Here is a 72,089-nt window from a genome sequence, read left to right as displayed (position 1 = left end):
TGGTTTCCTTTTCGAACAGACCTCGTTCGATTTGCTGGAATAGAAAGGTGAAATATGTTCGGTGGTCTTCAATTTGCAGAAAATATGGGTAGCTTTAGCCCCTTTTTTTTCGAATGACCTGAGGAAGAAGGAGTTAGAGCGTGAATTTTGGGATGTGGAAAATCTTCCAGATTTACATCATCCTGTAAATTCCTAAATAACCCCCAACATATGTAAAATCTCGGCTGTAATTAATTAGATCCGTTTTTTTTTTTTTTTTTTGCTGAAAATCACAAGCCGTCAGATTTGAGAGATCGAATGGTAGATATCAATTCTCTATTCTCTATTAATCACTTATTCTTCATGGATCCCTCCCCTATATATATATATATATATATATATATATATATATATGTATGATACGGTTATAGTGAGAACCACACTTATCGTGAGAACATAAGAACCATTAAAATCAATGCATCTACTATATAAATTAATGCATTCGCTATTAAATTTAATGCATCCGAAAATAATAATTTTTTTGCTCCCTTCAGGATTCGAACCCAGGATCTGCATTCATCCACCAAGATGATGCATCCACCGTAGATCTTGATGATCGAATGGTTTAAAATGGTTCTCTGTTCTAATTTTATTTAGTGGTTCTTATTTGAACCTCTCCCTATATATATATCGTTGTTTTAATGTATTCTATGTATTCAAATAAATGAGTTTATTATACAACGGGGGAATTTTAAGTTTAATTTTGTAGGATTACGAGTCTACGACTATCCCCTCCTATGTGAGAAAGGAAAAAGACAACATCGAATGATATATAGGGAGAGGTTCAGGAAAGAACCATAGATAAAAAAAGAGCGGAGAATCATTTTCAGCCATTCGATCATCAAGATCTACGGTGGATGCATCATCTTGTTGGATGAATGCAGATTCTGGGTTCGAATCTTGAAGGGAGCAATTTTTTTAATTTTTTTGAGTGCATTAATTTTAACAGCGAATGCATTAATTTTTACAGTAAATGCATTAGATTTGATGGTTCTCACGTTCTCACAAATAATGTAGTTCTCTCTAGAACCACACCCTATATATATATATATAGGGTATATATATATATATATATATATATATATATATATATATATATATATATATATATATAGGGTTAGGTTAGTGAAAATGCTATTTTCCATGAGAAATATATATAGTGTTGTATAAATTGTTTGTAATAACTTAATAACGGTATTCAATTAATTGATAATAGTTCTCCGTCTTTATTTTCAACTCTTCTATCAAGATTTACGGTAGATGTATCATTTTGATGGATGAATGCAGCACCTAAGTTCGAATCCTGAATGAAACAAAAATTTTATTTTTCGAGTGTAGTAAATTTAGCTGCTGATGCATTAATTTTTACAGCAAATGCAGTAATTTTAATGGCTCGCATTATTACGAAAATTGTAGTTCTCACTAGAACCAATTCATGTGATGCATTCATCCATCAAGATGATGCATTCACTGTTGATATCGGTGATTGAAGGGCTAAAAATAGTTATTCGTTCTTATTTTATTTAGTGATTTTTACTTAAATGACTCCCTATATATGTGTGTAAGTGTGTGTGTGTGTGTGTGTATTTGTGAATGGTTCCAATGAGAATGGTCATATATGTATATATATATATATATATATAGGGGGCCGCTCCAATGAGACCCTCTAACTTTAGTGAGATCTAGGTAGTGGTGCCAAGGGCCAACCGGAACCGGCGGTTCGACCCTGAACCGGCCCGGTGGTCAACGGTTCTGGCCCGGACCGTTGACCACCGGGCCGATTCAGGGCCGAACCGCCAAACATTAAGGGCCGATTTAGGTTCACATATATTCGACCCTGAATCGCCGGTTCCAGCCGAATTTTTATTTTTTTTTTAAATCAAATTCATATCCTACATTTTTCAATGTGGGATTCAACTTAACTTATAAATATATAACTTATATTCATGTAATATATAACTTATAATTTATAAATATATAACTTATAACTTATAAGGTCTAGGGATCAAACCTCATTGCTCCCCCTCACCCAAATGTCAAAAAAAAAAACTTATAAATATATAACTTATATAATAACTTATAAATATATGTTGTATTTTTAAAATTTTGCGTATATATATACTTAACTTTAATAATTTTGAAATTACTCAACTTAAAAATCTTAAATAATATAATAACCTACAAATTTTGAAATTTGAATAATTTTTGAAAATTTTGAATAATTTTAATAATATAATACTTAACTTTAATAATTTTGAAATTTTTCAACACTTGTAAAGTAAAAATTTTTGAAATTTCATGACAAATTATTTAATTTCATAAAAAAGAATACAAAAAAAATTAAAAAAAAGGAAAAGCCCGTGAACCGCCGGTTCAGGGTCAGAAAATCGGCCCTTCAAATTTTAGGCGGGCCGGTTCAGGTTCATGAAATTTTTGAACCTGAACCGCCGGTCCGGGCCCGGAACCGGCGGTTCCTGAACCGGTGGCAACCCTAGATCTAGGGCACAATCTAGTGCATTTATTTCATCAATCCGATGGCTGATATTGGATTTGGAGGGTGATTTTTTTTCGCAGGGTTCGAATCCTGGAGGGAGCAGAATATTTTAAATTTTATTATTCATCAGTATATACTGTATTGTTCATCAGTATATAATGCCTTGTTCATCATTATATATGTCTTATTCATTATTAATTTTTTAAATTTTATTTTTTATCAGTATATACACCTTGTTCGTTAGATATACGTCTTGTTCATTAGTATTATATGTCTTATTCATTGTCCTCATGTTACACGAAAAATAGGGGGTCTCATATCATTGGAGCGTGCCCCTATATATATATATAGAGAGAGAGAGATAGAGAAATATTATGCTACATACCTTATGTGAGCACCACTCACGTTTAACCCATGTTAGTGTTGTCTTTTTTATTTTAAGAATTTATTTTTATTCTAATTCATCATATATTGTTATTGAGATCATTAATTTTATAAATCGCATACAAATCAAGGTTTGATTTGTTCATATTCCCTTTAACTTTAAACTATTAATAAAAAAAACAAATCGGACTTGATTTTTATGCGATTTGTAAAATTAATGATCTCAATAACAATATATGATGTATTAGAATAAAAATAAATGCCCAAAATAAAAAAGACAATGCTAATGAGAATTAAACGTGAGTGGTGCTCATATAAAGTATGTAGCATAACATTTCTCTCTCTCTCTCTCTCTCTCTCTCTCTCTTATATATATATATATATATATATATATATATATATATATATATAGAGAGAGAGAGAGAGAGAAAAGTTAAACAGATAATGCTAAATATTTAGAGAATAGAGAATTCGTGAAATAAAAATGAACAGATCTACAATTTTTACGAACTAATCAATGTATCGCATGAACAGCAATTTGCTCCGGGTTCGAATCCTGCTGGTGGCGAGTTTTTCTTTTTTTTTTACTAAATACGTCTGTTCGTTAGTTATGTTGATCTGTTCGTAAAATGTATAGACTTGATCAAAATGAAATATATAATAATTCTCTGTTTAACTTGACCCTATATATATATATATATATATATATAGGGATGAGTTATACTAAGAATGCTATCTTTCGTGAGAAATGAGAATGATTGAATAAGCCAGTATATAGTGTTGCATAAGCTGCTTGTAATGACTGCATAACATTTTTACATGGGTTTGAATCATGGAGAGAGCGAAAATTATATCTAATTAATTGAATTTCGTTATTCAGTCATTACAAGTAGCTTATTCAACATTATATACTATATACTGGCTTATTCAATCATTCTCATTTCTCACGAAAGATAGCATTCTTAGTATAACTTTTTCCTATATATATATATATATATATATATATATATATATATATATATATATAGGGAGAGTTTCAGGAAAGAACCATAAATAAAAAAAGAACGGAGAATCATTTTCAGCCATTCGATCATCAAGATCTACGGTGGATACATCATCTTGTTGGATGAATGCAGATCCTGGGTTCGAATCCTGAATGGAGCAATTTTTTTTATTTTTTTGAGTGCATTAATTTTAACAGCGAATGCATTAATTTTTACAGTGAATGCATTAGATTTGATGGTTCTCCCGTTCTCACAAATAATGTAGTTCTCTCTAGAACCACACCCTATATATATATATATATATATATATATATATATATATATATATATATAGGAAAACTCTCAAGTACGGTTCTAAGGGAAGGAATTAATCCACCTTTTCCGACCGGGGAGAACAGGCCATTCACCAGGGCGATTCTGAAATTACGGAGGCTTGGTTTGATCAAGCTGCTGAGTATTGGAAACAGGCTATAGCACTTACTCCTGGTAATTATATTGAAGCACATAATTGGTTGAAGATCACAGGGCGTTTCGAATAAAAAATAAAAAAACAATAAAATTCAAAGAAGGCGCCTTTTATTTATATTTATTTTATAATATTTAATTATTATTTGTTATAATAAAAATGAATTTATAATATATATTTATATATATATCCAGTGAGAACTCATCTTTTTGTGAAAACGAAAAATCATGAACAAATACATAAAATACATGAACAACGATCTTCATGGTGAACCATGAAACAAGTACATAAAATACATGAACAAAAACACATGAACAACGATCTTCATGTCTTACTGTTGAACAACCGTTGGATCTGCCCAAATCAACAGCTGTGATTGGTTCTTCGTTCTCACAAAAAGATGTGGTTCTCACATCCTCCCTATATATATATATATATATATATATATATATATATATATATATATAGGGTGTGGTTCTAGAGAGAACTACATTATTTGTGAGAACGGGAGAACCATCAAATCTAATGCATTCACTGTAAAAATTAATGCATTCGCTGTTAAAATTAATGCACTCAAAAAAATAAAAAAAATTGCTCCCTTCAGGATTCGAACCCAGGATCTGCATTCATCCAACAAGATGATGTATCCACCGTAGATCTTGATGATCGAATGGCTGAAAATGGTTCTCCGTTCTTTTTTTATTTATGGTTCTTTCCTGAACCTCTCCCTATATATATATATATATATATATATATATTGTGAGTATGAGAATTGATATGAATAAGTCAATATATAGTATATTAATATTGAATAAACTGCTGGTAATGCATGAATCTATATATATATAAAAGCTTAGCCCTAACATGTTAAGAGCCTTTTCCCGCCAATAGCGTCATCTTTTTTATCCAATGTGTAAGTATGTGTCATCAGCAAAATCAACAAAATCTGTATTATCCAGCAGATTATTACCACCAACCTCCCCTTCACCTCTTCATCCAAAACTTCTCACATTAATAACTGAGATTTGTTCTTGGAGAACAAGTATGCTTAGCCAACACGTTTTGCCCTTAGAGATTCACAATCAAATGACATCTCACATAAATCATGGCTGCTCTTTTAATTGGAGCATCCGAAAATTACCAGCAAGCACCACCACCGAAAACCACAGCGAGAACACAAGAAGAAGAAGAGATAAGAAAAAGAAAATATTAGAATGCCACTGCCAATACTACTATTACTGCTACCACCATCATCGAAACCCATTCGATTTTTTTTTTTTTAGTTCCGATCTACTTTTTATAATAAGATATATATCCAATATCTTACAACTATAGGATTACTTATTGCATTAGAATACTTCTTTCGTACGCCAATATAGCAAAACATCGTCTGCAACTTCATGGTTTCCGTATAATTTTCATGAAGTCGAGATCAGGTGAAAATTCATGTGAGGGGCAGGAGCACATCTCACGATTTTGGGTTACAATTTTCTAGAGAGTAGCAATATTGAGTGACCATATACTGATAATCATGTTTGTGTTTGTCAGTTTGAGGAAGACAATTGCAAAGGTCAGGGATCTTTTTTAAGTTTTTTTCTTTAAACCTTCATGTTTCAATTTGTTTTGTGTTGTCGGACGAATTGAGGAGCAGAGAAGAGATTAATCACATATATCTATCATATTCTTATATATCAGTCTTTCTAATGTTCCAACCTTCGCCTTTAATTATATATTGCTTTCACATTAATTTCAACCATGGTGAGTGTCTTCAGCAGTGATCTGGTTGGATTTCGTTGTTCTCCTCCCTCGCCGCTGCCCTCCGATCAGCAATCTCTTGCCTGGTCTACACCAGCGCCGTGGTTTTCCGCCGCTCAGAGCCTCCGGTCCGCCGTGCTTCACCGGCCGCTCTTAGTCTTTCTTCGGTAGCCGCCTCCCCTCTTCGAAGGCCCGTTTGAGGTTAGTTTTGATTCTCGCTTCGTCTGTTAATGATAGTTTACTGCCTATGGTGTGCATGGTTTCGTATAATTTTCATGGTTTTTGGTGATCAAACTCGAATATTTGTCGAGAGATTGCATTTGAATGTGCCATCACATTGCAAATTTAGCATTGTTTTTTCATTTACTTTGTTTGTTCCCATTACATATTTTATTTTTGGGCTGGTCTTGCATACACCCGGTCGCATAGTATGCGATCGGTTTTCACTTACGCAATATTGGTTAAATCATGAATTAACAAACATTTATTTATAGATAAATTTAAATGGAGAACCTGTGCCCACGTTGCAATATATACTAAACATTGACCACTTTGTATTAAAATATGTATAATAATCAAGATATTTGAGTAATTAATGACATTATATAATAATCAAGATATGATGTGTTGTGTATGTACACAAATAATAAATACGTACAATTTAAAGTAAAAAAAATAGAAAACTTATCTTTTTTATATATTTTCTTATATTTTTTTATGTATTAATAAATAGTTATATTTCAACTTAAGTCATAAATATTTTACAAAAATTAAAATTTAAAATTTAAAATTTAAAATTTATGGGCTGATAATTGAAAAAACAATAGGTTTTAGTGGGTTTATACTATTTTATGCCCAATTATATTCTTTGAGGGAGCAATATATTGTATATAATTATAGATGAATATTTGTTGTATATATTTGCTTATTGTATAGTACATATTGTATAATTATAGTGGGCTTATCATTATTGTTGTTATCATTTTAGACAAAATTTATTGTTTTATATTATTTATTGCTTACTGCTTATTATGTATTGGATATCAATTTTTTTGTTTGTGCATTAATTTTTAGTTATAAGGTTTCATTTTCAAAGTTAAAAATAAATCAATGCGCCAATTTTAAATTTTTATAATTTAATCCAATTAGCGTTTGCACTCCGTACAACGTACGGGTACCAAATTAGAGAGCGGTGAATCGAGAAGATGAAGCGGCGCACACTGATTGAGGAACAAAATTAGGGCTTCCTAATCTGTACTGCATTTTATGTTATTTTCTTATCATCCTTTTTTAAGTTTACATATTTTTAATTACTTTTATCTTCTTCTCTTTTTTTTTTCTTTTTTCTTCTTTTTTGAGGTAATTACTTTTATCTATTAGTACTTGAAATTTGGATCTATTTTTAGGTTAATTTAATAGTAGTTGAGTTTTTTCATATGTAACCACTAACGCCTACAACCTTTAATTTAATCTAATTAAGGTTTCAAAACAATCCTGTTATAATTGGGTTGTTGATTTGTATAAAACACAAAATATGAGTTATTGAAAATTAAACATAATTCCTCTCAAGAAAAAATTATACAATTCATAAACTTTTTTTTTTCAATCTATTATATCTGATCTTATTTATTATAGGTTCAAATATGATAAATGTAATAATGATATACATTACAAACATCAAATAAAACTGAATGTTATATGGGTTAATTTGTAAGTTAGAGACAGTATAGGTAAAATTGGAAAAATATAAAGAAAATATTATTTTAAATCATGGATTATGAATGCATGTAAATCATACAAATTCAATTTTATTAATGAAGACACATGCACATAAATTTTTGGGAAAGAAGTAATGTGAATTAAAATTCATTCAGTTATCCAATATGTAAATCACTTTTGTATAAGACAAAAAATTTGAATTTAATTTATTTTTTTTATTTACACTATTACTATGGGCTTTGATTTTGCTATAAATGAATACACATTGCTGCAGATTAACTATGGACTTTGGTTTTATAATATTGGTGATTTGTTTGAACAAAATCGTACAACAATTCTGCAACTAATGCCTAATCCATAATTTGATATAGAATAATGATTTGTTATCTAAAAATATTGTTTGTAAAGTAATTAATTTCTTAAGATATTGGATGTTGGTTTGCATACAGGGTGTTATGCTTCTTTTTATTTAATTAATAGTTTAACTATATATATATATAGAGAGAAATAAATGTAAATGAATTTAATTAGAATGATAAATTGGAATTGAGGAAAAAATTATAAATGAAAAAAAAAAAAAACCGCAGGTCATGTATATTGATATGCTACAAAACAACAGACAATTGTTTTCTTTTTTTAGGCCACGGACAATTGTTTTCTTAAGAACGCATAAATGGTAGATTACTAAATTTGCAATTGTATTCCAAATATCTTTTATTCTCCTTTTTTTTCTCAATTCTAATATTTTAACTTTTAAAATATAGTATATTTTTATTTATTTTATATACTAAAAATTATTAATGGAACACCATGTAATTATGCTAAAACATTGAATGGTCAAGAAAAATTCACACAAAAATAGTAAAATACTAATAATAAAAAAATTAAAGTGATACAGACGTTTCTTCATGATTAAAAAAATAAAAACTAATATTTTATTCTTTACATAAAATACATATTTTACTATTTTTGTGAAAAATATTCTTGACCGTTTAATGTTTTAGCATGATTTAAAAAATAATTAACTTTTTTTTACTTTTTTGACCATTTAATGTTTTAACATGGTTTAAAAAATATTTCTTTACTGTAAGTCTTTCAAATATTCAAAGGATTTTTATCTTAAACTTGAGCCTCAAACAATTTGGGCGGTAAACTGAGCTGATGGTTTTAAAACTTGGGCCCCCAACATGGGGCCAAAATTCAAATTTCAAAATTCACCTTAAAATTTGCCTATAAATACAAGCAACATCAGCTCATTTTCGAAAAAGATTTTCAAAATTCACTTTCACAAAGCTGACTTTGTCTCTCTATTCTTGATTGTTCTAATTCTTTTTTGTGTTTTTTATTTTCATGGTTTTTACATTTTTATTTGGTACTATTATTTTTATTTTGTTTAGAATCTGCCTATATACTATTAGTCTCAATTACAACTCACATACTAATTATGCTTTTACGAATAAAATTATTTCCATACTTTTGTGTAATTAGTGAAGTTGATTTCTCTTAAGGTATAATGTTGTGTTGGGTAGGGACCATAAGTTTCATTGATTATTTTGCACAAACATAATCGTGTAATTGATTATCTTTCACATTTAACTTTTTATGTAATAAACATGCTTGGGTTACTGATTATTGATTATTTCATAGGTTGAATTTATTTTAGGTTGCACATTGATTATTCCATGGGTTGGATTCATTTTATGTTCATATATCAATGGTTACTAATTGTGATATTTGAAACTTCAAAATTTTTGATTCTCAATAATATTGCTTATATAGAATTTTATGGAATTGATTTGTGTAAGATAATTTTTTGTTTATTATATATATTTTATTTTATTTGATATTATATTTTTTCTTATATTTATAATTATATTTCATGTATTTGTGTAATTTCGTATCCGTGCGTATGCACGGGTAAAATCCTAGTAATCATTCAAACTTGTGTTTGAATCCTAAGGAGAGCGGAAATTTCACCAATTAACTAAATTGTGACTATTTATGCATTACAAGCAGCTTATTCAACACTATATACTAACTATTTTCGTGAGAAATCAAAATAAATAATAAGCCAATATAAATCTACGAATAAGTTGTTTGTAATGCATGAATAACCATAATTCAGTCAATGTAGTGAAAATTTCGCTCCTCGAGGATTCAAACTCGGGTTTGAATGCCTATTCGTCCATTACAAGGTATATTCATAGATTTTATTGACTTATTCATGATCAATTCTCATTCTCAAGAAAGACAACATTATCACTGATTCATTGGATTCTTTCTCTAGTGAGATTTCAATTTTTCATAAAAAATAGGAATAACGAATAAATCAATAAAATCTAGGGCAAATAGCACCAAAATCCTCGAAGTTTCTTTGAATTTGCATTTTTTCCTTGACCTATAAATTTCTTGTTAAAATCTTTAAACTTGATTCCGATTCTCGTTTTTTCCATAAAATTGATCGACAATTTAAGTAATGCTGACATGGCTGTCGGAAAGCCACGTATGATTAAGTTTCCGGCGACGCAAGTTACATAGTTTCGCCAAAATCCTCGAAGTTTCACTGAATTCGCAATTTTCCCTTGACCTCAAATTAAGGTTCTTGAGATAAAAAAACACTCAATCCATGTCTTCGTCTTCGTCATCCCGCTGGAACTTCAGCCACGGACACACAAGTACGAGGTTGCCACCGCTGTAACTCCGGCGAGGAGCCCCCTCGTCCTTCGTCTGTACTCCCTCAAACTGAAGCACCCTCTGAATCTCCCTCTCTGTCCACTCCCATCCGCCCTTGGCTGGCAGCAGCGACACCACTGCCGCCAACCCCAGCCTCCCTTATCTCTCTCAATTCTGCCTTTATGTCAAACGACGACACACAACAATCGACCGCCTTGTTCCCTCAACCAAACCAGACACCCTCAACAAGAAGCTTAGCAAAACGACGTCGTTTAGCTTCATTTTAAGGTCAAGGGAAAAATGAGAATCGCGTCAAACTTCAGGGATTTTGACACTATTAGGTTAGACGTAAAATGACGTCGTTTAGCTTCTAATTAATCTATTCGGCATAAGTGTGCCACGTTGGTGACATGTCATCTAATTAATGGCCGGAAAATGTCATTAAGGGAAAAATGAGAATCGGAGCAACGGTTAAGGATTTTAACAAGAAATTTAAAGGTCAAGGGAAAAATGCGAATTTCGCGAAACTATAAGGATTTTGGTGTTATTTGCCCTAAAATCTATAAATAAATCAATATAACTCATAAATAGTTGTATTCAGTTAATATGGTGAAAATCTCGTCCCATCAACATAAATGCTTATTCAAGTATTACATTGATTTATTTGTAGAAATTATTGATTTATGTAAAATTATATCACAAATTAATATAATTTCAAATAGTATAAAATCAAAATAAACTTATAATCTAAGAAAAAAAAGTGAAAACTTATTATACACATTACAATGACATTTTTATGCCAATCAATATACTCCTATAATTAATCTATAATTACAGGATTTAACCAATCAGCATAAAATCATGGTTCTCAATTACTCTTTCTGTCCACCAATTCGTGTGTATTGTTTATTTGTTGAGTGGAGAAGAGAGCACAACTTTTAAAAAAAAGTGATTTATTTGTTAAGGAAATAGTTACTAAAAATGGACAAGACATGAATTGGTGGACGGATCAAAATAACAAATTAGGACACGAATTGGTGGACGGAGGGAGTGCTATTTACGAAAATTTGAGTGCATATTAAATTAAATATGTTAAATAATGAATAATGTGTGTTATTTATTAATTACTGTTTTTATGATCATTAAATTTGGCGCACTTGATCTTGTACTGTATATCTAAAATTCACATTTCATGAATAATAGTATAAAATATAATAGGAGCATACAAAGAAAATTTTAATTTTCTTATCATTTACTAATTGTCAATATTGCTTAACTTGGCCGAAATTAAGTATTGCGAACTCACAAGCTAATTGATCATAACAAATACTCTAGTCCATCCATCCGTGTTCTAAATATACGTACAGGGTCTTTTAGCATGAGTTTTAACAAAAATTTATTGAGTATATTAATTATGGAGAAGGGTCTTACAATAAAGATATTATTTAATTGAGTATGGATAAATAAGTGAAATACATGTTTAAATATTCTGGTTACACATTTTTAGTTCTAAATACTATTGTTTCAATAATTAAAAAAAAAATTAACTAATTATAGTACTTAATATTCATATACATATTTAAATTACATGATTTTGAAATTTTATTTTAAATATTTATAATAAAATCACAAAAATATTTTTGTGCATTGTGCACAGGTGGAAATTGCATCCACGACCCTTAAATGTAAACTCAGGGAATTAGCTGAGACGTCTGTGTCATGTGGAATTTGCATGTGGCGCGTCATAACCCACAACAGTTTCTTGAAACCAAATATTGATGTGGCGTGATTAGTGCTGTTTCGTCGTCTCTAATCCAAGCTTAATCACTTCCAATTAGATTTCTCTTTCCCGCCCTCATTTTTGGTGGTAACGTGCCTAAGATTACGAGAAAATGAATTGGGACATAAAGCAATTAGAATAATTAAGCGTCACATCCAAAACAAAATTGCGAAAAACATAAGGACAAATTAATCAAGATGACCCCTCTTTATATTTATTCTGTTTCTTAATTGACCATAGAGCATACTCATCGTCCACTAATGAGAGGAGATTGTTTGAGTTGGCCAGAAATTAGTTCTTCAGCAATCTTGCAATGTTTATAAATTTATTCAATTGTATATGTGTATGCGTGTGTAATCAAATGGAGTAATAATCTATTTTCAGATGGGCAAGCCATTTTATTCACAATGTAAGAACAGTCCAAATAATTTTACTTGAGGTGGTCTCCTGAACACTCGGGTGTACCGTACACTCGGATTGTACTCGATCCGAATCCTGACTCAGTTAAATCATTTTGACTCATTTTTTCTTGAAATGATATTAACACTAACATGGAATGACACTAACACTAATACTATTTTGTTTTACAAATGACATTATTTCGAAAATAACACTAACACAATTTTGTTTTACAAATGACACTATTTCGAAAATAACACTAACACAATTTTGTTTTACAAATGACACTATTTCAAAAATGATAATGATACTATATTGAAATACGCTAACACTATATTGAAATAACACTAACACTTGACATTCGGGTATGATAATTCAATTGGATCAGATTTGAATCTGGTACGACTCGAGTGTACAGAAGATTTTGAGATTTTACTTAGACATAAATAGGCATTTCAGGGTTATTCTTTTTTTATAATGGATTTCAGTGTTACTCTTATTGATTGAGTCTTTTTTTTTTTGAATCTTATTTTACTTTCATACGTATATATTTTGGATGTATTATACATATTTATACTCCGTGAGATCTATTAAATACAACACAAAAATTTGGGTATAATCGAATTGACTCGTATTTAAAATAGTGTTATTTATAAGGTTCGAGTCAGGATACAAGTTCGAATCAAGTTGTGGTACTCAATTGTGCGGTACTAAATTGCACTCAAGATCACCTCCAAGTACAATATACGACATCTCGTATAATGAACGCAAATATTTGTGTGCGATTGGTCTAATACATGAGATTAATCACGTGAGACAACATATATAATAGTAATAGTAATTTTCAGAATAGTATACAGAAATGATATTGTGGTGCAATGATTACTTTCCAATGCTACTAGGTTCAAAATCCTATTGAATGCCCTCTCAAAAAAAAAAAAATCCGATTGAATGGGCTATTTCTATGTCTTTTTATATTCATTTATAATTTATCTTCTTTATTTATAATTAAAGTTTATATATAATAATCAATAAAGTTTTTGTGGCCTAATGAAATAAATTATTGATTCATAAACCTAGAGATACTAGGTTGAATTTTCAATTGAGGTGGTTTTATTTATATTTATATTTATATTTATATTTTATTTTCAATTTGTGACACTTTTTATAAAATCAAATAAGATTTTTTTAAAACTGCAAATAAGAATTTTCATAAAATTATTATTATTTTTTTATTTAGTGCAAATAAGACTTTAAGACATTGTATTGGTAAATGAGACTTTGATTCTACGTAAATAAAACTTTTCATAAAATCAAATAAGATTTAACTTTTTATTTTTATTTGTAAATAAAACTTCATTTAAATGTAAATCAAATATGATTTTTTTAAAGAGCAAATGAGACTTTATTAATAATAATTTAAGACTTTCTATTTGTAAATGAGAATTTGACTTTTATTCGTATCAAATAAGACTTTAAGACTTTTTACTTGAAAATGATACTTTTGTTTGAATGTCATATTTTTCATAAAATAAAATTAAACGTTTCTTAATAGCAAATACTATTTTAAAACTTTTTATTCGTAAATCAAATTTTTGTTTGAATGTAAATAATAATTTTCATAAGAGCAAATGAGACTTTATTTGAAAATGAGATTTTTAATATAATCAAATAAGATTTTATAAAAGTTTGTTAGCGTTAATAAAGACTTTGTGGTACAATGAATAAGACACTGGTCTTTGGAGCAAGTGATAATCCTCCACTCAAATGTTAATTTAATGTAAAATTTTAAATTAGCTCGATAAACTCTGGGTTTAAAATTCTAAATTAGCTCTTTAGCCTGCAGCCCTCAGGCCCACACTCCTACTCTCAGCCTACGCCCAGCTCCGTCTCATACATAAGATCGATCTCGTGCAAGTATTCCTTTATAATGAAAATGTTGTGTATCTTAAACAATTGTATTTTTATTTTTTGATTTAGAGAATGGAAGCGGTGAAGTTTGTACTCTAAATCTTGTGCTTCTGCTCCCAGCTCGGTCTCATATATGAGACGGATCTCATGCAAGTGTGCATTTATAATGAAAATGTCTTGTATCTTAATCAATTTTATTTTTATTTTTTGATTTGGGGAGAAAGAGCGGTAAAATTTTGTACTCTAAACCTTGTCATTTTTATTTTAGTTTTTTTTAGTATTTGAAAACAACTCAAATGTATAAAATTTGAAATTAGCTCTTTGATCCACCCACCGACTTTAAAGTTTTAAATTAGCTCTCTGGCTTGCCCTCTGGCCCGCGCTCCCAACCTTGTATAGTTGTATGGTATATGAGATCAATTTCATGTAGGTGTGTCTTTATAATGAAAATGTCTTGTACTTTAATAATTTTACTAGTGCATAACCCGTCGAAATTCGATGGGGAATTATTTTAAATTATTATTTAAATTACTCCTTCCGTCCCGTTAATAATGACACGTTTCTTTTCGGCACGGAGATTAAGGAGAAGAAAATTAGGAAATAAAAGTGTATGGTCCACATGATTAGAATTGTGTTTAGGGATTGTTTATTATTTCTAATTTATCAATATATAAAAATATTCATTTCTTGATTCATTAAATAAATTTAAAATTTGTAATTAATTAATCATTTCTTACCATTAACACTAATTTCACAAAAAAAAAGTTTCTAAAGTAAAATAGTGAAGATTGCATTTTTTCTCTTCTTAATTTTGTTAACTTCATCAGCAGAAACAACTGCTGTCAAAATTCACAAAATCAACAAAAATCGAGATGAACTGAAGTAGTTTTGAGAATTAGGAAGAACATGAACTGGGGTGAAAAATAAAAAATTCATGAACTGGGTGAAATTCACGAAATCAACACAAAGCAGAATCAAAATACCAGAACAAAATTCACCAAGCAACAATAAAGATCCTAAAAATCAACAAATATTCACAATTCATCAAATTCACGAAATCAACAAAAATCAAGAATGATTCCAGAAATTGTATGAAATCAAGAATAAGATTCCACAAAAATCATGAAATTAACGAAATCAAGAATAAGAATGAGATTCAAAACAAGAACAAAATCAACAAAAATCAACGATTGAGCCGGTCAGATTTGGCGCTGCACTGGTGCTAGGGTTTCACTCGGAGGCGGCGACAGATGGAGCAGGCGCAGAGGTGTGGAGGCGCGACGATGGAGCCGCTCAGATCTGGCGCCGCATTGGTGCTAGGGTTTCACTCGGTGGCGAAGGAGGCGGCGTCACACTCAGTCCACCGCCGGGCCGTTGATATGGTTTCTTCAGAGGGGGTGGAGGTGCAACGATGGAGCCGCTCAGATCTAGCGCCAACTGGTGCTAGGGTTTCACTCGGAGGCGGCGGCGAATGGAGCAGGCGCAGAGGTGTGGAGGGTGGTCGCGGCGCTAGGCAGTGGAGGCGACGCTAGGGTTTTGGAGATGGTGGTGGAGGGATGAAGAAGAGGGTAGAGAGGGCAGGAGAAGGCGGCGGGTGGACACGGAGTCGCCGCGCCGTCGTCGTGGAAGAGGAGGAGAGACGGAGTCGCCGAGGAGAGGAGGAGAGGCGGCGAGTAAGAGTAATCGGGAGAGAGAAAGAGAGAGAGAGAGAGAGAGAGAGTTAAGAGTGAGAGTGTTTTTTTATTTTTTTTAAAGTTGTTTAATTAGGGTTTTAATTAACATTAATCACTCCCTTATTTTTTCCAAAATAGGAAACGTGCCATCAATAGCGGGACAACCCAAAAAGGAAAACGTGCCATTATTAACGGGATAGAGCTCCACCATCCAAAATTATGCATACATTTCCTTTTTAGTGTGACCCCCAAAATTATGCATACCCTATTTTTAGACACTACCCCACATATAATTCTTACAATTTTACCATTTTAACTTACATTATTTACTCATAATATATTTAACAATACCCTCACTGCGGAACCCTTTCTCCACTATCATTACTTACAAACTTCCATGCATAATTTTGGAGGACGGGGGAGTATTATTTTTGTATAAATAATTATTTATATATAATTTTTTTTTAATTTAAGGTAATATAGTTGAAATTATATTAATCTGAATCATATTCCTCAATTAAATGTTAACCTTTTGTTATAATAATAAATATTCTTTTTATATAAATTTTTATTTAATAATATTTTGAAAAAAGGTCAATATTGGAGATTTTATTTCATCTGAGCATCATCTCGTCTGAACCACCCTATAGGGTCATATCATCATCTAAAGCCCAGAAGACGACATCTAATGTTTGAACACCAGACTTTTGAGCATCATCTCGTCTAAACCTTAAAATACAAAAAATGAACTTTTATGCGTCAATTTTTTTAACAGCACTATCTGGAGGTTTAAAAATCAAATTTGACTTGTGAGATTATATGATTTGGAGCTTCTAATATCATAACTAACTTGTAAACATTATTTTGTATGGAACTTAAAAAAATCTTGATAAACTTTTATGCATTATTAGCTTCAAATATTATAATTGGTTCCAAAAATCATCTCGTTTGGAGTTTGAAAAAACAAATTTAACTTGTGAGTATCATCATTTAATTGGGTTCCGAGAATCATCTCGCTTGGAGCAATTCAAATTGTATTAGTCTCAATCATTCTGCCAATTAAATATACATTTTTAATTTGGAGAGGAAGAGTTTCTTCTTGTATAAGTTTTATTTTAGTGAAACCTTATAAAAAAATCAATGTGAAATGAGGTATTTATATGAATTCTTCACTCGATTGACATTATTATAAATTTAATACAGAATTAAAGATTTCCAATGTATTTTAACATCATATCCTCTATTGTTCTTTATCAAAATTCTTCATTTATGCATTACTAATTTCATAATTTATCTATTATTATCATTGGGGTTAATTGCTTGTAAATTCATGAACTTTAGCGAAAATTCATTTTTAAAACGTTCTTTCATAATTGTAATTTAATACACCAACTTTAACCTGTTGTTCAATTTTAACAACGATCAAATCTCCGGCGAATTAGAAACACATGTGGCTAAATGTGGCTTCTAGTTTCAGAGTCCAGATCCGGTGCGCCTCTCGCTTCATACACGAGCCACAGAGCACCCAAATCCTCCGCTACTTTCGCTAGGCCGCCGCGCTGGATGAGGGTTTTCAGGGAGGGCGCGCGGCGGTGGAGGATGAAGGAGAGGAGGGTTTGAAGATGAACATAGGAGAAGAAGAATTTCAGAGAGGGAGAGGAAGGGTCGTGGAGGAAGAAGGAGGGATGCAAGCCTAGATATGCAAATCGTGGAGGAAGAGAGAGGGCGACGGGCCGCGAAAATCGTGGAAGATGAGGGAGTGTGGCGGGAGGAAAAGAGAGTGCGGTGGGGCAGTGGAATAAGAGGGAGGGCCACGGGCCTAGATCTGCAAATCGTGGAGGAAGAAAGAGGGCGGCGGAAATCATGGAGAAAAAAGGAGGGCCGCGGGGTGGCGGAGTTAGAGGGAGGGCCACGGGCCTAGATCTGCAAATCGTGGAGGAAGAGGAAGGGCCGCGGGGCGGCGAAAAATGCAGAAGGAAGAGGGAGTGTGGCGGAAGGAAGAGGGAGTGCGGCGGGGCGGCGAAAAACGACGACGTTTTAAGCTTCTCTAAAACGCTGTGTATTACTCATCGACGAACAATTACAAAAGCGTGTGCCGGGAAGCCACGTCAGTGCCACGTGTGTTTTTAAGTCGTCGGAGATTTAATGGTTGTTAAAATTGAACAATGAGTCAAAGTTGGTGTATTAAATTGGAATTTTGAAAGAACGTGTTAAAAATGGATTTTCGCTAAAATTCGTGAATTTACAAACAATTAACCCTTATTATTATTATTATTATTATTGAAGAAACTGAAACAAATAAAGTTTTTAGATATGAAAAATATATTTTTCTTCCCTATATAAATAAAATGTACAGATATATTTTATAAAAAATAAAAATAAAATTTTAATTATTTTGATAGACATAAAATAAGATTTCGCTTTAAAGTAATCAGGTTTATAATTTACATACATTTGCATGTCTCAATTCAAACTCAATTTAAAATTGATTTTATTGAAAATTAAGAAGATATATATATATATATATATATATATATATATATATATATATATATTCATACAGTATAATATATTGCAACATATACATATAATATACACGCTTTTGAGAAATATAAAATTAATAACAAATATACATCTAATCACTAACATTCAATTAAAATCATTTATTGTATATAAATTATAATTTTTTTCTTGTCAGACATGTAAATCTAATTTTTATCGAGATAAAATAAATAATAAAATTTATTAATTTAGATTATATGTAAGTTAATATTATTATATATATATACTATTAATTATATTTATTAAGATTCATGAATCTTTATATGAAATGTAATAGTTAATTAATTAATAAATGATGAAGATTATATATGGTAAATTATTGAAATCGTTTTGTGTTTTGACGAGTACTCTTTTTCCTTTTCACGGTTTTTCCCACTGGGTTTTCCGTGAAAAGGTTTTAATGAGGTTCGGCCCTTAGTCTGCTCCTTCTGTGCTTTCAAGGGTTTTTTTTGGGTTTTTTCTTTTCTTTTTTATATATAAAATCGTCATTTAATATAAATGGTAAATTATTGAAATGGAACAATTCTAAGCATGCCACATAGGTTAAGGCTTAATCTTTTTATAAAGAAGATTTATTATTAATTATATTTATTAATATTAATTTTTATCGAGATAAAATAAATAATAAAATTTATTAATTTAGATTATATGTAAGTTAATATTATGATATATATATATATATATATACATTTATTATTAATTATATTTATTAAGATTAATGAATCTTTATATGAAATGTAATAGTTAATTAATTAATAAATGATGAAGATTATATATGGTAAATTATTGAAATGGAACAATTCTAAGCATGCCACATAGGTTAAGGCTTAATCCTTTTATAAAGAAGATTTTCATTTATTTTTTGATTTGAGGAGGGAGTGATAGAATTTGTACTCTAAACCTTATTATTTATAGATTTAATCTGCACTATTTGAAAGCCTTTTAGTATGAAAACATCTTGTAACTTAACCAAATAATTTTTTAATAAAACGAAAACGTCTTGTTACTTAATTAAACTTTTTTATTTATTTTAAGCAACATATATGTAAACACTCTTATTAATGGTTGATTCATATTTTCAGCCAACCATAAAAATGATATCCAATTAGCCATTTATTTAGTTCTAGTAATCTCAGTCTCAATTGAATATGTCAATCATATAATTATGATAGTCCACGACATGTTAAAGTGAAATATCATAATTGGTAATTCCACTTAAATAAAATCTCATAGATAATTTGGTCTAAAGAGAAAAATATCTCATATATTATAATTATTTAACTTTATATAATCTTGGTTTTTGATTTTTTCCTTTTGTCTTCTTCGTTAAATTATTTTTCCGAGTTTTTAGAGAATATATTTTTGTTTATTTCTACAGCTTACAATTTGCACTTATGGACTGAAAAAATGAACAAAGAAAACTATGAGATTAGGTTGGACTTTGATCACCGAATTTACTTTGAGCTTAAATTATAATTTAATGCTTCTTAACCCGGAGACCATTCTTGCTCGCTCTCTTAAAGCTCGGTACTTTCCAAGGACAGACATTTTGCTAGCTAATAATGCTCATAACCCTTCTTTCATTTGGAATAGCTTATTAGTTGGTCGTGAGTTGTTATTGGAAGGTATCGCGTGGAAAGTAGGCAGTGGGAATCGAATTCGTTTTGGCTGTGACCGGTGGCTCCCCTCTATTTCTGGTGGTTTTGTTACGGCCAAGGTTCCAGAAGCATGGAAAGAAACGAAGCTTACAGATTTTATACTAGACAACCCTCTCTCTTGGGATTTTGATGGTCTTGCTGAGTTCCTGGAACCCGGCGATCTTTGGAAAGTAACTTCCCAGATTGTGCCTTCTTTGAATCGACCGGACTCTCCCTTTTGGCCGGATGGTAAATTTAATTCTTACACTGTGAAATCTGGCTATCACCTGGCTTGCTCGCTTAGCCAAAGATCAGAGGCTTCTTCTTCTAATCAGGATGAATCGCTTTGGCATTGGATATGGGGATTAGAAGTGTTACCGAAAATCAAGCTCTTTATGTGGAAATGTCTCGCTGGGGCTATTCCTACCTCGCAGGCGCTTCTATCCCGATCAATTAACATTGATCCTCTTTGTCGTCGCTGTGGTAATGATTTTGAAACGCTGGAACATGCTCTGCGAGACTGCCCTTGGGCCTCCTTTATCTGGGAGGTCTCGCCCCTTCGTCTCAGCCCAGCTCCTGCTAATGGTCACTGCTCGATTGCTGCTTGGTTTGAAATTATTCGTCAGATTCCTCATGGAGAAACTCACAAATCTTTTGCTAATCTGGTGTGGGCGATCTGGCATGCTAGAAACCTCTTGGTTTTTCAAGATAAGGAGATTTCCCACTTTGATTGTCTCTCTGCTTCTCAACGAGTTATTTGGAATAGGCTGGTTTCGACTCCTAAGGCGGCTGCTCCTCCCGTGGCGGTAGAGTGTAGGCGTGATCATCAAGTGAGGATTTTCTGTGATGCTTCGGTGGTGGAGGGTGTTGGAGTGGGTATTGGTGTGGTTGTGAAAGACAAGGATGGCCTCGTTCAATGCTGCTGCTATGGTTTCTTGCATGGAGTGTTCACGGTTCTGGAAGGGGAAGCAAAAGCCGTTCATACTGGACTCCAGTTGTGTAAGGACCGAAACTTTGATGATGCTATTGCTGTGACTGACAGCCAACTGCTATATTGGTGCTTGGTTAATGGTGAGCTCGATCTTTCCTATCTTGGCGACACTCTTGCGGGGATTCGTCTCTTGGCTGCGGAGCTTCGGTTTTGTGCTTTTAGTTGGACTCCTCGGGAAGGCAATGCAAATGCCGATGGTCTGGCGAAGTTAGCTATGTCCTGTCGTACCGTTTTTACTTTTTCTGATGTTCTACCCAACCTTGGGAACCTTTCTTCTTTATCTTAATGAAGTTCTTTCCTTTTCCCTCAAAAAAAAAAAAAGTATGAAAACATCTTGTAACTTAACCAAATAATTTTTTAATAAAACGAAAACGTCTTGTTACTTAATTAAACTTTTTTATTTATTTTAAGCAACATATATGTAAACACTCTTATTAATGGTTGATTCATATTTTCAGCCAACCATAAAAATGATATCCAATTAGCCATTTATTTAGTTCTAGTAATCTCAGTCTCAATTGAATATGTCAATCATATAATTATGATAGTCCACGACATGTTAAAGTGAAATATCATAATTGGTAATTCCACTTAAATAAAATCTCATAGATAATTTGGTCTAAAGAGAAAAATATCTCATATATTATAATTATTTAACTTTATATAATCTTGGTTTTTGATTTTTTCCTTTTGTCTTCTTCGTTAAATTATTTTTCCGAGTTTTTAGAGAATATATTTTTGTTTATTTCTACAGCTTACAATTTGCACTTATGGACTGAAAAAATGAACAAAGAAAACTATGAGATTAGGTTGGACTTTGATCACCGAATTTACTTTGAGCTTAAAGATGGGCTTTGCTTTAGTTTCAGTCTTTCTAGCCTTGGTCATATTTTTCTCATAGTTTTCTTTGTTCATATTTCCTTTAACTTTAAATTATTAATAAAAATAACAAAATACACATTATTTTTTTATGCTATTTATAAAATTAATGATCTCAATAACAATATATGATTTATTAAAATTAAATTAAATACCTAAAATAAAAAAGGCAACGCAAACGTGGATTAAACGTGAGTGATGCTCATATAAGGTGCTCACATAAGATATGTAGCATAACATTTATATATATATATATATATATATATATATATATATATATATATATATAGGGGTGAGCTAAAATAAAAACACATTTTTTTGTATAAACTATAAACGAATTAAAATGTATGAATTCTATGTAGAACACGTATGAATTGGCTGTGTAACTGTATGAATTGCGAGGGTATTTTGCCTAACCTTATTTTAAGGAACTTATATAATTTTGGAACTTATAAGATATTTTAAAAACTTTTAAGATATTGTTTATTAAGTATTCATAAGTTGTCAAAGTGTTTGGATAATTTACCTTTTAAGCTAGAGAGATAATTTTTAGTCAGAGAGAGAAAATCGAAGAGCGATGAATTTGAAAGTGTATATGATGAAAATAACAAATTCTAGTTGAATAATATTTATAAAATACATATTAGATTATGAAAAAATAAGTTGGGATAAAGAAACTTATTTTTTGGTAAGCTTATAAGCTCTTGGAGATTATTTTTAGAGCTTATAAATTATTTAGGAGCATATTTTGTCAAACACTTTGAAAGAGCTTATAAGCTGTTTTAAAAAGTTTATAAACACCCTCTAGCTAAGCTTATTTTAAAGAGTTATACGTTGTCAAAGTATATATTTGGATAATTGAGTCTATAAGCTACAAAGAGAATTTTTAGTTAGATAGAGAAAATAGAAGCTAGATAAACTTGAGATAGTATATGATAAAAATAATAAATTATAGTTGAATAATATTTATAAAATAATTGTTATATTTATGAAAAAAAAATTGGGTTAGAGGAAGTTATTTGTTTAGGGAGTTTATAAGCTCTTGAAGTTTATTTTTACAAATTTTAAGCTGTTTAGAAGCTTATTTTATTAAAAACTTTGAAAGAGCTTATAAACTTAGCCAAACATCCTCGTAGTCCTAGAAAGTATATATACGGATTATCAAGTTGAGATTATGGTTTTGGGTAATCCATATTTTGAGGGGCTGAGGATGGCTAAACAACATCTAAAGGCAGAATCAAAGATCCAAATCAAGAATTGAAATTAATTACAATTAACAAAAACGCCCATTTGAACTTTGAAGACCCAAATTTGGGGACCAAACTACATTGTTGTCAAATTGAAGAATGCGGGGCCAAAAACTGCAACAATTAGGTCGACATTGAATTATAAGGATTAATTGGGTTAGATTGAACACGAAGTCATCACATCATAAGCTACTAATCTTTTCCAACCCTAATGCAAAAAATAATGCTCTTATCTGATATGAGATGAGGTGTTTGGATTGCTCATGCTTTTTGGGCCCTTGGATTGGATATTCTGGATAACACTTAATTTCATCATGCCTTAGTATAAGACCTCTCAAATATCTTCCCCTCTCCTTTGCACTTTAATTTCTTGCATTTTGTTTGCTTCCTAAATTCATTCCAATTTGCTTTTCTCCAACAAACCTAGTTCATTTTTTTTTGTCTATTTCTAGAGATCGAATATGTATCGTCATCACCATCTTCACCCTTTTCCTTGTTTGCATTGCCAACCTCACACCTACATTAGAATGGTACTATTATTATATTGATAATAATCTTCATAAATCCATGCAGACTTCATACATGATACAACAGTACATATAAATTATGGTAATTAATAATGAGAGTTTTGCAGGTTCACAATCTGATAGAGAGGTGTTTGCTGCTCCATATGGATAGAGATGAATGTGTGAAGGCCTTGGCTGAGCATGCTCGTATTCAACCTCTCGTAACTATCACAGGTTCATTTCAAATCTCACTTCACATAATAATTATAAACTTTGCTTTAAAAAATGGAGTAGAAAGTAGTTTGCAGTTTGTGATTTGGAGATTGTTTTGTTTTTATATGTGTCAGTATGGAAAGAGTTGCTGAAAGAGAACAAGGACTTCTTCCAATCATACTTCCGATCTCTATCTCCTAGGCCATACTCAAGTATGTTGTATTTCATATTTCAGCTCATTTTACAAGAATTTTCTTTTATTTGTTGTTTATTGTATATTCTTGGCATCTCTTAGTCTCACTCTGGAGATTTGGTTTCAGGTGGATATGTTCAAAGGGCACCGAGATTTGGAAGAAGAAACCAGTGGAAATATATAACTAGAAGACGATGAAAAAATTCTGTACATAGAAAATACATGTAGTGCATTAGGATCTCCTAATTAAATCCATGCATGATCTTGTCTTCAATAAGTTATTTTGTAGTATTATTTTTATGGCTAAATCAAGCTTGTATTATAGGTATTATTTTGTCTGATATTGTTGTCTCAGGAAGAGTGTGTGTGTGACAGACAAGTTATTGGTATATGTAATCAATTAGTGGGTTATCATATCATGTATACATACAAGTATACAACCACCCTACTGTATTATTTTTTCACTAAGGCTGCGTTTATTTTGATGGATAAATTTATCCATGGAAAAATATGGATAACAAAAATTTATGCCTTAAAACGTCTCATTTCTTTTCCAACATTTAACACAAAAGAGATGCTCACCATTTTTTATTCCTTATTATCCATCCATTATTGAGTGAATAATATTATCCATCCTTGAAGTGAAAATAAGGAAGGAAAAATGATGATCATCTCTTTTGTGTCAAATGTTGGAAAGGAAATGAGAGATTTCAAGGCATAAATTTTTGTTATCCTTTCTTTTCCATGGATAAATTTATCCATCAAAGAAAACGCAACCTAACAGAAAAAGAAAAAGGAAACAAAAAAAAACATACTTCATTACTAATTAACAAGGCACAACCATAATTGTAATCAATGAAGTCAATTCCTAAAGACAAATCATAATCTATGAAAAGAAAACAGAAAAAAACTCCTTAGACAACGGTTGCAAATTCTGTGTATTTGGGTGGATTAGAAAGGTGTCGTGGTGCAAACCACATTGCCTTAATGCCTTAGTTTCATGGAAAGCATTGCCAAGAAAATGCACCTGCAGTTTTTGTGGCAGCAGATAGCAGTTATGCGATTTCAGCACCACAAAATTGACCTTTTAACATTCCAGCGGTCTATACACCTTCATTATGGATGATTGCTGCTTTTTTATTTAGTTATCACATGCATCTCAGACTAATTAAGTTACACATGCAGACAACATCAATATTATTACAAAATCTTGCAGTATAACAGCAGAAATCTAGTATATGCCAATGATTACCTCATCATCGACAGTCCATTGCATAACCATATCTCTGTCTCCTTCATCACAGCCATAGACTTCTCCATCTCTATACTCACTTTGTGGGCAATGCGCCCACTACACAGTTTCAAAATGTAAAAAGAATAAGCCTGAATTTCTACTCAGTTTTAATTTCCTTGAGAAACAAAAAAGAAAAAACAAAAAAAAATTACTCCTACATTTTTGGCAGCAGCACTAAAAGCTTGCTTGTGAGTGATGTTGGGATGCTGGAGCTTCAGCCTCCTGATTTCGTACTTGATGAAGTGATTGTAAGCAGTCGGAGCACGTTGCTTCTTCTCCGGTGCTGCAGCATACCAAACTACAATCAGATCAAGATCATCGCCCAGAATAATAATATACCAACAATTAGGATTCGTGAGAAACAGCTTCTTTACGTTTGTGGATAACTTGGTTGCACCAAACATAACCTTCGTCTTCCTCTTCTTCGTCGGCCACCTTCTCATCACACACTTCCAAATCTGGCTGTTATGTAAAGAAGCAAACACACTTGATTAAGCACCATAGTTAGTTGAGTTCTTGATTTGCAGTTAAACAGTTTTAATTCACCATTTGGTGGAGTGAAGGAAAGAGGTGAAGCATGTTGAGAGAGAAGATGTTATCACAGTGGCCGCATCTGATTCTCACCACCATTGCTAAGCTGCTGCAAGGAACGCTAACCTGCACAAAATATATCAGGTTAAGCTATGTAATTAGCAACTAATCACGCACGACATTAATATTCAAAAATCGTGGATTTACTACAAGTAAGATGGTATTGCAAAAGCAGCACTTCACATAGCAAATTTGCTCCTGCAGATCATGCAATGTCGACATTTTTTTTTCAGAGAGAGAGAATTGAAGGGGAAATTAACTAAAATGCAGTGTAGCAAGAGATGATATATAGAAGAAATTAAAGCATCAACTCTGTTTCGAGTTATATCAAACTCATGTTTTCTTGTGCATGAGTCAATTTTGTACCTAAACATTAATTAATGTCTGATCTATACATCAATCAAAGTTCCAATCCAAACAAGGAAAAATGAGGAGACAAGTCTTAGCAGTCCAGTGCTTCCTATAATGAACAATTTATTTCCAAGTGTTGAGCCTATCTATTTTTCTCTTGAAAACTGAAACTACTGCTAACAAGGAAATCTGCCATCTAACAAGTTTTGTCTTTCTTCAAAGACAGAAATTGTAATTGAATTCAATCACCCTAGTTCTTGCAATTTACATCTTATATGGCCAACTACTATATATATCTATCTCATATTTCCCTATTTTAATGCCCTACATATATGATCGTTGTGTGACTATTATATATTTATATATAAAATATAACAATAAAAACATTATCTTGCAACAAAAATGCTTCATGCACTTCTTGCATAGTACTTTTAGAGGGTGTTTGTTAATTTGTGAAATTTGGTTGAGCAAATTGATTTGATTTTTTCTTATAATTCTAGAAAATTTCTGAACTCCTCTGAATGGGTGTGATGATTAGTATTTGATCGACCTCATATAAACATTAGTATTTGCTTTATACAAAATGAGAGATAAATTTTTAATGTATAAATCATATTTGAGAAGTAAGATAGAAAAACGCAGATACATCATGAAAAATATCTATTATTTATGTTCAAAAAACCATAGTATATAGTGGTGTTATGTATGACGCACTCATACATAACGAAAAAAATATATATTATTTAAAGTAATAATAACATTTTTTTCCTGAGAATTTAATACATAATGTTATGATGCACTCATAAATAATGGAAAAAAAGTGACATAGAATTGGAAGAATTAAATTGATTGTCGCTGTTGTATGACAAACAACTCCCCAAATTAGGAGATTAATACTCCTTTCGTCCTATAAAAATGTATCATTTTTTCTATTTTCATAAGAATTTATTATATTTATTTTAGGACATGACCTTATACAACTCCTTATATTTTTATTTCTTAAAAACACTATCTTTTCTCCACTCAACACATTATGTACCAAATATTTTTTAAAATTTATTTCATTTTCAAGTGATATATTCTTATGGGACGGAGTGAGTAATACGTACGTCCACACCCACAAATTAACAAATTTTCTAAATTTTAGTTAATTTTTAAAAAGGAGGACTAACAATTTCTAAAAAAAATTATAAGTTAGGATAATATGATTAAAATAATTATTCGGATAAAGTATTTCAATTTATTTAATTAGGAGCAAAGTATAAACACTTGCGTAGTTTGGGAAAATAAACTGAATGTACGAAAAAAATTAAATCATACTGTTTATCTTTAATTCTGAAAACTGAGAGTAGATAAATGGATGGCCACAATTAATTACATATTCTCTGCTCGATCTTCTTTCTATTTTCTTATCGAGGGAGTCTTTGGTTCAGATAATGGAAAAACAATCGCTGCAGTACAATGCTCAACACTCAATCAATCTCCGGATTTACCCAAAAGAAAAGGGAAAGTATAAAATTCTCACCTCACTGTACAAATTTGACTGTGAATTCAGTTATTTCTCTTTTCTGAAACATATAAAGGTTGTGAGGGAAAACAGAACATGCTAGTTGCATTTGGCCCAATCACTGTGTGCGGATTCGCATGGATTTGTCGTGGAGTTCTAACTTTGATTTTCATTTTCTAGTTTATTTTCTTTGTACTTTCTTACATGATGGTAAATTAGAGCTGTCAGTTTCTCCAATTACCTAATTCTTGTTTTTTGTTTTTTTATTGCTTCAATTATGCTTGGACGAGTTGGTATATATACTTGCATATGTGCATAGCTCTTTTATTTAGAATAGGGGCAAACTAAGTGCACTGCTTAGATGAAATATTGATGATTGGAAGTGTTTGAAATAACAATGAGATTCTCAACAAGGCTGTTTGATCATACTTGGGCAGTTATAGCTGATGATACAACAACTCCGAGTTATTGGTTGAATTGGAGATTCTTGGTGTGTGCAGTATGGGTTGTGGTAGCCATGGTGTTAGCTGCATTTCTAATATGGAGACATGAAGGGCGTAGGGAAGATGAGCATGAGGCAGCAGGGTGCTTGTATGGCGATGAAGTCTGGGGGACGTGCTCGAAATCAATCCATCCCAGTTGGTTGCTTGCTTATAGACTACTTGCTTTCTCTGCCATGCTTGCGCTGCTTCTAGCTAATCTAATCACCAGTGGTTCTGTAAAATATTATTTTTACACGGAGTAAGTCTCGTCACTTTGTTTCTTCTTTTCTTTATATAATTTGTGATTATTTCAGAATTTACAGTTTAAAGCTATGGTTCTAGCAATGGCATTTGTTTATTCGTTCTTCTTGCCTTGTATAGTTTTTAACTGTAGCTTGGAGTCTTCCATTATGAGTATATAATTCCATTTGCAACTGGGAGGCTCCACTATATATTTGAATAATTCTATGACATCAATGGCGATATTTTGAACTGATATTGTGGTTGTTCTAACTTTACCTCTCGCTCTTTCCTTGTTGAACAGGTGGACTTTTACTTTGGTCACTTTTTATTTTGGGGTATGTTAATCTTTTCTGGAGCTGCCTCCATGTGTGTTTCCAATCTATACTCTAAACAACTTAAGCTTAAGCACTTCAATTTCCTTTTAATTTTATGGTAATTATAAAATTTGATTATTTCATACATTTTGGCTTGTAGCTTGGTTCTTCACTCTCGATTCATGGCTCTCTGCATTGCCGCCATGAAGTTGAACAGGATATGGATAGTTATATATCAGCCAGTGCAGAGCATGGCTCTTATGTACCACCCCAACTTGGGGAGCATGAAGATATGCCCAGCCAAACTAGAAGCTCAAATTGTCGTGACGAACCTAATTGCAGAACTGCTGCTTCCATATTGGGCTATATCTTGCAAATAGTATTTCAGGTAAGAATTCACCTTCGTTCCTATAGATACTCTTAACAACAATTACTCAAAATGGTATTGTAGCGGCAAAAGAACTGTTGTACTACAAGTCTCTTTTGATTTCATTTGTAAAGAGTATCTCAATTGTTGTCAACAGAGAAGGTGTATTATATGCAGCTCCTCTCAGGTTCCTGTTCAATAGCATATACAATTATCTACATGCTTATCATGTGAATGTTTCATTGTTACTGCAACTTAGAGAAACCTGCATCATATTTTATTTGTCATTTGCAGAAAGTTGTGTTAAGATTCATGTAACCTAAGAAACTTCACTATTGAAACATTATTATCCTCAAACCTCTCCATTTTTGTGTAGCCTAAGAAAGTTTCTCATACTTTCATTTCACTTCCGGTATAGATGTCTGCTGGGGCTGTGATGCTCACTGATTCTGTCTTTTGGTTGGTACTCTATCCATCTCTCATCGCCAGAGGTTACAGATTAAGTTTTGTGAGTATAATATTTCCCAGCTTTTTTTTATGATTATTATTTTATCATTGTGTTGTTTCTAGCATAGCAGTCCCCAACATGGAGGCCAATAGCATTTTTTCCTTTTTATTTGTGGCCTGTGAATGCTTTATTAAGATGTGTTACTTCCCCATATATGCCTTCTTCTGGTCATTGAGTCGACACTTTATTTTTTTACGCAGCTAATTGTCTGTAAGCATTCTGTCAACGCCATCTTTCTCCTTGGTGATGCAATTTTGAATCGCCTGGTAGTATCTCAACTACCAAATTATTATCGTTTCTAATGAGTTTATGATTAATGGATCTGTAATCACTTCCAGAGATTTCCCTTCTTCCGCATGGCGTATTTTGTTTTATGGACGTGCATGTTCGTCCTTTTCCAGTGGATTATCCATGTCTGTGTATCAATTAGGTAGAGTTTCCATTCTGCCTGATATTGTTATGTTAGTCTTACAATTTCTGACAAAGAACTAATAGTATAATTCTTGACTGTGTGAAATCCTCTTGCTGAACAGATGGCCCTATCCATTCATGGACTTGTCGTCTCCGTACGCTCCTCTGTGGTATGTACCAATATCCTTGCAGACTTTATAGTACCATTCCATGCAACGGGGTGACTTATACATGTTTTTCATTTATCCAAGAACAGTGGTTGCCTTGACCCTATCCTTGTTAAACAAAATTTTGCAGGTATTTAGGCATCGGCCTTCTGGCCTTTCTCTGTTACGGAATATGTTTTTTCATATTCAGAGTAAAACAGTGTTATTTATCAAGATAAAATATTCGGATTGCTTGAAGGAGAGGTGGTGCGATTTGGCTGCGGATGGGTCCTCTGCATTGCTTCCACATTTGGAATAACATTGTTTAGTGATGAGATATATGTAACTTTTACTTACAAGCTCTGCTTCTCATCTACTGTCACATTACAGTTTTCTAAATAGAGTCAGATTATACCAATAGGGTAGACTATCCGTTTTCCATTTCCCCGTGAAATAGAAAGAATTGAGAAGACCGGTTAATCTCTAATCGAAAATAATTAGGCATCATTCACAACTTTGGGAACAAACCAATAAAGCAATATATCTGAAGAAATCAATAAAATGATTCTCAACACGTACGCCGCAAAAATTTTCAAGCAAGCAGAACCAGGGTTTAAATTGCTAGAAACATTTGCAGTTGGTAATTCTAAACAGTTTTAAAAATACAACAAACATCTGCCTCTTTGAAGTTGTATTCATTGCTCTCGTTCCTATCTATTCACGGTGGATTGGTTGTTAGTTGCAACCATCAATCTGATTGACACAACATATTAAGGCTTTATATATTCTCTGATAAACTGCTCTAACAGCTGATGCTTCTGCAGTTGTAACTTTGTTCAGGCACTGAGAAAATGCAAAAGCTTCTCCGGCTACCCCTAGCGTATATTCTTTACTCATAAAAACTGCTGAAGACAACACTGTCCTCGAAGCACAGAGTTTGTTGCTGAGGTGATTACAAAGTGAGCAGGTCAGATCTAAACCTTTGTAACAAAAACGTATAACTCAAAATTCACTAGTATGTGAGTAATGTGGTTACAGAACCACCAATTGGAACTAACACCTTTAATATCACCATCATCTCAATGATCCTATCTAAAATTCCCATTTTACATTTGACACATCAATAGGTAGTATATTTTCACGAAATTTTGTAGGTTAAATATAATTTTACAGATATCATATTCATATGTCAACTTGGAAAGATAAAATTAATCATTAGGAAAGTGCATCACATACTAAATTAATAATAATGGAAGGCAGATCACAGATGATGGATAAAATTATCTCACATTTCTTTCTCCAGCTGTCTTCGGATTAAATCCTTTGAATGTGCAGTAACTTTGTCCACCTTGTTGCACATGAGTAGTAACGGAATCTTTTTCTTTCACTACGCTTGCCTTGGTCAAAATATCATACATGTACCTTCAGCAGGAAAAAGAAACAATATGAACCACTTTTTAAAGCAATGGCTCTCAAAGTGTGAATGTGCGTCGGGGTGTAATCGAACCGAGCCGAACCGAATAGTGGTGTGCTCAAGTTTGGTTTGTTTAGTATCGAATCGAATCCCGAACTTTACTTACCGAATACTTTGAGGCTCACGAGCGGCTCACGAGCCTAATCGAGCCTATACGAACTTTCTAAATTTATATTTATATTCAAAATGTTGATTATTTTATTTTAAAAATAAATTATTTTATTTAAAATAATGAATATATTAATTATTTTCTTATGACAAATAAAATTAATTAGAGATTTAATACAATTATTATTAATTTTAGTGGATAAATATAAGTTGTATCTACTAATAATTTATATTTTTCAAGCTGAATCACTTGATGAACATGTTCACGAGCTAACGAGCCGAATACTACTAAGCTCAAGCTTGGTTTGTTTATTTATCGACCTTCTCTAATCGAACTTGAACGAGCTTTTTCGAGCCGAGCTCCGAATAGTTCGCGAGCGGCTTGGTTTGTTTACACCTCTAAATGTGCGTGCTACACTTATAAACAAAATGCAACATACTCAGAAGCAGTACGAACATTTGGTAGGAAATCCACAGAATCCACCACAAAAACTATGCCAGCTGCTTGAGACAATAACTCATCCATTTTAGGTCCAAGCCGTGAATGACCAGGAACATCAACTACGTGAACGGGCTTCAATTTTCCCTTCTGCAAATAACAGAACAAGATTAAAAACATAAAACTTCTTTCAATCTCACTACATGAAGAAGAACCAGTAAGAAAGATATCCCATTAGTTTCTCATGATTTTAGGAAGAGAGACGACCTATTGTCAGATTTCAGTGCCACTCATTACCTAGGCATCTTTTGCATGAATATTTGTGTAAAGATACAAGAGAGTACCTTACTAGCCTCAGAGTGTAGTAAAAAATTCCCTTGATTTGGTTCCATTGATGTTACAAAGCCCTGGTGAGAGGAGCCATCTCGAAGCTAGAGGGGAGACAAAATACATGTCAACCAGAGTAGATAAACGACAGAAAGTTCGGTTACTTCATTCATAGAATCCACATAATCTTACTTTAACCCAGTTAGTATGGGGCTTACTTGGTAAAACAGAACAGTTTTCCCACTTTCACTAAGCCCAGTTAGTAAAATGGTGTTGGCTGCAAAGAAAGAGTGTATGATTGTCAAATAAAAACAATGGAATTGAGACATACAACAAGAATATATTTGCTGCTGAATAGTTAAACAACAAGCCTAATGTGGATCGTCACATTAGTAATATCACCATCGTGCAACCCCCCCCCCCCCACACTAATCCACCCCAAATAGTCTGTGTGCAAACTTATATTCACAAGCACACAGACTCACATACATGTACATAACACATATATACGTTATCGCGTAGAAAGATGTATACAGACTCACCAGTCCACAAACACAGTCAGATCAACAATCTATAAACATACAGCACACATAGGAAAGCACTTATGTAACCATAGACTGCCTAGAGAAGATGTTGTAACATTTTGCAGTGAATTTATGTGGGTTTCTTTTCTTATTCCAAATGAAGATCTTGACAAAGCAGACTGCACGGAGAAGAGCTCAAAATAATTTTTCTATTACGTAGCATAGAGAACATTTCAGTCACTTGCATCTAGTAGAGCAATAGCAACACGTAAATGCAAATCATAGTTCATGTAATTCAAGTGCAAGCTAAGCATTTCCAACGCAAAATAATAGCCCACTGAAACTCAGAACGAAACCCAATTTTCACATACCCCCCAAAAAATGTTTCCTACAACATGCAATTGTCCAAAAACACAAAAAAATTAGCCATTAAAAAGTATGTATACATACGCACACATATGTAAAGAGGTTTTAGAAGTTTCAGCTTAATGTTAGCCAATTTTCAAGGCGATCAATGCATCCAGAGCAAACTATCAAGCCAAGGTGCCAAAATCGCAATGTACAAAACCATTACCCTCGCAAATGTAGATGAAACATCGCTGGAACAAAAAAATATTAACTGAACTGAAACAGAGTTAAGAATTTCCTGATATCAAACTTACTGATTGTAAAGAGAAAAACCGTGAATAGAATAACCCCAAGCGCGGTGTATAGTTGCGCTGGTGGGATCTTGTTGGGAACTTAATGAAATATCCTAATCCTAGTTTTGATGATACCAAAATCAATAGGTTTCACTTGTAATAGACTAGAACTGTTCGAACTCAAGTGTTAGAGTTTTTTTTCTAGTTTAGTTGTTGTTCTGAAAACTGAAGAACGAAGGACTGAAGATACCGACTGATGTAACGGAAAATCAAATACTTGACTTATCAGTCGAAGGATCAGTTTCAACTTATTACTTAATGCGCGCCACGTGGATTCAGCGGACTGATACTAAAGTCAAGTATCAGTTAAACATTCTTCCTCGGACTGAACCTCTAAAGTTCAAAGGAAGCCACGCACTCCAGAAGTACAGCCGCATTAAATGCAGAGATCTCAGGATCGTTCTTTCTCTGCAGAGGCCATTCTTTTTGGTGATCACCTTTTCAGAGATGTTCCATCTCCTGTTCTTCAAAGTAGTCGTTCTCACCAAACAAGGAACGTCGAAAATTAAAGCCTCAGCCCAAGTTCAAATTACTTTCTAACGGAAGAAATCTTGAAGACCATCTCCGTCAACGGATCTATTCAAGACGTCTCCTATAAATTACGCTCGAGGATCACTTCAATCTTCACCGATTCAACTACATAAGCTGAAACACTGCCGAATTCGTTACTCAGCAAAACCAAGCCTCCCCAAAGTTTGAATCGAAGAAGAGAATCACAAAGCCAAAAATCAGTCACTGCTGATTACATATATTCTCTTAGAACTTAGGCATATATTGTATATCCCAAGCCTAAGTAAAACTGACTGCAGGGAACTTGTTCTTTGTGGTTTAGTTGGCAAGTTTTCAAACCTCTTTTCAACGGACCGAATTGAGTGTTTGTGTCGAAAAGGAGTTCAAACCAGTGTTCTGTCTCCGTGAGATCTTAGTGCCCAGTGTGCGCTAGGAGTGAAAAATCCAACCCAGTGTGTTGGTACTAAAGATAGGCTCTTCAGTTGTTTCGGTTTGTTGTGCACCCGTATGCACACGTTCAGGTTTGTTGTGCACCCGTAAGCACATGCCCAGTGAAGTTGTTGGTCTGATCAACCGACCGTAGATGTAGGAACTATTTTTCGAACCACGTAAAAATCTATGTGTTATTTACAGCTTTCAGTATTTACCTTCTTACTTATGCTCTTACTTTTGCTAAACTAAAAACTGATTAATTGCAAAGAGAAACTTAACTGCTGACAACGTGATTAATATCACAAGCTATTTTGAAACAAAAGTTTTTCGCTGCGTGTGTTATCAGTCTAACTGATCTATCTTCAGATAGTCAGTAAGATTCATAACATCTCTCTGTTTAACAAACTCGACTGAAGTCTTACGTGTATCTGTTAAAGTCATTTACTTAACTGATAACTATTTACTGAAGAGTATTCAGTATCAGTCGTCAATCTTGTTTTGATAAAACTCTTTTTAGTAAAAATGTTGAGTCAGTTTGTATTTAAAATTTCATTTTCGAAAAATATCCTATAGGTGTATTCCCCCTCCCCCCATACACATATTAGAGACCCTCCGAACCTAACAGATCTCTTGAACATATTGTTGCGCTTCATTCAATAATTGCTACAATTGAATCTTTTATTCATCTAATTTCTCTTTATCCGTCGTTTCTATTCACAAAATGGACAACGGTTAGAAACGAGCTGTTGATTGGAAAATTGAGATGAGTTTAGCAGAAGGGAAGTTGAAGGTTGACGGAAATCAAAACGGCATCGAAGCGATTGCTGACCTGTTATGGCCACCGCAGCTAATGAATGGAAAGATGTTGCTGGATTTTCTCGACTTGGGCTGGGAGTGCCATGCCTAGGCCCTAGGGGCTTCACGGGGGTTTTCCTACTTTTAATTTTACCTTTCTCGTCCATCAATTTCGTCCGAAAAAATAACACGAGTTTTAATAAAATAATTAAATATATTTTGATTAGAATAAAAAGATGTACATCAATAAGTCACTTAAGGAGTTCTTAAACGGGGATGTCAATTGGATCAATTCATCAAATTTTAGACTAGCTCTACTGAGTTACCGAGTTATCGGATTATTCAAATGCAGACTAATTGAGCCTACCCTAAACGTTCGAGTTTCAGACTAAATCACCGGGCTAATCGAGCTCGAAAATTTATTTAAAACAAAATTAACTAATACTCCCTCCGTACATGAAAGAACTTCCTATCTTTCATTGTTGGGACGTCCACAAAAAAACTTCCTACCTATTTTTGAACTATACCCCACCACTTATAATTACTATTACTTTCACTTTTTCACAACTCTCAATATTAATTATAACATTTTTTCACCACTCTCAATACACTCAACAATTTTTTCTCCACTCTCAATACAACTAACTATCTTTTTCTTAAAACGCGTGTCACTCCCTCATAGGAAGTTTTTTCATGGACGAAAGGAGTATATCTTTCTTGACAATATTATATTTGTAATAAATAAAAATACACGTATAAATAAGTAACATTTTAACATCGACTTACATAATAATTAATATGCAATTCTTAGAGACATAAAGATGCAATATTTTTGTTAAATAATTATCATTTTTAATTTTTATATCTAAATATTTTATGTTAAGCACTGAATTAAAAATACAGATATATGAAATGATGAGTATAACTGTATAAGTGTATAATTTTCTAATATTGAATTAAAATACATTCCACAAACTTTTTTAAAAAAATATCTTATTATACTCCCTCCGTCCCAACGAAAGCGGTGTGTATTCCTTTTTGAGTTGTCCCAACGAAAGTGATGCATTTCATTTTTTGGTAATCATTACATTACAAATAATGTGGTCTCACACACCTTTACACACTTTTACACTACAATCGTATTCTCCTTAAATCACGTGCCGAAAAGAAGCGCACCCCTTTCATTGGGACGGAGGGAGTATTAATTTTGATAAGTAAAGTAATGAAGTTGAAAATTTATTAATTTTGATAAGTAAAGTAATGAAGTTGAAAATTAAAATAACAAGAAAATTTTCATATTATCAAATGAATACATTATTTTTGGGTCAACTTTATAGGATTTGGGTTTTCGACCAATTCTATTGAATGTTGGACTATTCTAACTATAATTTTATTGGCCTAAAAAATTTTAATTCTATTTTTTTTTTTAATTGACGGGCTAATCAAATTAATCCATAAATTTTAAATTAAATTGGCATCCCTAACCAAACGCTCAAATAAGCTTTGATTATTTTGTTCTGTAAACTAATTAATTTGGCCTATCAAACACTACTTAATTGAAATAAATGTAGCCTCTTTAGTTGCTTTAGTTGGATTGTACCATAAACTGATATATCCCTCGAGTGCAACGATTTGTTTGTGGACTTTGACAGGTCAAATTAGGGAAGCTGAAATTATTGACTTTTTGCGTTTTAATTTAAGTGCCACTTTAACAACTAGTGGACACATTTAATAAATGCTTATTAATCCCAAATGAATAAATAACTAGTGGAGTACGTCCAAAGGTTTCTGTGCTGTATGTATTTATTTTAGGACACACGACGTTTGAGTTTATTTTGATTTTTTTCCTAAATTTTAAAAGTTGTTAAAAAAAAATACACAAATTTTAATTTATTTTATTTTTTCCACGAATTTTAAAAATTATAAAAAAAAATATACATAAATTTTTACTCATTTTATTTTTTTCATTTTAAAAATTATTCAAATAATTCTTTTGTAATTAACAATAAATACCGTTTCACTTGAAATTGGGCATTGAAAGTTTTCCAATCACATAATCATGAATAATTGTCATCTATCATTAATTAAATTAATTAATTACCTTTATTTTACTTTTACTATTTTTTAAATTTTTTCGTGAATTTACCTTTGAATTCTAATTCATAATTTTTTTTTATTTTTTCAACCTTATATATATATATATATACATACCAAAGACCTATATATTATGACACGATGAATCCATATAATAATTGATTATTTTAAAAAGAGAAATATAATGGAAAATTATCATTCAAAAAGTAAGATTGTATAATTTGTAAATCAAAATTTTAAATTGAGGTTATTCTTCTACCACAAGGTGTACATCATCACTAAAGTTGTAAGTTAATTAAATAATTTGTATTCAATTTGATATTTGAATTTGGAAATTTATATTCGATAAATATTTGATTTGAACTTAATTACGAATATACGATTCGATTAACATTCAAATAAAAATACAAAATCACGATATTGATTCAATTCGTTTAGGGGCATTTACTTTACATGATTGATAAAATAGAGGATTGAGTATTTTTATCCTTAAGAGTAGGATTATTCCAATCACACCATTTTGATGAGATAAGAATCAAGCAAAACTAGCTTAAATGATAAAAATAATCAAGGGCCTTGAGATATCTCAAAGTTTCAATCCAACAAAGTAAATAAGGGATTAGTCTTACTATTTTTATCTATCAATGTTAATCCTTCAAAGTAAACGCCCCCTTACAGCCATGCTTGCCACGACGTCCAAGTATCGGCGATGTCATGCATCTATGGTCAGGTCCTGTAAACAACACCCCTTTTTTTACAACGATTAACTCGACCACTACTAGGAGGCGGCAGAGCGTCTACAAATTCTAGGGCTTCCACACTCTCGAACGAATTCAAGGTGATGAAGGTGATGATTCCTTTGAGAGAGAAAGATAGAGATAGAGAGAGAGGTGAGGTGGAAGAGAGAATGTGATATGGATTTTTTTTATTTTAATTTTAATTTTTTTTAAATGTAATAAAATCAAAACAAAGTTGATTCTTATACCAATTTCAATTTGCCATGTCAATTTTAAATTCTCCTTTAAAAAATTATGGTAAAAAATAAACAAATCAAAAGTTAGTATATTAGAATCTGAAAAAGAATTTACCAAAGAATTAGAAAGAGCTTAAAATTTATGCATTTAAACGCAAACAACTCTTACTTTTTATACACTGATGTGTATATTATATCAAAAAACATCACCGAATCAAGTTTAGACTTGCCAAAAACAAAAACATTGACTTATCATTTGTTCCAAAAAAAGAAAAAAATTATCATTTGTTTCAAAATGATGTTTCATCTTATATTTCATATTAGTAAATTTCCATCACATATATTCATTGAAAATACACATGACAACATTTTACTAGTTATAATACGAAACAATCATTTTAGAGCAAAACCCCCCAACTACTTCATATTTGAATCCTTTTGTCGAAATAATTTCCATATGACACTCGTGTACTATTATTAAATTCATTATGTTTAACAATAATGGTGTGATAAATTTATCACACCATTTTCACACCATTTTCTATTTGACTCTTACTCATTTCTCCTTTACACTACAAAGGATATTCCTCTAAAAATGGTGTGATAAATTTACTCAATTTTTTGTGTGCTAATAATATATATATATATTATTAGCACAAAAAAATGGAGAAGCTTATTTTCTCTCATTTCACGCTAGAATATAGTATATTTTTTTATTAGCACAAAAAAATTGAATAGCTTATTTTCTCTCATTTCACGCCAATTTACTCACGTTTTTCTTAGTAAAGAACATGGGGTAAAAGAAAAAAGTAATGTGATAAAATTTTAAATCTTTTTTATCTCTCATTCTTTCATAATAAATTTACAATAAAAACACGCGCACCCTAAATTAAGAATGCATTCTCTTTGATGAAAAATGGTGGAAAACATGATTTTTTTTTACATTTTCCCACTATTTTCAAATATTCTCTCTATGTGTATAACTTTTCTTATACAACATGAATTTTTTCTGTGCAGCCCATTGTCCATCATTTTTTCACTCAAATTTATTATGGGAATTGATATAAGAATATTTTTCCATGTTTTCTATTTTAGTGAACATGTGATAAAAAAATTATGGATGTGATAAATAAAATTTCTTTTTTCTTATTCTTTTATTTTTATTGAAAGTTACGGTCCTATTTTAACAATTAGTTCATGGGCATTTACTTTGCAGAATGAGTATTTTTATCTCAAAGAGTAGAATTTCTCGAATCTCATGCTTTCAATAGAATATGAATCAAACAAAACTAGTTAAATGATATTCATTAAAAAAATAGCTTAAATAAATGAAATAATCAAAAAATTTAGGATATATATCCCAAAGTTTCAATCCATATAAATAAATAAGCGATTAACCTTATTATTTTATCTACCAAATAGTATATCTACTTTAGTGTAATAAATAAAAGGGTTCATAGCAAAAAAATACACGAACTTTCACCAAATTTGTAAATTGCACATGACCTTCAAAATTGGCCTCAGAATACATGACCTTTTAATTTAATCGCGATTTTCCCCCACGTTGACCAACACATGCTCCACTGTTGACGTGGCTCCCGGAATTTGCCTACGTGGTCGACCGGCGATGGTAAGAAAGTTCGTGTATTTTTTTGCTATTAACCCTAAATAAAAATGAGAGCTATGTTAGATAATTTTTATTTTCTTATAAGATAGTGTAATATAGTACCTATATTTTTTTATTACAATAATTTTAAATTATAAATTCGTATGTGAATGTGTGCGTCTTCAATATTAAAAGTTTTGAAGTGGAAAATCATGAAGTATTAAAACAAAGCCAGCAGCACAGTATTGACTACGAATTCTTTTTTTCCAACATACTACACTCCATTTCCAATATTCCACTATCACAGCAGACTTGGACTTCTTGCATCACAACCTCAAAATTGATCATCTTAAACGTATTGATGTTCAAACTCGATAACTAATTAAGTAAAAAAATTCAATAGCAAATCACACACTCACCTACTCTTAATGCACACTCATGGCACACATTATGCATATTTAAAAAAATGTGTAACAAAATCATACCTATAGAAATATTGATGGAATTCGAATTTGATGCTTTTGGCCATTACATTGGCTTACTACATGTACATCACTAAAAATATAAATATCAATCACATTTGTAGGATACTATTTCGTAGTATCATAGAAAATGGGTAATGTCGACATATAAGTAAAATAAAGAAATTAAGAGTCAAAGGGAAATACATAGCATTTCCATTTTTATTTTTATTTTTATTTTGCACTAATTTATCTTATTAATCTATATTAATCTATATACATATAAAAGCTCAATCACTTACATAAATAGTAAGTTATGTTTTCCCGCTCAAATATATCACTTTACTATTTTTAAAAATAATTTTTTTTATTCTTAATTTCGTCTACTTCAAATTATATGAATATTTTTCTGTTGTAATTTTGCATATTACCCCAATTAAAGTATTAGTTAATTTTTTTCTTTTAAATATTTTATATATTTGTTAGTCATACGGATAAAATGTAAATAAACTGTTCAATAAATATTTATAATATTATTTAAAATATTTATTTTGATAAGATTGATGATTAAAAATATACTCTAAGACATTTTTTTTGAATGAAATATATAATACACATTTTTGTATAAAGTGATAACACATGTTCTGTAAATATAAATAATATTTTTAGTAAATGTTGGTATTAGAGATACAACAAATAGTGGTGATAATGATGATTATCCATCTATCGATCTTTTTGGTGATGTATTACTATCATCTGTTGTTCCAATAAAAAACATCATTTCAAACACTTACCCATCCTACTCTAATAACATCAACGATAATTTTTATTTAAAAGAACGAGTAATAATTGTTCATACTTATATATTGTACAACACAAATTTTTTAACGTTCATAATTGAATTTTAAATATAAAAATATTTTAAAATAATATTTCGCAAAACTAATTTTTATTAAGAGCAAAAACATACCAAACAAAGTGTGCAACTTAAAGTTCCATTTTTTGGACTATTAATTAGCATTACAACTTTTACCGTTGGTTGTGTACCCTTTTGGCCCGCCTTGGGTAGGTGGGTATATGTCAATTTCGGCGGTCCATTTCCCGCTAATATATAAATATATAACCAACTAAAAATAAGGTTTTTTTCTTTTTTGGAAGGAAACTAAAAATAAGTTAAAATAAATAAGTAATTTAGTATTGCATTTCATGGAATCATGTTTGTCTAACTATAAATATTGGTAGGTGGATTACAAGATTACAAGCTTTGAGTGTTGAGTCATACTAGTCTGCCAGTGTGTGCGCACCAGAAAATTCTTGCAACCTCCTCTGCGCATTCCTTCAATCAGTAAATATCTCTATCTTCTACTGGCAGTTATATGATATATACATAATGTTGAGTTTTGATTTGTTGATTGCGAGTATGAGTCTTGGATTTATTATTGACTGATCTGGGAATTGGGATCTCGGCTTATTGTTTTTAGTTTTTTTGTTTGGAAATCAGGTTAAAAAGGAAAAATGGCGAGGAAGAAGATCAGAGAGTATGACTCCAAGAGACTGTTGAAGGAGCATTTCAAGAGGATTTCTGGATCCGATTTGGAAATCAAATCTGCCCAGGTGAGTTCGGTTTTTGTTCTAGTTGGTTAGACTGCTTGGTTCTATTGAGTTTCTTGAGATCTGATTTTTTTTATATTGTTTTTTGCATTATTTGGTTATAAATTTACATCCTGCATGTTGTTCAATAATCTGATGGGGAAGAATCTGAGTGGTGAAAGAAGAAACTAGCAGATAGAAGATAGGTGGATTTAATGCCTTATACTAAGAAACATAATAGCAATATTTATGTTATGATTGGCGGTGCAGTTCACTTGATTCTCTTTTGCCTTGTTACAACTCGAAATAGATGTATTTAGATATGTATCTCATCTGAGCTAATCTTATACAATTGTACCGAATTACTCTTGCGCCGTCTTGATTGGAAATTCGTTTGGCATTTTCAGCGACAATAACGATTAATTACTCAGAGTTAGGTGAAGAATTAAGCCAGCTTTATTTTCTTTCTGAGAAGATTTGTCGTGCAGTTTCTTGAAATTTTCCAGGGAGAATAGACTCATTCTCAGAAGATAATATGAATTATTGGAAAATCTGCATCAAACCATTTTGCGTTTATTTCAAAGATTTTACTTTTTATTACTATTATTAACAGTTGAAAAAAAAAAAAAAAAGATGCGACAGTCATGCAATGCTACTTGGCTTGTATGTGGCAGATATTACAATTTTAATTCAATCTGTTAGCTTGCATCATCTTGATTAAGAAACAAGTTTCCAGCCCCTCCAGGCTTCAATAAACCGAATACTTGCTTGTGATCTTTTAGGTGACCGAGTCTACTGACTTTAATCAACTAGTGGACAAGGAGCCCTGGCTTTCATCTACAAGATTGGTTGTTAAACCAGATATGCTGTTTGGGAAACGTGGTAAAAGTGGTCTTGTTGCTTTGAACCTGGATTTGGCTGGAGTTGCTGCTTTTGTGAAAGAGCGACTTGGCAAAGAGGTACATGTTGGTTTAATTTTTTAGTATTTCTTCGGCTAATTCAATCATTATACTGGCTCAGTAATACATATCCTAGAACCTACGAGTAAGAAGTGATTTTAGCTGAATTAGTATTCTGCCTTACACATATCTTGTGTTAACAGGTAGAGATGGGGGGCTGCAAAGGACCCATTACTACATTCATTGTCGAACCATTTATTCCCCACAATGAGGAATTCTACCTAAACATTGTCTCTGATAGGCTTGGTTGTAGCATTAGCTTTTCGGAATGTGGAGGAATTGATATTGAAGAGAACTGGGACAAGGTGCTCTTAAGATTTTAATTTCTTATTTCTTTCTTATCTTTTTTTCTGATGATGCATGTGTCATGAGAAGCATCTGACTTTTCAATTTTGTATCTATTTAATACCTCAATCTTTACTGAAGTTCTCTTATCTTCATATCCAGGTCAAAACTATATTCGTTCCAACAGGTGTATCCTTTACATCAGAGCTCTGTGCTCCACTTGTGGCAACTCTTCCCTTAGAGGTAAATTTGTCAATAATCAATCTTTACTCTTAACATTGTTGTTTCTGTTTCACTTAATTACTGCATGCATTGAATTTATACTTCCATGTATTGCCATTGCTTATGCATAATTTTATGTGATGCAGGTCAAACCTGTAATTGAGGAGTTCATCACATTCATCTATGCTCTGTTTTTAGGTAGGTGTAAGATTGCGAAAAGAATGTCTACCTTCTTAAGGTTAATGTTGTCAATCTTCTCTAGAGTTTTGGAAGTAATGAATGTTTCTCTTGAATTAGATTTGGACTTCACTTTCCTTGAGATGAATCCTTTCACCTTGGTTAACGGGAAGCCTTATCCTTTGGATATGAGAGGCGAGCTTGACGATACCGCTGCTTTCAAGAACTTCAAAAAGTAATAGTATATGATTTATTTTTCTGTTCTCTTTTTAAGATTAACTTTCAGGCAGTTCAAGAACATATTAACTACTTTGTATACGTGGTGTTGCTATAATATGTATACAAAGATTATGGATTTGTATATATTATCGCTTATATAACCTTGATCTTGCAGATGGGGAAATATAGAATTCCCAATGCCATTTGGAAGAGTTATGAGTCCAACAGAGAGCTTTATTCACGGACTTGATGAGAAGGTACTCATTGATACGTAGAATCTCTTATAAAGCTATTTGACACCCAATTAGTATTCAGACCATTTTAATCTCAAATCTGGAAGCATATTGCCCCATTGGATAATTACTCACACAACCTGCTCCCCCTGTTTGAATGCTATGTAAAGTTTATATGTCATTATTTGCAGACAAGTGCATCTTTGAAGTTCACCGTCTTGAACCCCAAAGGGCGAATCTGGACTATGGTTGCCGGAGGAGGTGCAAGTGTCATCTATGCTGATACAGTATGTTCCTCATCTTGATGTTATACTTCACTCTACATGCATACCATAAATTGTTCACCATTTTCTTGCGAATTGGTTAATATATAAGTCTCACATGGTCTTTCAAACCCGGTAATAGGTTGGAGATCTTGGTTTTGCTTCTGAGCTTGGGAACTATGCGGAATACAGCGGCGCTCCCAACGAGGAGGAAGTCTTGCAGTATGCCAGAGTTGTGATTGATGTAAGAATCAAACTTCTTGCATTGAGTAGAAATTCAAAATCACTTCTCTTGTGAACATAGTAATGAGTTTATTACAGTGTGCAACTGCAGAGCCTGATGGCAGAAAGAGAGCCCTTGTGATAGGTGGTGGAATAGCCAACTTCACTGACGTTGCTGCTACATTCAGTGGTATCATCCGAGCTCTAAGAGAAAAGGTACCTAGCAAAACCTCACACAGACTAACCTAAGTAACTCATCAAAAGCTCGACTCCTAACATGGTTGATGTCGTACCAGGAAGCAAAACTCAAGGCTTCTAGAATGAGCTTGTACGTCCGAAGAGGAGGGCCTAATTACCAGAAGGGACTCGAGAAAATGAGAATTCTTGCTGAAGAAATAGGCATTCCTATCGAGGTATATATATATCCATTGTCGTGGTTGAAACCTGCAAGCAAATTGTTCCAAGGCAAAAAAAGCTTACTGTTTGATTTGTTTGGGATGTAGGTTTATGGACCTGAGGCAACCATGACTGGAATCTGCAAACAGGCTATTGAATGCATCAGTGCAGCTGCTTGAAGTTGCTGAATCTGATTACCGACTATTTTATCTGCTTTTTATTGTTAATTTACCCAAAGTTTCCAACCATTTTCGATTGTATTTCTTCACTGTTTTCATAAATGGGCCTCAAGAAATTGGTCTGTATCCCCTTTTTTCACTTATCTCGCGAGTCAGAAGGTCAAGGATTTGTTATGAATGCTGTAGTCGAAATTGCATGAGATTCTGTTTTTTACTTTCTTTGTATATGCATAATATTGTACTGATAAGATTAATACAACGAATCAACGATTTAAAATAAATCTGTGGTCGTACTGAAATCTAATATGATCATATTTAATACTATATATAATGTATATACTTCAATGGTATATTCGATGAGATTTAGCAACTAACAGAGAAAATATGAAATGAACGTCTGAAGAAAAAAAAAATCGATCTATGCAGGCAAAATGCCAACTTTTTGTAATTTGTAAACAATATTAAAACATGAATTCTAATGTACAAATCCTTTCCTACGAAATAGCAGTAAACAAAATTTAATCAGGTAATCATTCTGTTTTAGGAGAGTCTATCAACAACATTTCTTGTATATAGAGTTGTGGCTTGTGCTTGAACTGAACATATGTTGTTTCTCTGACCAATTTTCGAAACAGCTAATGTCAGGAGTCTTGAATTCCATTATTCAATATTCATTCTAGTCATTATGCGGACGAGATCAAATTCTCAAACTTCAAGTCGACGGTTTTTGACTAAAGTTGGAAAATGTTGTGGAATGAAATTTTATAATACTAGCAAGAAGTCTATCCAGGGCACGGCAATCCATGAACTTCACATTAATAAATTGGTAAAGTTGAATAATTGTAATAAATTATACAATATATATTTAATATAAAAAAATCTAAAAAATTATTTGATGAAGACAAAAATATGGCTCCTTTAAAGACCAGAAGATCAAAGCGAATTTAACCTAATTCCACCGATAACAGCGCTGTTACCAACCCTGCAGCCCTGATTGTTCATCTCCAACCAGTGCGTGGATACGATACTCTACTTGTATTGATTGTGTAGTGTGAGGTTAATTTGTAAATCATTCAGCAAGACATAATCAAACTGAAATGTAAGTGCACAAAGTAAATAACGCAATCAGTTTTACGTGGTTTGGAGAATACCTCTACGTCCACGGTCCAGTTCACAGGGGATCCCTTAACTTTGGATTCCTTGCTTTTAGAGCTGCAAGTTCAACTTGGTTAGTTACTTGCGTTAAGTTGATCACACGAGTGATGCGGTTGTGACTGTTAATGGCAATTTATTCGGTTGCGATTTCGATTTCAATCCTTCAGTTTGTAGATTTCGAACTTGATGCTTACTTGTTAATTTTCTTCTAACTCTAACACCTAACTTTTACACAAGGTGAAGGGTTTACAAAGAGTTTTCCAATTGAGAGCACATTGTAAAGGTTAGAACAATGGGTATAGTGATGCGCTTAAATCTAGGCTTAAGATACATAGGATATGTGCCTAGAACTAAGGGTTGTATATACTAATATTGGAAGAACAGATCGTGTAATTCCAAGAGAAGTTTGTAAACACTTACGAACTCCTTTCTTCGAAATACAATGAGTGCTTGAGAATAAGGTTGAAAGCTTGATTGCTTGAGGGATTTCAAATTCATAACGCTTCGGTAATTTTCTCGCTAAATACCTCGTGGTATTTATAGATCAATCTTTGAATAGTTCCGTTTGCTTCAAAATAATCTCGCTGAATTACAAAGAGATGCGTTTTCAAGCTTCTGCAATATTTATGTGCCTCTTGATGTTAATGTTTTCCAGAAATCCTTGTACATATTGTCATTTTTCTGAAAATGCGGGATTTTCATTAAATAAAAAATCTTCCGCATTAAGTACCATATGTCCTTTGATACACTATAGTGTTGACTCCACATTTACTTTTGAATTTTTGAGATGACGTGGCAAGAGTGAAACTAAGTTAGCGTCAGCTAACTTAAGTTGATATGACATTAGCTTTTCCTTTTGTACTTAGCGAAATCTTTATCGTTTCTAAATGCTAGCTTCAGTGTGTTGATCAGCTGAACTCTATGTTGATCTAATGATCTTTAAGTCTGGGTTTATCAATCAGCAAACTGTAAACATAAGAGTCATACCGTCAAATGTGTGAGTAGCAGTTTACAAGATATAACTTATGGCATATACATGCATGGGTTTAGAGATTTTGGTATAAATTCCAAATAAAAAATTTATCTACATACAATTACAAACTTCAATTTACTGTATAAATATACACTAACACACCGTACTTTATGGAATTGCTGATTATTTGATATTTTAGCTAAAATTATATACACCAAAGCTGTATTGTGTCAACACTATCTTGTATATAAAATGTGATGATTGGTTCTTGTATTTTTTTCATTTGTTTTTTTCTTTCTATAAATTCAAATAGTAAAGCAATTTACTTTGAAACATCAAATGATGGGGATGAAGGCATAGTTGAAGGCTTTGTTGAGCTTCAACAGGAATTGATTATTTCAATATTTTGTTGAAATAGTTCAGTCTACTACAATTACGTTATTTGTTATTAAAATTATTGCGTCTATCTTATTTTGGATTCTTTCAATGTTTCTTTTGTGGATTATAGTACAATTATTTGTTTTTGAATAATTTTGAAACTCTAGACAATTATTATGATTTTATTTTAATTTTAGTTAATATACAATTTATTTTAAAAAAATAAAAAATATGAATTCGGGTCTAAACCCGAAACCCTGCAGATCTCATGGATATGGAGTTGAATCTCACATTTTTGGATCCATGGATCTCGGTCTAAATAAGAAAATTTGGATTTGGATTATAACTGCTGAGATTTTAACTCTAAAGTGACATAACAAATATTTTGATAATTTATCTTAAATAGATAAATTATGTAGTATTTTAATTGTCATGTAAATGAAATTATTAAGAAAGTCAAATTCAAATTTTGAATGTTACGAAAATATAATTTAGTATTCTTTTAAAAACAAATTAAAGTTTAATAACTGATGTAATACAAGTACCATAGTTTAGAAACATTTCATGAAATTAATCCTCAATTTCATATACTATATAGAATTATAGATTAGAGCTCGCAAAAAAGCTTCATATTACAAGCCAACTCTAGTATAATAGTATTTTTTTTTTTTCGAAGAGTATGATATGACATTCATTTTTCCCACCAATTAGCATAGCCCCCGCACGAAATACAACATCGTTTAGTAATTTTAGGACTGAATACACTATATTGATTAAGCAAATATTTCAACCAAACAGTAAATGTTTATACTCAACAGGTTTCTGACATTGATCAATATCGAAGCTTTCCTTGGGTTGGCCAGATTTCTCTTTTTTCTTTTTTGACGTTCTCTCCTAATTAAACTACTCAAGTTGTTGAATTAGCACCAAAGGCGTCAAATTTGACCCTAATAATTTAGGCAGAAATAATTTGATCCTAACTATATCTTGAGTAGACGTACATGTAGGAAAGTCGAGTCAACAATTACAATTATTCTACTATATTAGGAAGTCGAAAATTCAGAATTTTTTTACGGTGGTTGAATGACTCACGAAATAGTAAGATTGGTGGAATAAGGAATATTGATTTGGGGTGCGATGCGGATCAAAAATTTCAAGTGAAGATTGAAATATGAAGAGTATAATAGGACGTGTGCTTAATGAAGAAAAATGCGAAATGAGGTATAATAAATAATTAAAAAACTATAATACTAAATAAAATATTGGGGGTATAGATTGGCTCTGCCAGTGTTGGGTGCACGACTCACCAAAATGTTGAAGTGGTGTTGGACTAAGCTTATTTTTTAGAATTTATAAGATGTATTTAAAGTGGTTATAAGTTTCAAAATATTTGACTAATTGAGTTTATAAATTCAAGAGAAATTTATGAATTAGAGAAAGAAAATTCTAATTAGAGAAATAAAATTAAAAGAATATGAAATTTGAAGGGTACATATCTATTATTTCAGATCCGTCGTAGAACGTGTTTTCGACGAGCTTGGCGAAGAAGAAAGGTGTGGATTCCACCACCAATGAAAAAAAATAAAATTAAAATACTTAATAGAGTTAAACAATCGTTAAGACAGGTAGGTTAATTGAACTCAATTTAAGACTTCAGGGGGCAATTGAATCCAAGTTTGGTAGGAGGTTGTCAGACGTGAAAATGGTGTCAATGTTAGGGGTGTATTTGATACTTAACTCTAATATTTATTATATCGATTGGTTAAACAATCTGTTTTACTATATTCCTTTGTTCTTCAGATAACTTTCTAAAAATGAGGAGCACGAGTTTTAAAATAAAAAGATAAAAATTTAAAAAATTGAGAGTGGTGAAAAAATAAATAAAATTAAACTGTGAAAAGTAAGGATAAATGGAGTATGGTATAGTCAAAAAATAGAAAAGTAACTTTTTTTGGAAACGAATCAAAAAAAATTATGAAGTTATTTTAGAGACGGGGAGAGTATTACCTTATTTGTTTTCATCTTAAAAATAATTGAACTTATCAATGTTAACTATATAATTCAAATTAACTCAAAAAGATATAAAGTGGTCTTTGGATCATACCCATAATTAGGGCGGTCTAAATGGATATCGGGTATTGGTTAAATCGATAACCGAATCAAACCGTTCAGGTTCATCAAGATCATATGAGTTAAAATAAAAACACCTCTTAAAATATAAACTATGAACTATTTTCAGCCCTTAGATTATCAAGATCTACGGTTGATTTATCACCTTGCTGGATGAATTCATGGCCCTGAGTTCGAATCTCATAGGTAGCAATTTTTTTTTTCTTTGCAATTTATATATTGACACAGCGAAGTCATACATGTTATACCTAAAATTCATACATTTTAACTAGTTCGTATTTTATATTTTAAGAGCTACTTTTATCCGAGCCCTTCCCTACACACACACACACATGGATGAGATAGATTATAAACCCATCTTAAAATATAAAATACGAACTAGTGTAAATGTCTGAATGCTATGTAGAACATGTTTGAATTCACTGTGTAAATATTTGTATTTCGAAAATTATAACTTTTGCTCTCTGTGGGATTTGAACCAAAACCTTAAATTCATTTGACAAAATAATGAATCAATCGTAGATCTTGATGATCTATGGGTTGAAAATGATTCTTATTTTATATGTTTAAAGGAGTTTTTATTTTAGTTCATCTATACACATATGGTTAGAGTCCGATAAAACCAATTCCTTAGGTAGTATAAAGATTTAAATCTTAACCACACATTTTGTTCACGTGACATACTAAAAACACGAGATGTGACAAAGACTTCTAATACCAAAAACGGGGATGGGTAAAATAAAAATATATATTTCAGACAAAAAATGCATAGATGTATCAATCGCTGGTAGAGGTGGCCACGGTTCGGTTCCCGGTTCGAACCGGAACCGAAACCGTCGGGAACCGGTTCCAAAAACTGGAATCGGAACCAAACCGAAAAATAACCCTCACGGTTTCGGTTCCGATTCCGGTTCGAACCGTTAGAACCGTCCGTTTTTTTATATATGTAATTTGTATTATTTTATGTATTGTTGTGTAAAATTTAATGAAATTTGCTTTAATAAAATAAATGACACAATAAAATAAAGAAATGAGTTCATTATTTATGTGTATATGAATAATATCATATAAAGAATATAAAAAAGCGTCATATTCCAAATAAGATTTAACTACTCGGGTCTCAAGCATGTCGATTTTTTGGAATATTAGCTAATATACTTGGCAGGCAAAATTGTCTCAATATTAAGATATTTTATTTGCCAATCTAATATATAGATTTTTTTTATATATAAAATAAAATTGGAAGTAAACTTTTGAAACTTCCTAAAATTATAGAGGTTCAAGCAAATAAACCTTTTGTAATAAATAATAATCCAAGATTCTAAACACTGATGACCTCTTGTATTAACGGTGAGTTCCTAAGTTAAAAATCCCACGTTATTCTTCCCCAATAATAATAATAATAATAATAATAATAATAATAATAATAATAATAATAATAATAATAATAATAATAATAATAATAATAATAATAATAATAATAATAATAATAATAATAATAATCCTTCAAGAGTTTTCAAAAATTGACAAATATAATTTAATTATAGGAGTATATGTTATTTCATAGCTGCACGCCTGCACCACATACAATAGAAAACTAAAAAACGATAGAGAATAGACAAGCTAACTGCATATGAAATTTAAACATGAAATATAGACAAAGGAGACACAACAAACTTGCCTTGGCAACAGAAAAAATAGGGCAATCAGACATGAATCTCCACGGTTCACGGTTTCAAGGCGGTTCTGGCACGGTTCTATCCCGGTTCTTGGTTCCACGGTTCGGTTTCGGTTCATAACCGGGAACCAGCGGTTTGAGAAATTCGAACCTTAATTGAACTGGCTGAGCACGGTTTCGGTTCCGGTTCGGAACCGTGTATCACGATTCCGGTTCCAAAACCATCCCGGACGGTCCGATTTTTCGATTCGGTTCCCGGTTCTGGTTTTTTTGGCCACCTCTAATCGCTGGGACTCGACACTCGCGTGAGTACGCCTCTCGCCGCTGCTCATGCGAATCCCATACTTATGCATATTTGTGTTTAACTATATCTATATTTGTGTTTAGTTATATGCTTAATTAAAACAGTGAGCAACGACTAGAGGCGTACTCGGCGGCCGCCGAGTCACCTCTTCCCAAACACGCGACGAGAACTGCACTCGGCGGCTGTCGGGTCGCTGGTGCAATTCTCGTTGACTCCCGACAGCCATCAGGTCGCCCAGATTAAGAATTATCAATGCATATTTGTGTGCAATATTATGCATATTTGTATGTAACATCATTCGGTTTTATATTCAATATTATGCATATTAAAAACGCGTTAAAAAAATTTGAAAATACAAAAAACCTTAAACTATCAGATTTTTAAGGAACGATAATATCCCTTCGTATTTTTTGTCTTAAAATGCCTCTGTCACATATCGCATTTTTATGTATCCACATAAATACAATATAATCCAAATTTGAATTTGCATACTTAAAAGTATTTAAAATTCGATAATTATTATTGATATTTTTACCCATTAGCACAATATCATCATTCGCGGACTATATTGTCATGATGTTGGTACCATGGTTATTGTTATTAACTTATTATTATCTGTAATATTCTATTATTATTATTATAGACCATTATATTTACAAATGAGATTTTTATACAGGTAAAAAAGAAATAAATATTTCCTCGGTCCATGAAATGATGTCCTACGGTAAGGAGGCATGGGTTTTAAGAAATTTTGCGTTATTTATTTAGTTAGTGGAGAAAGGAGTTCACAAATAAAAAAAAGTAGAATAAGTTAATTAAGTTTGTGAGTGGAGAATGAGACCCACATGTTAGTGGGTGGAGAAAGGGACTAAGAGCATTGGCAACGCTCTACTCGATGGCTTACTCGAGTAGAGCGTTGCCATCGTGTATGTGCGTTACGGGGGGGAGGGGGCGACTCGAGTAATGCTCGAGTGCTCGTGTAGCACTCGAGCGGCGCGTGCTGTGCACGCGCCTGAAATAAAAAAAAAATATTTTGCAACGGTTGTTTTCAAAATTTTTGATTTTTTTTTTCAACGGCTCTTTTAGCCGTTTGAGCCCAAAATTTTTTTTCCTCTTCTTTTCTCTCTATAAATAATACTTCTCCCTCCCTCATTCGTCACAACTCACTCCTTCTTCCTCCTACAATTTTTCTTGCAAAATATCATCTTCGTTCTTCCAAAAATGTCGTCACCTGAACATGATTCTTCGCCCGATTCCGACGAAGTCGCTGAAAAGTTCATGGAGTTGGTTGAGTTGCAGAAACAACTGCTTCAATCATACTGCCCCCAACCGGTGCCAGAGCCGGTGCGTGTAAAACGTCCCCGATCATACGTCTACCGTGATCGTGAATAGGCCCATGTACGTCTTATGCAAGACTACTTCATCGACAATCCAACGTACGACCCTACTTTTTTCCGCCGTCGTTTTCGCATGCAGAAGGAGCTGTTCTTGCGCATCGTCGAGGCTGTTCAAGGTGAAGATATTTTCTTCCATATGAGCACCGATGCACTCGGTCGAGATTCTCTTTCTCCTTTGCAGAAATGCACATCGGCTATCCGCCAATTAGCCACCGGGGTTAGTGCGGATGTTTTCGATGAGTATCTCAAAGTGGCGGACTCAACCGGGCATGTATGCCTAAAGAAGTTCTGCAAGGCGGTCATACATAGAGTTGTCAACTGGGCTGGGCCAGCCCGGCCCGGCCCAGGCCCGGTTGAGCCCGTAAGGAGTTAGGCCCAGCCCAGCCCAAGCCCACATTTGAAATGGGCCGGTCCTGGGCCGGGCTTTTTATAAAATATCGAACCCAGCCCGATTCAGGACCACATGTCTAGTGGGCTTGGGCCTCAAATGGGCCGGGCCTCACATGGGCTTATGCTGGGTCGAGTATGATGGGCTTATACTGGGTTGTACTTCGAATGAGCTTCAGTTGGGTACGAATGAGTTTTCAATTTTAGATTGTTTTAAATTTGTAATTATTATCTTTAAATTATTTTGAGCTTATTTATATATTTGACAAATGGTCCTTGGGCTTTAAATAGGTTTAATATTTTATTGGGTTTAATATTTTAGTATTGCTAAATTGTGTAGGGAATTGAATATTGAATAAGAGGAATAAATATATAAATAATATTTAACCTAAATTATTGGGCTTGGACCGGTCCTGGGCTGGGCCTGGTCCTGGTCCTGGGCCGGGCTTGGGCTGGGCTTCTAACGATCCTGGTCCTGGGCCGGGCTTGGGTTTGATAAATAGCCCAAATGGAGCCCATTTCAAAGGGCTGGCCCGGCCCAACTAACCCATTCGATCAAGTGGGCTGGTCCTGGGCCGGCCCATACCGGGCTTGGGCCGGTTCGGGCTGGGCCGGCCCGGCCCAGTTGACAACTCTAGTCATACAGGCTTTTGGAGCCCATTACCTGCGCCGTCCAACGCCAACTGACGTGCAACGCTTACTTCATATACACGAGGCGAGACATGGTTTTCCCGGGATGCTCGAGAGCTTAGACTGCATGCATTGGGCGTGGAAGAACTGCCCAAAGGCGTGGCACAACGCCTACACACGCGGGGCTCAGGGAGAGCCCACCTTGATATTGGAGGCCGTTGCATCTTTCGATTTGTGGATTTGGCACGCCTTCTTCGGCGTCGCTGGTTCAAACAACGACATCAATGTGCTGAATCAGTCGCCTCTCTTCTCCGACGTGTTAGGAGGAACTGCGGCGCCGATGGTCTTTCATGCAAACCAGCGTGAATACCGGATGGGCTACTATTTGTGTGACGGCATATATCCGAGGTGGCGTTGCTTCGTCAAGAGTCCATCAATGGCAACCAATCCGAAGGAGGCAAGGTTCAAGAAGATGCAAGAATCGACACGGAAGGATGTCGAACGAGCCTTCGGAGTCCTTCAAGCTCGGTGGGGAATCATTCGAAGTCCGGCGCGCAATTGGTATGTAGAGCACCTGAAGGACATCATGTTGTGTTGCATCATTCTCCACAACATGATTGTGGAGCACGAAGGTGAAGCGGCTGTCAACTGGAGAGATGATGACGGGGCGTCTAGCAGTGCTTCGACGGAGAGTGCTGGACAAACACCGGTGTCCTTCGAGGAATATGTGCGAAGGGATACAATTCTCCGAGATAGACATCTACATGCTCAGCTCCGAAATGATTTGGTGGAGTACCTTTGGGCACGTTTCGGACCTCTAGGGCCAGAGTAGTTAATTTTTAGGAATTGTTTTTATTTTATTTAAGTTTTATGTAATATTTAGGATTTTATAATTAATTCAATTTAAATTTGAAATAAATTGTGTTATTTAAATTTGAGCAATTAAATTTAAAGGAAAAACATAAAAATCAAAACTAATGTTATCAAATAGGCTATCAAGTAACCCGAATGCAGCACTACCTACTCAATAACACAACCCACTATCAAGTAGGCTATCAGGTAGGCTATCAAGTAAGCCCATTGCAGATGCTCTAATAAATTTACTAGAAATAGATTATTTCAATTTTTTATGAACGGATCAAAATAACAAATTAGGACAATATTTGGTGGACAGAGGGAGTATCTTCTTCAAATATATATATATATATATATATATATATATATATATATATATATATATATAGAGAGAGAGAGAGAGAGAGAGAGAGAAAGGTTAAACAGAGAATGCTAAATATTTGGAGAATAGAGAATTTGTGAAATAAAAACGAACAGATGTGTAAATTTGATGAACAAATCAATGTACCGCATGAACAACAATTTGCCCCAGGTTCGAATCCTGTTAGTAGCGAGTTTTTCTCTTTTTTTACCAAATACGTCCATTCGTTAGTTATATTGATCTGTTCGTAAAATGTATAGATTTGTTCAAAATTAAATATATAATAATTCTCTGTTTAACTTGACCCGATATATATATATATATATATATATATATATATATATATATATATATATAACTTTTAATATACAAAATTTAATTTAGTAGTCATTTTGTTACATACAATATAATATGGCTTATTTGGTAACAATTTATTAAAGTGTATAAAATATTTATGTCATCTTAGTATCATATTTGATTCAAAATATGAGACCCTTTATAAAATTAAAATCTGGTATGTATTATAATTTATATAGATCATTCAGATTTTGTATACCATCTTCTAGACGTGATATGTAATACAATTAAATCATATATAATTCCATCATTTATCAATTTAATTCATAGGAGATCCATTTTTAGAAATAATAAATTGTGTTTTTCCGCTAAAATCACCTTACCATTTTTGAAAATAACTTATTTTAAATTTTTTTTTTTTTTCTTCTACTTCAAATCATGCATGTTTTTTATTGTAATTTATCAATTATAACACAATCATAGCAGTATAATTTATTGTAGTATTTAATTTTGTATTTCTTATATATTTTATAGGTGTTAGTTATATATATACCCTATATAAAGGGAGAGGACCTGTGAGAATGTCATATTTTTGTGACACCTAAGAACTAATCACAATCGTTGATTTGGACAGATCCAACGGTTTGTTCAACAGTAAGACATGAACATCGCTGTTCATGTGCTTTTGTTCAAGTATTTTATATGCATGGTTCGTCATAAACATCGTTGTTCATGTGTTTTTTGCTCATGTATTTTATGTATTTGTTCATGATTTTTCGTTCTCACGAAAAGATAATTATATAAAATATACATATAATTACCACATTACATACTTTTTTTTTAATTAAATATGTAATAAAATATTTTTGTCTAAAATAATCACACATGTTTAGTAATATAAATAAAATTACTAAAATATTGATAAAATTTATGATTATATATAGACTTATAACATGAGACTTTTAAATATTTATTTATTTATTCTTTATGAATATTTAGTGAGCATATTTATGGTTCAATTGCATGGTGCTATAGTTGACTAAGAACATGAGACTTTAAAATACGAGTTCGATAAATTGAAGGAATTTTCATTCTGGATTATGAGATAATAATGGCTATGCAAATATCGATCTCTTCGAGAAGTGCATTACTTAAATTATTTGAAGATCAAATAAGAAAAATTGTTACTTACATTGTTACACATCCTACTCCAAGAACATCCATGATAATTCCTACTCATTTGAAAGGACGAACAATAGTTGTTCCAATCCATATATTGAACAACCTAAATTTTTTATACTCATATATTATTATTAAATAATTAAATTTTAAATATAAAATTATTTTAATATTTTTTTAAAAAATAATGTCTTTTGTATATATGGGCACAAAACTAGTACTCCCTCCGTCCCACCGAGCTTGAGTCGTATTCCTTTTCGGGCTATCCCACTTTGCTTGAGTCATTTCATTTTTTGGCAAAAATTAGGCAATTTAAAGCATTAATTTACAAAACTAATTGCACCCCTTATTACTTTCTCTCTTCTACTTTGTCACTTTATTACATTCTCTCTCCTACTTTATCACTATTTTATTACTTTATTACATTTTCCATCCTACTTTATCACGTTTATACTATACACTTAAAATACTAATCTACAATTTCTTAATTTTCTGCCCAAAAGAAACGCCTCAAGCTCGGCGAGACGGAGGGAGTAATAGATAAAATTACCATAATTTTGTCTTTCTGTAATACATAAAAAATTCAGTGATTCACTCTTCCAACATTTTTTTTTGAAGTATTAACTAAATAAATATAAATATTATTATCATAATTTTGTCTTTTTTGAAGTATTCACTCTTGTAACATGGAGTAGTATTTTGTTTATATAGGGTTAATAGCCAAAAAATACACGAAGTTTGCCCGAATTTGCAAATTGCACATGAGCTTCAAAAATGGCCTCAGAATACATTAACTTTTGATTTTATCGTAAATTGCACATGCGTTGACCAACACATTAATCGGTGTTGACGTGGCTCCCGGAAATTGCCGACGTGGACACTCCGGCGTTCAAATGATACGATGTCGTTTTGTAGTTATATTCTACACTTAAAACGACGTCGTTTGACTGAGTCTAATTAAAAAAAAAAGAAAAAAAGAGAGAAAAACATATCGGCGCCTCCCTTATCACTCCCAGCCGCCGCACCCCCTGCACACCATCTCCGGCGCCTCCCTTCTTCTCATTCACGTCTCCCCTTCTCCTTCCTTTCTTCGCGTCGCTGTTTCTCCATCTCCGGCGAGCTAAGTCGACGCAGACGACGTCTCCTACCGCTGTATCTCCTCCGTCCTCAAAAGGACGGCCAGATCCACCGCTTCGTCTACTCCGGTGGTATTGAAGGGGACGAATTTTCTCCTACCGCTGTATCTCCTCCGTCCTCAAGAGTCTCTCCACTGCCAATACCAAACCCCCTCTGACCTTCTCCGACCCACACACACCACGCAACAACAAACACCAAATCCCAACTCCTCTTCCTCCTCGCCGCCGCTGCCGCCAGATCTGGGGGTTTCCCCCTTTTTACCCCACCGCCACTTCTCCGACCCACACACACCACGCAAGGATTGTGGCTTCAGATCTGGGGATTTCTTCCCATTTGATATAGATTTTCCCTTCACCACTCCTTCGATTTCATCCGGCTCGACACCAATTTTGGAAGGTTGGAGGCGGAGGAGGATGTGGGGGATTTGGGGGTTTTGCAAATTTGGGGATTTGTGTGGTGTTTGTGTCGTGGTGTGGTGGTGGAAGGTGGCAGTTGAGTGGAGGTGGAAGAGGGGAGGCAGCGCTGTTGCTGCCGTGTTGATGTAGGAGAGGCATTCCTCGCCGGAAAAGCAGGGGGCTGCTGCCGTGTTGATCTGGAAGATGTCGGAAAAGCAGGAGAGGCGATTCTCTCTCTCATGCCACATGTATAAAAAAATTACATTGTTTTTAATTTTTATACCACGCGTATTGCCACAGCATTAAAAATGCCACGCGTATTGCCACGTCGTTGCCGGTCAACTTTAATTATAGCCGGAATTCTCGCCGTGTGCAAATCACGATAAAATCAAAAGGTCATGTATTCTGAGGCCATTTTTGAAGCTCATGTGCAATTTGCAAATTCGGGCAAACTTCGTGTATTTTTTGGCTATTAACCCGTTTATATTAGACATTTTGATAACCTTTTGAAAAATCAACCCAAAACAAGTAAACGTTTTACTACATTATAAATTAGCCCGCCAACCACAAGCCAGACATTTTCACAACTATAAAAATTTAAACACACCTAAGCAGACAGATATATTTGACCAGAAATATCCCAATTACCAATCTCAGAAATGGCAGCAAACACAGATCAACAAACGGCGGTGGAAGATGAAGATTTCAGATTTCATGCCGACGTATTGGAGAGCATCCTCTCGCACGTGCCGCTCGTCGACCTGGTCTCCGCCTCGCTCGTGTCGAAATCATGGAGTGACGCCGTATCCTCCTCCCTCCGCCACCACAACACGCCGCGGCCGTGGCTGGTTCTCCACGCGCAGGCACGGCACCCTCCGTACGCCACCGCGGTGCACGCGTACGATCCACGCTCCGGCATCTGGATCAAAATACCTCAGCCACCGATGGACTACATTGCCGGCCTCAAATCGTCGCACTCCAGTTTTGTATACATGTTCTCGCCAGCGCGTTTCTCTTTCTCCTCCGATCCTCTCAATCTCGAGTGGCACCACGTCGAGCCACCGCTTGTGTGGCGGCAGGATCCGATCGTCGCGCGGGTGGGGGACTCCGTCGTAGTCGCCGGCGGCGGATGTGATTTCGAAGACGAGCCCTTGGCCGTCGAGATCTACGATCTCAATACGCGCTCCTGGCGCATTTGCGACTCGATGCCAGGAAATATAAGAGACTCGGCGGCTTCGTCCTGGCTTTCAATCGCCGTGGCGGCGGAGAAGCTCATCGTCGCCGATAAAGTTTCCGGCCAAACACACTGCTTCGATCCGGAAACCAACTCATGGTCCGGACCTTTTGATTTACTTATAGGTGAATCTGGATCTATTAGCAGCTATAACATCGGATGCGCCAATAACAGCCTGGTTCTGATCGCGCTTTGCCGGATCAAAGATGTGGAGAGAGTGAAGATTTGGAGAGTGACCGGAGGCGATTTTGAGTGTGAAGAGATCGGAGAAATGCCGTTGGAGTACGTGGCGAGGTTGAGGAGTGAGAGTTCAGGAGAGTGTTCCATAAATGTTCGGGTGGGTGGGAGTATTATGTACGTGTACAATGATACGTGGGACGGAGAGGAGGTGGTGGCGTGCGAGCTGGTGGCCGGCGGCGGGTGTAGATGGTGGAGCGTGACGAACGCGGTGGCGCGTGAAAAAACGGCGGAGAGGTTCGTCTATACGTGCGCCGTGGTGGGGATTGATGAGTTGCAGAGAGCTATGAGGGCGGGGAACCTGAGATGCGACTTTGAGTAGAGTTCACCGCGTCAAGAATTAGGCTAATTAACCCAATTATACTATTCATATACAATGGGCCTTGTTTTTTTTTTTTTTTTTTTTTTTTTAAATAATGAGTCTTGCACTATAAATGTGAGTTGTAGTTTGATTTTTCTACCAAACCAAGTGAAATTTTTGCATCAATTTAGTCAGTGATTTAGTTATCCACGGAATATTATTTTTGAAATTTTTAGTTGATGGGTCATGGGAGACGTTGGACAAGAGAATTCCGTCACCCTGCGAATGGACACATATGACAACAGTGACACTATTTAATTTAGGGTTAATGCCTATAAATACACAAACTACACTCAAATTTTGATTTTTAACCAAATTTTTTCTTGATAAAAAATAACATAAACTTTTAATTTTTTGGAATTTGACATGACCCCAAAAGTTCGTCAGCCAATAACTTGATTGACTGAATTTTGATGGTCAATCTGAATGTACAATTGAAAAGCTATTGACGTTGTCTTTCTAATAATACTTATATTGTTGGGTTTTGGTAACCGGAAGTGGTCGAAAAAAGAAAAAAAAGTGTGTAAATAAATTCAATTTAAAAGGTATAATTAGAAATTAAGTAAAAATTTATAATTACAATGTCCTATAAATCTACCGAGAATTAGGGGAGTGTATTCGTTGTGGAATTTGATGGATTTCTATGGATTTTAAAAGTCTGAGTGTATTCGTTCAAGACTTTTAAAAGTCTGCAGAAATCTGGGTGTATTCGTTCAAGACTTTAAAAGTCCATATAAATCTGGGTGTATTCGTTCAAGACTTTTTAAAATCCATACAAATCTAGGTGTATTCGTTATTCCATTGACTTAAAATCCGGAATGACTTTCATGGATTTCATCCAAAAAATACACACGACGAAATCCGGCCAAGAACCACGAGAATTGAATTCCATGAAATTTTAAGCGAGCGCTAAGTTCCAGCGCCCGCGGCCAAGAAGCCAGCGAGCGCTGGAACTCAGCAATCGTTGATGACTTTGCCATTCTGTTCCTAACATCAATATCAGAACCCTCACTGCAATCAGAATCCTTAGCTCGCTTTTTCTTGTTTCTACCAGGTTCATTTTTCTTTACAACTTTTCGTGTTGCTTCCCTCTAATCAGTATCAGTATCAACTATTTCACCCTCATCGAGAATCTCCTTGAAATTTCAAGGAGATTCACTGCCATATTCCTCAGCTTCACTGCCATATTCCCAGCGCCTCAGCTTCACTGCCATTTTAGTGCCTCAGCGAGCGCTGTGAGAGAGAAACACAATCCCTTTTAATCCAACATATGTTGGCAACCACTTTCCTCGTTTTAGTCGAACCATTTTAGTCGAACCTTTCAAGATCCAACACTCTAATCAGTTTGAGCTCACTGCAAACAAAGTCCAGTGCCAGCTGAAGATTTTTTCGGTTGCTGAGCCTGGAAAAGAACAATGATGATCTAACATGTTCAAGGTTCTCCTTTCTGTACTCAAGCATCTCCTTTCTAGGAGGAAAATAAGTGTCAAAATCACAATCAATAGCAATGGAAAGCCTGCGTGTTTTACTGATTGATGGTGCTATAGATGATGGGGAGGGTGTGCTTAGTAGTTCAGGTTCATACCGTAGAGGAATTTTTTTTAGGAAGTTTTCCTCCTTACCCTTGACAAGGCATAATTCTCGGGTAAGGTCATGAAGTCGACAAGACTTGAACCTACCAGTAGCTTCATCTACTCTCACTTGGACCATGCACCTTTGCACGAGTTCTCCTAGATATCTTTCTGCTACGTCCATGATGGATTCCTCTTCCTCAGATTCATGTGATATGAAGCCTTCAGCCAACCACAGCTGGTACAGCTTCCGAGTGGGAATTTTGGAATCCTCCGGGAAGTTGCCTAAATGCAGAAAACACGGTTTGAGCTGATAAGGCAGATCGTGGTAAATCCCATTTTTGACAGTATCCACTTTCCTCGTTTTCCAGAGGGGAAAAAAGCGAGCTAAAATCGTTACTTTAAATTTCAAGAAACCGACCCACAAAGAGAAGAATAATAAAGATTTGCTCTTTCCCCACTTCCTAAATTTGGAGAAACAGTGGAGAAAAAGAGAGAGACAGTTGAGATGGGAATCATCTATGAAGATGCTGTTGTGATTAAAGAAGCTGAAGGGGATTGTGAGCACACTGTGATCACTGTGAATTGCCCAGATAAAATTGGGCTTTTAGTGCCTCAGCTTCACTGCCATATTCCCAGCGCTCGCTGGAACTCAGCGGTCGCTGGGTTTCCAGCGGGTGCTGGGACTCCGCGGGCGCTGGGTCTCTTCTAGCGGGCGCTGGTTCTTCGCGGGCGCTGGTTTCATGGAATTCAATTCCAAAATTATCCCGTAAAGTCTTCGAAAATCAGTGAAAATCGGGGTGAAATCCAACCACGAATTCTTTGAAAGTTGTCTGGAATCTATGTGAATTCCATGAAATTTAAATTCCATGGACTTTTTAAAGTCTGTGGAAATCCACAACGAATACACCCCCCTTAGTCTGCTATAAAACCACCAATAATTGTTCTCCTCTCTAAACAAAATGAACTAATTAACAATATCAATGATTGCCTCATAGATTAATAAACTACCAAGAATTGCTATCCATCTCTAAACAAAATGAACTAAATAACACTATTAAATGATTGCCTAATAAATAACTAAATAAATATAAATATTAAATAATTGAATTTTTATTGCATTGAATGTGTTATCTCTCTGAAAAAATTAAACTAATTCAATATTAAATAATCTTTTTATTTAGTTAATTGAATATTAAATATGAGATAATATATGAACTTAGTACCAAACATTGCCATTTTATAGCTACAAAATTTGAAGTTTATCTAGAGTGTACACAAGATTTTTAAACTATCCTTATCCAACAGATAGTACAAAAATCAAAATTAATTACTATAAATTATCGTCAACAATTGTTAGTTGCTATATTCTACTATTTGAATATTAAATATTAAATTATTTATATGAAAAACCTAATAAACATTGCCACTTAACTATGAAATTCAAAGTAAACAAAGTACACATATTTTGTACTAGGAATTATGTTGATAAGTAAATAATATACTTATTATGAAACATACATTTATGGTCTACATATATGTATATATATATATATATATATATAGGGGGCCGCTCCAATGAGACCCCCTAATTTTAGTGAGATCTAGGGCACGATCTGGTGCGTTTATTTTATCAATCATATGGCTGATATTGTATCTGGAGGGTGATTTTTTTTCGCAGGGTTCGAATCCTGGAGGGAGCAGAATATTTTAAATTTTGTTATTCATCAGCATATATTGCATTGTTCATCAGTATATACGGCCCTGTTCATCAGTATATATGTCTTATTCATTACGAATTTTTTAAATTTTATTTTTCATCAGTATATACATCTTGTTCATTAGATATACGTTTTGTTCATTAGTATTGTATGTCTTATTCATTGTCCTAGCGTTTCACGAAAATTATGGGGTCTCACTGGAGCGCGCCCCTATATATATATATATATATATATATATATATATATATATATATATATATATAGGGTGTGGTTATAATGAGAACCACACTTATCGTGAGAACATAAGAACCATTAAAATCAATGCATCTGCTATATAAATTAATGCATTCGCTATTAAATTTAATGCATCCGAAAATAATAAAAATTTTGCTCCCTTCAGGATTCGAACCCAGGATCTGCATTCATCCACCAAGATGATGCATCCACCGTAGATCTTGATGATCGAATGGCTTAAAATGGTTCTCCGTTCTAATTTTATTTAGTGGTTCTTATTTGAACCTCTCCCTATATATATATATATATATATATGGTAGGGTTAACATAGAAACCCCTCTTAAGATGAAAACTAGGAACCAATTTAAAACTATTGATTTAAATAAAATAGAGGGCTGAGATTAAACTACATATGCACAATTTCGATTGCATAGATGCACAGTTTCAATTGCATAGATGCACAATTTTGATTTGCTTGAGTATTTTGCATTGTTGGTTTCAATTGCATAAATTGCATATTTTTTAAGTGCACAGTAAAATATAATAGATGCACAGTTTCTTTTGTTGACTAAATCTTAACCATTAGATCTAATATTTAAAAGGCCAAGATTAGATTCCTAGTTCTCATTTTAACAGAGGTTTTTATTAGAACATCTTCATATATATATATATATATATATATATATATATATATATATATATATATATATATATAGGGTATGGTTAACTCTTAAGATGAAAACTAGGAACCAATTTAAAACCATTGATTTAAATAAAATAGAGGGCTGAGATTAAACTACAGATGCACAATTTCGATTGCATAGATGCACAGTTTCAATTGCATAGATGCACAATTTCGATTTGCTTGAGTATTTTGTATTGTTGGTTTCAATTGCATAAATTGCATATTTTTTAATTGCACAGTAAAATATAATAAATGCACAGTTTCTTTTGTTGACTAAATCCTAACCATTAGATCTAATATTTAAAAGGTCAAGATTAAGTTCCTAATTCTCATTTTAACAGAGGTTTTTATTAGAACCTCTTCCTATATATATATATATATATATATATATATATATATATATATATATAGGAATGGGATCATATAGATCCCAATGCTTATAATAGATCTCTAGATCCAAATCTTGACCACACATTTATGACATGTGGCGCATCAAGATGGTGACACGTGGCAAGGATTCCAAGGCAAAATCTGGAGGGGTAAAATTGGAATGTAATTTTTGGATTTAATAATTAAAAAAATATATATTTTTTTTAGATTTTCTCAAAATAGATATATTTTAGATGCATATAGTTTCACACAAAGATGCATAAAGTTTTCACATGAAATGCATAACTTTGAACAGAAAAATGCATTTAATTTTTCCAATTTTGGTATTTTCACCACCCCACCCCATACCACCCCCCAATCCAGCCCACACCACCCCCCAACCCTCTCCATTACCACCCCCCAAAAATAGGCATGTTTCACATGCATATAAAATCAAACAAAAATGCATAAAGTTTTCATATAAAAATGCATTAAATTATACAAAAAATGCATTTCATTTTAATAAATCTGGTAGTTTCGCCACCCCACCCCTGCCCCTGCCCCCCCCACCCCACCCACCCCCCACCCCCAAATTTTTTTTTTTTTTCAAAAACAGATTTTCTGATTGCTGGCCCACCCCCACCCCCACCCCCCACCCCCCAAATTTTTTTTTTTTTCAAAACTGATTTTCAAAAAAAAAAAATTTTTTTGGGGGGTGGGTGGTGGGTGGGTGGGGGGTCAGTGGTCAGAAAATCAGTTTTTGAGAAAATAAAAAAAAATTGTGGGGGGGGGGTGGGTGGGGGGTAGGGGGGTCAGTGGTCAGAAAATCAGTTTTTAAAAAAAAAAAAAATTTTTTTTTGGGGGGGTGGGGGGTGGGGGGTAGGGGGTGGGTGGGGTGGGGTTCAGGGGTGTGGGGGGTGGGGTTGGGGTGGGGTGAAATCTTATGCATTTTTATATAAAACTTTATGCATTTTTATATGAAAGTTCATGCATTCTCGTATGAAACTTTATGCATCTAAAATATACCTATTTTGAGAAAATATATATATATATATATATATATATATATATATATTTTATTTCGAAAATTACATTCCAATTTTACCCCTATCCAGATTTTGCCTTGAAATGCCTTGCCACGTGTCACCATCTTGATGCGCCACATGTCATAAATGTGTGGTCTAGATTTGGATCTACGGATCTATTATAAGCATAGGGATCCACCGGAACCCAACCCTATATATATATATATTTATGTATTTACTTATCAGACAAAATATATATGTTATACTATGTTGTGAGATGAAACGAAAAGTTGAAAAGTTTCAAAAACATATTAAAACTTAAATTTTTTTTTATTATATTAGATTAATAACTATAAAGTGTTTCATATGTATGATGGGATATATACCACGATAGTCCATGTGCATCGCGCAGGTGGTGCACTAGTTCCATTTCAATAGAGAAATTAAAGAACAATCAGTTGTTTTAAAATTAGATTGATTATTTAATCATCTTCTAATTCAATCAATCTTATTTATCTCATCCACCAAATAAAACACAAAAAATGGCTTGGTAATTTGTTTTGGGGTCTAATAGGAAAAAATTGAGTTCGATTTTGTTGTAGTGGATAAGTTGATGGTAAAGTGAACTCTAAATAAAGTAGTACTTCATCTGTCCACGAATTAAATACCTATTTGGTGTTCGATATCGAAACTAAGAAAGCTGAAAAATGTGTTGTGAGTAAAATAAAAAGATAAATGACTAAAATAATAAAAGTGTTGTGTGGTGGATCCATTAGAGGTAAAATGTAATAAATATAGAATATAAAAGTGATAAATGTGTTGTAAGGTGGATCCATTAAAAATAAAGTGTAGTAAATTTAGAATATAAAAGTGATAAATGCGTTGTGAGGTGGACCCATTAGTGGTAAAGAGTAGTAAAATTAAAAAGTAAGGGAGAGTATAAATGTCCATAAAGCAGCGTAAGTACTTAATTCATGGACAAAAAATTAGAGACAAATGGATACTTAATTCATGGACGGAGGAAGTATTATTTTGTATCGATAGGACATTAAACTATGTAAACTTGAGTCTGTAAATAGCTAAGTCTAGACTTCAAACACCATCTATTTCCTCCCCAAACAAGTAATAATCTATTAGTATTTCTTTTATGAATCAAAGAAAGAGAAATTGAAATCGCACTAATATCATAATCCTTCTTTTTGAAGGTAATATCTAATAATCTTTCTTGAAACAAGAGGAACAACACAACAACAAATCTACTATACTTATTTTTGAATTGAGAGATGAGAAAATGATAATTCGTACTCAAATTACCCATCTTTATAAGAAAGAGAAACATCACTAAACCGTAAGATTTAGGTACAAATCTAAAATATTTAAATAAATTGCAAAGTCAGTAAAACATACATGTCTGCTTCTAGAACAAATTTGTGGTCATTTGCCCTATTATTATTATGCTGATTCCATAGTCGGGCACCTAATCCACATTCATTCTCTTATCTCTCGCCACTTGCCTACTTTTATTTTGGGCGATTATTAAATTAAATTCTAAATTATTTGATTTCTTTCATAAATATTTTAAATTTGTAATAATATTAGTAAAAAACTTTAGTTGTTAATATTGTATAAAGAATGTCTTTGCTGTTGTTGTTGTTGTTGCAACCAATCTCGTGTAGAATATTTTCTAAAGTATCTCATCCGCTCTTAATTATGAATACATACTCTATTTTGTTTTTAAGTTTGTAAATTTTATATTTTAAGAAATATCATACTTTTAATAACTTCTGATGTAGTTTCAATTGAGGCACTACCTAATTGGACCAATTCAATTGTTTGGTTGTGTATTTTATTCAAATCATTGAAATAATTTATTAATCTTTTAAAATTAAATTAAATCAATTATAGACCATGTAGTTTCACTTTAGGCACTACTTAATCCAATTGCTTTGTTGTGTATTTATTCATAAATATTAAATACTTTCGTTGTCCACAAAAATTACCATAACGATAAGGAGTATATATAAAATCTTTTCAGAAACTGTAAGTTTTTCATGTCTATAGATATGCTAATAGGCAGCTCATGCTTTAAGCTCAATTTGCAGCAAATATTTTTAATCCAATTGTTTGAACTTTGAATTTTTTTAACTTGATTATACATCGCCAATTTCCTCTCTTTTTTTTAAAGAAAAGAAAAGAAAATAAATAAAAAAACTCTAATAAGAAAGAACTCTTGTCGTAAATTGGATGATGTTAGTTATGTCCAAAAGTAAATGAAATGTGCTGCAAAAGAAGTGGGTAAGATCAATGAATTCTTCGGCATTGAAGGGAAGTCCATGTGTGTTTGCATTCATCCTTGTATTATTACTTGTGATAGCAAAAGGTGATGAAGTTTCAAAAGTAGATGTCAAGTCACATAAAATTTAATTAGCCATTCAAAACATGACACATACACGCTGAGGAGAACAGAGATTTTTATTTTTATTTTTATGAGAACTGGGAGAACAAAGATTTTACTTTAACGTCAATCACTTTTTATATATTGGGCCTCTTGTCAAATAAGGCTGGGCCCATTTCAATAGTTTTCTTAATGCATAGCTAATGATTTTGAAAGTCACTTGTCTATAATTGATGCATAGTACTATATTGGATGGGGCATGAGATCTACCGACGATTTCATTGTGATAAAGTGTTATTGCATTTCATATATGTTACCATGCTTCCTCTTCTTTTGACAGAAAATATGTTATTGGCCTAAAATCTAGAATAGCAAAGTTGAGTTAAATTTATTATTTTCTTACTTCTTTTAGAATGATAAAAATCTACATTAAATTTTAGAACACGAACAATTTAAAGATGAGATAAAAAAGATCTACCGCAATGCCAAGTGCTTCGGTCCTCACATGAGGGTTTGTGCAAATCCTAGTGATCCTAGTTAAATGACATGCTATATAATTATCATCTCAACAAACATATTTAATTTAAATGCGACAGCGGCGGAGTTTGCTTCGGAGCAATCTCGCCGAGCACAATGAGTTGCCTATTTTGAAATTATCGGGGGCTTGGGAACCTTTCGACAATTCGGCAGTTGGTTAGGTTAACCAAACAAAAGTGGCCCGATATAGTTTTCCTCATGGAAACTAAACTTCTTACTAATGAATGGGCTCCGGTCCTTGTAAAAACTGGTTTTACAAATTTTGTGGGTGAAGATTGTATTTGTTCCGAGAGAGAGAGGAGTGGCAGTTTGTGCTTGATGTGGGCGGAGGATTTCCAGGTTTCTCTTAAATCCTCGTCCAACAATCATATTTTGGCTTTAGTGGAGGATAATAGGCACATGCAGTGAGATTTCTGTGGCATATATGGGTGGAGCAAAACTGAAGAACACCACTTCACGCGCGGGCTCTTATGAGGGATATTCTTCCTCAAGTGGCGGATAAATGGATTTGCAGCGGGGATTTCAACGAAATAATGTTCCATTATGAAAAGATCGGAGGGAACCCAAAATCTGACAATCGCCTTCAAGATTTTTGGAATGTAGTGGAAGACTGCAACATTATGGATTTTGGCTTCTCGGGGGATATGTATACTTGGAATAACAATCAGAGTGGTGCTAATAATATTATGGAATGCTTGGATCGGATTTTCGGAAATGAGCAGTGGGCTGACACTTTCCCTGGATTTGAAGCTTCCCATTTGCTTCGCAAGTCAAGCGATCACTACCCGCTATTGTTAGTGTTCGAAAAATCTGAGGACAACTCTACCAATCGCCCATGGCCGTTCCGTTTTGAGGCGATGTGGCTTAAGGATGCAAGATGCAAAGATATGTGTGCTCGACTCTGGGAGTCAGGTGGTGATGCGCAAATTGTCAGCGAGATTCAAAGAAAAATTGATGTTATGGGGCCCGAGTTGAAGATATGGGAGAAACGTGAGTTTGAGCATATTGGAAAACGTTGTGCTAAGTTGAGGGATGACTTAATGGATTTACAACGTCCTGCTCGTGATCCTTTTACTAAAGAGCAGCAAAAGATTATGGAGAATGAGTTTGACGATTTACTCAAGAAGGAGAAAATTATGTGGAAACAACGATCTAAGGCTGATTAGATGGCGGAGGTGGACAGAAATACGGGTTTCTTTCATAAGGTGGCGAAGGGTCGTAAAAAGATGAACCATATTCGTGAGATTATGAGAGCTGATGGTACGGTGAAGGGAAAGAATTCAAAAATGGATGAGGTTTCCAGAACTTACTTTCAGAAGCTCTTTCCGGCCGGTAAGACCCATAACCCTGCTGAGGTCCTACGCTCCATCGACCCCGTAGTCAGTGAGGAAATGAATCGAACACTAAATGCTCCCTACACTCAAGAGGAAGTGATTCAGGCTCTCAAGCTTATGCATCTCCTAAAGGCCCCCGGGCCGGATGGTATGCCTGTCATCTTCTATATGTCTAGTTGGTCTGTTGTGAAACATGATCTTATTCCTATGCTTCTTAATGTGCTTAATAATGGTGCTTGTCCTCGCCTCATAAATTCCACTTTTATTTGCCTTATTTCTAAGAAAAGAACTGCTCTCTTCTTTCTGATTTTCATCCTATTAGTCTCTGTAATGTGGTCTACAAAATTATGTCTAAGGTCATTACTAATAGTTTGAAACTCATCCTTCATTATGTTATTCATGAGAGTCAGTCTGTTTTTGTTCCTGGTAGGCATATTACTGATAATGCCCTTCTTGCCTTTGAGGTCTTCCACATGATGAAACTTAACAAAGCTAGGGATCATGGTGTTTTTGCTTTTAAGCTTGATATGGCTGTCACAGCCCACTATCCCAATGACGGGTTAACCGGGGTTATGACTTGGGGTGAACAATAAGAAACGGAAATTAAAGGGGATTTACTAAGTAACCAACATTAATAACAAACTAGTGGTATATATATATAACCACTTGGGTAATTCACAAATGAGTCTGCCATAACGACTAGACCCCAACTGAAAGTTAATTAAAATGAAGTAGTAATAAGTTCAAGTAGAAATGATAAATAAGTCAGAGTGTTTGCAGCGAAAAAAACGTGTGAGTTATGCATATGGAGATGCATACTCAAGGTTTCATTACATAAACAACAAAAGGGAAATCCGCTCAAACACCGATCCATTCCATCGCCTGCTCAACCTGCACATTTAGAAATATATGCAGGGCTGAGTATAAAAATACTCAGTGACATAAGCCGAAAATACAACATGCATACATATATAAATTGAACTGCCAACAGTAACACACAGGGGTTTTCTTGAATGACCTGCGCTTACTAAAACATTTCATTCATTTTCATAAAGGTGGATGCGCATCCCATTTTCAGTCTATATGATCCATATCTGTCCTTTCTGTCACGCTCCGGGAAGGAGGCCTCCTTACCACGGACGCCAAGACCGGTCGCAAGCGACTCGCGGTCTCCATGAGTGTACACGTTAACCCTAGCTAGC

General features: G+C 33.5%; 7 protein-coding genes and 1 long non-coding RNA gene across 13 annotated transcripts; 6 read left to right on the top strand and 2 right to left on the bottom strand.

Annotated features, from left to right (window-relative positions):
• Window positions 1-5,219: 5,219 nt before the first annotated feature.
• Window positions 5,220-7,521, top strand: LOC130993604 (uncharacterized). 2 transcript variants are annotated; one of them, XR_009091722.1, is made up of 3 exons: window positions 5,293-5,957; window positions 6,163-6,343; window positions 7,292-7,521. It is a non-coding gene; the product is annotated as an uncharacterized LOC130993604 (long non-coding RNA). The 2 variants fall into 2 exon arrangements; XR_009091723.1 differs by having other exon boundaries at window positions 5,220-6,343.
• A 12,818-nt stretch (window positions 7,522-20,339) lies between these two features.
• On the top strand, window positions 20,340-21,773 carry LOC130993991 (uncharacterized). Its single transcript, XM_057919030.1, has one exon. The coding sequence runs from the start codon at window positions 20,340-20,342 to the stop codon at window positions 21,771-21,773; it is 1,434 nt and encodes a 477-aa protein (XP_057775013.1).
• A 2,055-nt stretch (window positions 21,774-23,828) lies between these two features.
• LOC130993603 (uncharacterized) lies at window positions 23,829-24,952 on the top strand. Its single transcript, XM_057918539.1, has 4 exons — window positions 23,829-24,143; window positions 24,248-24,353; window positions 24,467-24,544; window positions 24,653-24,952. Exons 1-4 carry the CDS (start codon window positions 24,075-24,077, stop codon window positions 24,721-24,723), a joined length of 324 nt encoding a protein of 107 aa, XP_057774522.1. The 5' UTR covers window positions 23,829-24,074; the 3' UTR covers window positions 24,724-24,952.
• A 406-nt stretch (window positions 24,953-25,358) lies between these two features.
• On the bottom strand, window positions 25,359-26,680 carry LOC130993602 (axial regulator YABBY 5-like). Its single transcript, XM_057918538.1, has 5 exons — window positions 26,561-26,680; window positions 26,366-26,476; window positions 26,194-26,281; window positions 25,978-26,102; window positions 25,359-25,876 (listed from the first exon to the last, which is right to left on the bottom strand). Exons 1-5 carry the CDS (start codon window positions 26,630-26,632, stop codon window positions 25,757-25,759), a joined length of 516 nt encoding a protein of 171 aa, XP_057774521.1. The 5' UTR covers window positions 26,633-26,680; the 3' UTR covers window positions 25,359-25,756.
• Window positions 26,681-28,110: 1,430 nt separating this feature from the next.
• LOC130993599 (uncharacterized) lies at window positions 28,111-31,157 on the top strand. 4 transcript variants are annotated; one of them, XM_057918536.1, is made up of 9 exons: window positions 28,111-28,271; window positions 28,769-29,009; window positions 29,295-29,328; window positions 29,468-29,695; window positions 30,093-30,182; window positions 30,383-30,448; window positions 30,521-30,612; window positions 30,716-30,763; window positions 30,891-31,157. In XM_057918536.1, exons 1-9 carry the CDS (start codon window positions 28,223-28,225, stop codon window positions 30,976-30,978), a joined length of 936 nt encoding a protein of 311 aa, XP_057774519.1. In that variant the 5' UTR covers window positions 28,111-28,222; the 3' UTR covers window positions 30,979-31,157. The 4 variants fall into 4 exon arrangements, with proteins under 4 accessions (XP_057774519.1, XP_057774517.1, XP_057774516.1 ...); XM_057918534.1 differs by having other exon boundaries at window positions 28,706-29,009; XM_057918533.1 differs by having other exon boundaries at window positions 28,126-28,478; window positions 28,706-29,009.
• Window positions 31,158-31,337: 180 nt separating this feature from the next.
• LOC130993601 (uncharacterized) lies at window positions 31,338-33,425 on the bottom strand. The gene is given in 6 exon segments (XM_057918537.1): window positions 31,338-31,682; window positions 32,029-32,123; window positions 32,125-32,161; window positions 32,762-32,910; window positions 33,105-33,191; window positions 33,306-33,425. Coding segments are annotated over 6 exon segments (687 nt in total). The 5' UTR covers window positions 33,417-33,425; the 3' UTR covers window positions 31,338-31,474.
• An 8,900-nt stretch (window positions 33,426-42,325) lies between these two features.
• Window positions 42,326-46,209, top strand: LOC130993598 (ATP-citrate synthase alpha chain protein 1). 2 transcript variants are annotated; one of them, XM_057918532.1, is made up of 13 exons: window positions 42,326-42,528; window positions 42,685-42,797; window positions 43,556-43,732; window positions 43,876-44,037; window positions 44,180-44,260; window positions 44,386-44,437; window positions 44,537-44,651; window positions 44,811-44,892; window positions 45,060-45,155; window positions 45,274-45,375; window positions 45,453-45,569; window positions 45,650-45,766; window positions 45,857-46,209. In XM_057918532.1, the coding sequence occupies exons 2-13, from the start codon at window positions 42,699-42,701 to the stop codon at window positions 45,926-45,928; spliced, it is 1,272 nt and encodes a 423-aa protein (XP_057774515.1). In that variant the 5' UTR covers window positions 42,326-42,528; window positions 42,685-42,698; the 3' UTR covers window positions 45,929-46,209. The 2 variants fall into 2 exon arrangements, with proteins under 2 accessions (XP_057774515.1, XP_057774514.1); XM_057918531.1 differs by having other exon boundaries at window positions 42,375-42,528; window positions 45,650-46,209.
• Window positions 46,210-59,670: 13,461 nt separating this feature from the next.
• LOC130993597 (F-box/kelch-repeat protein At1g23390-like) lies at window positions 59,671-60,981 on the top strand. Its single transcript, XM_057918530.1, has one exon. It carries the CDS (start codon window positions 59,844-59,846, stop codon window positions 60,975-60,977), a length of 1,134 nt encoding a protein of 377 aa, XP_057774513.1. The 5' UTR covers window positions 59,671-59,843; the 3' UTR covers window positions 60,978-60,981.
• The last annotated feature ends 11,108 nt before the right edge of the window (window positions 60,982-72,089 follow it).

This window comes from Salvia miltiorrhiza, chromosome 7, assembly GCF_028751815.1.
Source record: "Salvia miltiorrhiza cultivar Shanhuang (shh) chromosome 7, IMPLAD_Smil_shh, whole genome shotgun sequence".
Classification (NCBI taxonomy): domain Eukaryota; kingdom Viridiplantae; phylum Streptophyta; class Magnoliopsida; order Lamiales; family Lamiaceae; genus Salvia; species Salvia miltiorrhiza.
This window is presented reverse-complemented; position numbering and strand designations above follow the sequence as displayed.

Excerpts from the sequence above, each read along its gene's own strand:
- LOC130993991 (XM_057919030.1), top strand. The coding sequence starts at position 20,340 with ATGCTTCTTAACCCGGAGACCATTCTTGCTCGCTCTCTTAAAGCTCGG.
- LOC130993603 (XM_057918539.1), top strand. The coding sequence starts at position 24,075 with ATGTATCGTCATCACCATCTTCACCCTTTTCCTTGTTTGCATTGCCAA. Across the intron at positions 24,354-24,466 it reads ACCTCTCGTAACTATCACAG|TATGGAAAGAGTTGCTGAAA; the intron begins GTTCATTTCAAA and ends TATATGTGTCAG. Across the intron at positions 24,545-24,652 it reads ATCTCCTAGGCCATACTCAA|GTGGATATGTTCAAAGGGCA; the intron begins GTATGTTGTATT and ends ATTTGGTTTCAG.
- LOC130993602 (XM_057918538.1), bottom strand. The coding sequence starts at position 26,632 with ATGTCGACATTGCATGATCTGCAGGAGCAAATTTGCTATGTGAAGTGC. Across the intron at positions 26,282-26,365 it reads TTCCTTCACTCCACCAAATG|CCAGATTTGGAAGTGTGTGA; the intron begins GTGAATTAAAAC and ends TTTACATAACAG. Across the intron at positions 26,103-26,193 it reads CAACCAAGTTATCCACAAAC|CACCGGAGAAGAAGCAACGT; the intron begins GTAAAGAAGCTG and ends GGTATGCTGCAG.
- LOC130993599 (XM_057918533.1), top strand. The coding sequence starts at position 28,406 with ATGGATTTGTCGTGGAGTTCTAACTTTGATTTTCATTTTCTAGTTTAT. Across the intron at positions 30,183-30,382 it reads GAGGTTACAGATTAAGTTTT|CTAATTGTCTGTAAGCATTC; the intron begins GTGAGTATAATA and ends TTTTTTACGCAG. Across the intron at positions 30,449-30,520 it reads ATGCAATTTTGAATCGCCTG|AGATTTCCCTTCTTCCGCAT; the intron begins GTAGTATCTCAA and ends AATCACTTCCAG.
- LOC130993598 (XM_057918531.1), top strand. The coding sequence starts at position 42,699 with ATGGCGAGGAAGAAGATCAGAGAGTATGACTCCAAGAGACTGTTGAAG. Across the intron at positions 42,798-43,555 it reads TGGAAATCAAATCTGCCCAG|GTGACCGAGTCTACTGACTT; the intron begins GTGAGTTCGGTT and ends GTGATCTTTTAG. Across the intron at positions 44,652-44,810 it reads GCTTTCAAGAACTTCAAAAA|ATGGGGAAATATAGAATTCC; the intron begins GTAATAGTATAT and ends TTGATCTTGCAG.
- LOC130993597 (XM_057918530.1), top strand. The coding sequence starts at position 59,844 with ATGGCAGCAAACACAGATCAACAAACGGCGGTGGAAGATGAAGATTTC.